Source organism: Sminthopsis crassicaudata, chromosome 5 (assembly GCF_048593235.1).
Source record: "Sminthopsis crassicaudata isolate SCR6 chromosome 5, ASM4859323v1, whole genome shotgun sequence".
Taxonomy (NCBI): domain Eukaryota; kingdom Metazoa; phylum Chordata; class Mammalia; order Dasyuromorphia; family Dasyuridae; genus Sminthopsis; species Sminthopsis crassicaudata.
This window is the reverse complement of record NC_133621.1, coordinates 37,209,843-37,272,200: the sequence shown is the minus strand read 5'-3', so window position 1 is coordinate 37,272,200 and position 62,358 is coordinate 37,209,843. Positions and strand designations below refer to the sequence as shown.

Genomic DNA, 62,358 nt, shown 5'->3' with positions numbered 1-62,358 from the left:
AGAAGTGTAGTGGTATCTCAGAGTAGTCTTAATTGGTATTTCTTTGATCAAGAGTGATTTGGAACACTCTTTCATATGAATGGAAGTCGTTTCACTTTCATCATCTGAAAATTTTCTGTTCCTATCCTTTGACCATTTATCAATTGGGGAATGGTTTGATTTCTTATAAATTAGAGTCCGTTCTCTATATATTTTGGAAATGAGACCTTTATCAAAATCTTCATCTGTAAACATATTTTCCCAATTTGTTACTTCCCTTCTAATCTTGTTTGCATTAGTTTTTTTGTTTTGTTTTTTTGTTTTTGTTTTTTTTTGGTTTTTTTGTACAAAAGTTTTTTAATTTCATGTAATCAAAATCTTCTATTTTGTGATCAATAATGATCTCTAGTTCTACATTGGTCCTAAATTCCTTCCTTTTCCACAAGTCTGAGAGGTAAACTATCCTATATTCCTCTAATCTATTTATGATCTCATTCTTTATGCATAAATCATGGACTCATTTTGATCTTACCTTGGTATATGGTGTTAAGTGTGAGTCCATATCTAATTTCTGCCATACTAATTTCCATTTTTCCCAACAGCTTTTTTCAAATAATGAATTCTTATCCCAAAAGTTGGTATCTTTGGGTTTGTCAAACTCTAGATTGCTATAGTTGTACACTATTTTGTCCTGTGAACCTAAGGTGTTCCAATGATCCACTAATCTATTTCTTAGCCAATAGCAAATTATTCCCTTAATCTGTTTCACGACTTTTATTGCCGAGGCTAGCATTTCTAATACATTATTGAATAGTAATGGTGATAGTGGGCAACCTTGTTTCACTTCTGATCTTACTGGGAAAGGTTCCAGGTTATCCCCATTACATATGATGCTTACTGATAGTTTTAAATATATGCTCCTGACTATTTTAAAGAATAGTCCATTTATTCCTATACCCTCAAGTGTTTTTAATAGGAATGGATGTTGTCTTTTGGGGATAAAGAAATATTTGATCCTGATTATTCTAAGGAATAGTCCATTTATTCCTATACTCTCAAGTGTTTTTTAGTAGGAATGGATGTTGTATTTTATCAAATGTTTTTTCTGCATCTCCTGACAAAGTCATATGGTTTTTATTAATTTGATTATTAATATGGTTAATTATACTAATAGTTATCCTAATATTAAACCAGCCCTGTATTGCTCGTGTGAATCCTACTTGATCATAGGGTATTATCCTGCGGATGATTTTCTGAAGTCTTTTTGCTAATATCTTATTTAAGATTTTAGCATCAATATTCATTAAGGAGATTGGTCTATTGTTTTCTTTCTGTTTTCAACCTTCCTTCATCCCCTCTTTTCCCAAATAGTTTATATAACATTGGGCTAATTGTTCTTTAAATGTTTGGTAGAAGTCACATGACAAAAACTGCTGAGAAAACTGGAAATTAGTATGGCAGAAACTAGGCATGGACCCACATTGAACACCCCATACTAAGATAAGAACAAAATGGGTCCGAGATTTAGGCATAAAGAACGAAATCATAAATAAAATGGAGGAACATGGGATGGTTTCCCTCTCGGACTTGTGGAGGAGGAAGGAGCTGTTGTCCAAGGGAGAACTAGAGACCAGTATTGATCACAAAATAGAAAATTTTGATGACGCCAAATTAAAAAGTTGCTGCACAAGCAAAACTAATGCCAACAAGATTAGAAGGGAAGTAACAAATTGGGTAAACATTTTTACAGTTAAAGGTTCTGATAAAGGGCTCATCTCCAAATTATACAGAGAATTGACTTGACTTTATAGGAAATCAAGCCATTCTCCAATTGATAAATGGTCAAAGGATATGAACAGACAATTTTCAGATGATGAAATTAAAACTATTTCCACTCATATGAAAGAGTGTTCCAAACCACGATTGGTCAGAGAAATGCAAATTAAGACAACTCTGAGATATCATTGGACACCTGTCAGATTGGCTAAGATGACAGGAACTAATAACGATGAACGTTGGAGGGGCTGTGGGAAAACTGGGACACTGATGCATTGTCGGTGGAGTTGTGAAAGAATCCAACCATTCTGGAGAGCAATGTGGAATTATGCCCAAAAAGTTATCACAATGTGCATACCCTTTGACCCAGCACTGCTACTACTGGGCTTATATCCCAAGGATATACTAAAGAAGGGAAAGGTGTGCCAAAATGTTTCTGGCAGCCCTTGTCATAGTGGCTAAACCTGGAAAATGAATGGATGTCCATCAATTGGAGAATGGTTGGGTAAATTATGGTATATGAATGTTATGGAATATTATTGTTCTGTAAGAAATGACCAACTGGAGGAATACGGAGAGGCTTGGAGAGACTTATATCAACTGATGCTGAGTGAAACGAGTAAAACGAGGGGATCATTATAAACTTCAACAATGATACTGAATGAGGATGTATTCTGATGGAAGTGGATATCTTCAACATAGAGAAGAGCTGATCCAATTCCAATTGGTCAATGATGGACAGAATCAGCTACACCCAGAGAAGGGACACTGGGAAATGAGTGTAAACTAGGAGCATTGGTTTTTGGTTTGGTTTGGTCTGGTTTGGTTTGGTTTCTCTTCCCAGATTATTTATACCTTGAGAATACAATCCTTCCTTTGCAACAACAACAGAATGGGGTTCTGCACATATATATTGTACCTAGGATATACTATAAGATATTTAAGATGTATGGGAATGCCTGCCATCTAGGGGAGAGGGTGGAGGAAAGGAGGGGGAAACCCGGAAGAAAAGGTAGGACAGGGGATAAGGTTGTAAAAAAAAAATTACCTATGCATATGTACTGTCAAAAATGTTATACTTATACAAACTTAAGAAACAAAAAAGAAGATGAAGATCTTCTTGATCTTGAAAAAAAAATAAATAAACCCATATTCTGGCTGGGCACTTAGGGTAAGGGGAATAGAGAGATTAGCATAATGGCTCCTTCCCTCGAGGAACTTGCATCTAATAGGAGAAATAAGCCTGAATAGGACAACTTGTTGGGAATAGGGTGAAGAGAATTCCTATTCTGGTAACAGTATGACTTAATGCCCTATAAGAACCCTTGTACTGAGATCTGGGGATTTTGTAAAGTTCAGATCATCTCATACATGCCATTTTTGACAAGTGGATGCCACTCATCAATTCAACGTGTATATACTAAGGACATACTTGTGTGCTAAGATTTGGCAACCCAAATTGAACATTTATCAAAAGTCTTCTAGCATCACATAGCATCACAAAGTTCTTTAAGCCCGGAGGGAATTGGAACAGCAAACAGCAGTGAAGCAAACTGCCTCTTTATTGGCACTTCATTGTGGAGCTAGCACATTTCCTTTTCTGTTCAGTTAGCCTAGTCCAAGATATGTCTTGTGAGAAAACTTTACTCAGTCAAGGGAATTGGGGGAAATCTCATTGCATTGTCTGAATCTAGACCTGCATGATCAGGAAACTAGATTATTAAGCCTAGACCTTAACTGAAAAGGTCGGTTATGTTGACCAGGGAACCTGGCCCATCACAGATTTATGCAAGGACTTTTCTCACATGGGTTCATCTTCATCAACCGGTATGTTTTATCTGAAAACTGGCCCCAATCTGGTCAGTTATCATTTCCATGGTTTTTGACTGTTCATAAACACTTGGAAGGGAGGAAGAGGACATCTCTTTTTCTTATTTTAGGGAATTGTATTTGTTTAATATCCCCCCCAAAAAATTTGGAACATCCTGAATCTTTACTCCAATTAGAAATCTGATTGCCTAATTTTGTATCCTGGTTGAGTGTTTAGTTTTTTTTTTTTTTTTATTAATTCATCTTATTTGATTAATTGTTTTTAATCTGTCTCACTCTGTATTCAGGATCTATGGGCTGACTGATCAGTGGGGGATCCACTGACCTATTTATCATGCCTCATTTTATTTGGCTAATAAATCATACAGCTCAGCTTGACCCCTCAGCTATTTAATTAGCTTTCATAGACAGTTAAACATTTTCAGGTGTGGCCCACAATTACGACTGTCTGTTCCCTTCCTTTGAAGCACAGAAGAAAATATTGGCCAAAAATCATTTTATAGTAGCAAAGAATTAGAAATTGAGGGGATGCCCTTTAGTTGGGGAATGGCTGAACAAGATGTAGTATAGGGTTGTGACAGAATACTATAGTGCTAGAAGAAATGACAAACACATTAGTTTGCAGATAACTTGGAAAGACTTCTATGACCTCATACAAAGTGAAGTGACTAAATTCAAGAGATCATTGTACACAGTAACAGCAATATCATGAAAAAAGATCAGCTGGAAAAGATTTAGCTATTCTTGAAGAAAATTGTTTTTGTACATTTTGTAACATTCCTTTAAAAAAATGGAGTCGTAATTCTCTTCCTCTTTCTAAACCCTCCCCCACCTGTTGTGTTATCGATTATATATGTAAGGTCATGGAATACCTATTAACCGTGTTGCCTCCCCCCAAAAGAAAAGGCAAGTATAATAATAAAGTAAAACTAAACATACTTTAATCTTCACTCAGAGGTGGATAACATTTTCCTGAGGGGATCTTCATAGTCCTCTTTGATCATTGGATTGATTAGGGATCAATGATAAAAATGATTTTAAAAAAAGATTATCTATTTCTTTCATTGTTGACCATTCTGGCAATAATGCTTACTATGGATAATTTCTTCAGGTTCTGCTCATTTCATTTTTCCTTCCTTCATATCAGAGTGATTCATACAATGAGCGCTATCTCCTCCCTCTATTTCCCGTTAGGTTCCTTCCTGGGGGCTAAGTCAGTACTTAACAGTTCTCTAGCTCAGAGTTGACACCTTTAGTTGCCACCTCTAAAGGAGTTGACACCTTCGCAAGAGCTTGCTGATTGGTCTGTAAGCCCATTCTCCGGGAGTATTTAAGGAGCCAGGATTCCGGAAGAAGGGAATTGCAGATTCTGCTGTGGAGCTGACTGGGGACGCTTGGACAAGAGAAGATTCGCAAGAACGGAAGGAAAAGCAGAGAAAAATCCTCCTCCCAGAGAAGGCTTATAATTGAGAGCAGACAGGACACTCCAATTTAGCGCCCAACGCGGGGAGCTGTGCTGGAGGCAGCAGCAGCAGCAGAGGCAGCAGCAGCAGCAGCAGCAGCGGCCTCAGAAGCAGCGGCAGCAGCAGCAGCGGCCTCAGAAGCAGCGGCAGCAGCAGCACTAGCAGAAGCGGCAGCGGCAGCAGCAGCCTCCTGAGGAGCTTAACATGGCGACGGGGGGGCCGGCGGCGGGGGGTCTGCGCGAGCAGCGGCGCTACGGCTTATCTGGCGGGAGCCTGGGCCAGGACAATCTCACCGTGGTGCACGTGAAGCTCACGGACACGGCGATCCGGGCGCTGGAGACCTACCAGAGCCACAAGCATGGAACTCCTTCCAGACCTTCCATTCAGTTCCAGGGATTCGAGGGGCTGCTCAGAATTCCCAAAAAGGATCGTCCAAAGGAAGTGCAGAACTTTGGCTTCTCCCTGTCCACCCCTGGCAAAGATCACCCTCAGGAAAGCTTTGAGTGCGTCCGCCAAACTGTCTCCACTTCTGGGGCCTCACAGCTCCACTGCCTGGGAGTTATTCAAGATCAAGTTACAGTCAGGGCAACAAAGGACTCCTCTCAAGTGCCAAGAGACGGCAGGAGGCAGGCAGAAGAGGAATCCCGGAACCCAGGGACAAACGTTAGCAAAGCCGGCGGACCCATTGCAGGAAGAAGAGAAGAAATTGGGAAAGCGCCTCCAGCTGGGCCACAGGCAGCCCCCGAGAGAAAAAGGGCAGCTCCTATTGAGCCTGCACCTACCCTCCAGAAGACCCAGCTGAAGGACAGTGTTTCTGGGCGGCCCTACAGGGCCAGGGTGATTCACCTCCTGGCCCTGAAGACTTACAAGAAACCAGAACTCTTGGCTCGATTACAGAGAGATGGCGTTTCTCCAAAAGACAAGGACTCCCTCGGAGCCATCCTTCAACGGGTGGCCAAGCTGAATCCCAAGGACCTCTCTTATTCCTTAAAGGATTCTGTATTTCAAGAGCTCCAAAAAGATTGGCCGGGATACAATGAGACAGAGAGAGAGTCCCTGGAGTTAGTGCTATCGAGAAAATTGAATCCATCTCCCCAGAATGACTCGAGCACCAGCGCTTCAGAAGCTCCTCAACGTTCTAGGAAAGAGGCTGCGCCTTCTGCTTCTCAGAAACGCCTCTTGGATTCAGATTTCATAGATCCTTTAAGGAATAAAAAACCTCGGATATCTCACCTGACAAATAGAGCTCCTCCAACATGCAACGGTCATTTGAATTCTACCCTTCAAAAAAATGCTGGGGCTCCACCCCCACCCCCATCACCTCCTCCCTCTCCTCCTCCTCCTCCTCCTCCTCCTCCTCCTCCTCCTCCAACTGCTACCAGCCCAACTCCACCACCTCTTCCTTCAACCCACCTTCCAGTTTCAAATCCTCCTCAGACTGCAAAGTCTAGCTCCAAGTCCCCTAGCACTCCAGAAGGCAGGGGGACTCAAGATCTACCTATGGACAGCTGTAGTCCAAATGGTAGCATCTTTGAGCGCCAGCAGGACAAAGATACCTCTAGGACTTCTTTGGAAATCCCACCCCCTGATTCAATCCTGTCGAAGGGTGCAAAGCCCATGGAAGACAAGCATTCAATGGCACATAAAAAATCTAAAGAAAAATCTAAAAAACATAAGGAAAAGGACCCAATTCAAAAACAGCCCATTGAGGAAAAGGGGAAATACCTTAAGACGAAAGAGGAAATTGCCAAGCTAAATAGCTCTAGTCTGGATTCAAATGATGGAGTTAAAGAGGTTGGCCCTACCTCCACTGACCCTTCATCAACTATTGAACTGCCAGATTACTTAATGAAATATATTGCTATTGGCTCACATGAGCAACGCCAGAATTATACAGATGACTTCAATACAGAGTATGATGAGTATAGAACTTTGCATGCCAGAATGGAGACGGTGGCCACAAGGTTTAGGAAACTTGATGCAAAACGTCAGCGTCTTTCTCCAGGCTCCAAAGAGTATCAGACTCTTCATGAAGAGGTCTTAAAAGAATATCAGAAGCTCAACCAGGCTAGTCCCAATTACCACGAAGAAAAATCCAGATGTGATTATCTTCATAACAAGTTGGCTCACATCAAAAGACTAATAGGTGAATTCGACCAACAGCACTAGACCTCTGCTTAGACCAGAAGATGTGAATAAACTTAAGCTTATTTATTTAAAATTTCAAATGAATTGCTGGAAGATTCTAAAATATTGAAACTTGGCCATTTGAAAGTTTCACTATTAGCAAACTTTGGGTTACGTTTTTTTTTTTTAATTTTGTAATTTTTTTACCACAATATTTCTTGTATTCATTTTTTCCAAATTTCCCCCTCTCTCCCTCTACTCCCTCCCCTAGATGACAGGCAATCCCACACATGTTAAATGTGTTAACAGCATATCCTAGATACAATATATGTGTGGAAAACCAAACTTCTTCTTGCACAGTAAGAATTGTATTCTGAAGGAACAAGTAACCTGGGTGGAAAGACAATAGTGCAAACAGTTTACACTCAACTCCCAGTGTTCCTTCTCTGGGTGTAGCTGTTTCTGTCCATCATTGCTCAACTGGAACTGAATCAGATCTTCTCTTTGTTGAAGATATCCACTTCAATCAGAATATTTCTCCATACAGTAGTATTGCTGTAGTGTACAGTGATCTCCTGGTTCTGCTCATTTCACTCAGCATCAGTTCATTGGAAGTCTTTCCAAGCCTCTCTATATTCACCCTGCTGGTCATTTCCTACAGAGCAATACTATTCCATAACATTCATATAGCATAATTCACCCAACTATTCTCCAATTGATGGGCATCCATTCAATTTCCATTTTCTACCCACTACAAATAGGGCTGCCACAAACATTTTGGCACATACAGGTCCCTTTCCATTCTTTAGTATTTCTTTGGGATATAAGCCCAGTAGTAGGACTGCTGAATCAAAGGGTATATACACACTTTCATAACTTTTTGGGCATAGTTCCAAATTGCTTTCCAGAATGGCTGGATTCTTTCACAACTCCACCAGCAAGGCCTCAGTGTCCCAGTTTTCCCGCATTCCCTCCAACATTCATTATGATCTTTTCCTGTCATCTTAGCCAAAATGACAGAAGTGTAGTGGTATCTCAGAGTAGTCTTAATTGGTATTTCTTTGATCAAGAGTGATTTGGAACACTCTTTCATATGAATGGAAGTCGTTTCACTTTCATCATCTGAAAATTTTCTGTTCCTATCCTTTCACCATTTATCAATTGGGGAATGGTTTGATTTCTTATAAATTAGAGTCCGTTCTCTATATATTTTGGAAATGAGACCTTTATCAAAATCTTCATCTGTAAACATATTTTCCCAATTTGTTACTTCCCTTCTAATCTTGTTTGCATTAGTTTTTTTGTTTTGTTTTTTTGTTTTTGTTTTTTTTTGGTTTTTTTGTACAAAAGTTTTTTAATTTCATGTAATCAAAATCTTCTATTTTGTGATCAATAATGATCTCTAGTTCTCCATTGGTCCTAAATTCCTTCCTTTTCCACAAGTCTGAGAGGTAAACTATCCTATATTCCTCTAATCTATTTATGATCTCATTCTTTATGCATAAATCATGGACTCATTTTGATCTTACCTTGGTATATGGTGTTAAGTGTGAGTCCATATCTAATTTCTGCCATACTAATTTCCATTTTTCCCAACAGCTTTTTTCAAATAATGAATTCTTATCCCAAAAGTTGGTATCTTTGGGTTTGTCAAACTCTAGATTGCTATAGTTGTACACTATTTTGTCCTGTGAACCTAAGGTGTTCCAATGATCCACTAATCTATTTCTTAGCCAATAGCAAATTATTCCCTTAATCTGTTTCACGACTTTTATTGCCGAGGCTAGCATTTCTAATACATTATTGAATAGTAATGGTGATAGTGGGCAACCTTGTTTCACTTCTGATCTTACTGGGAAAGGTTCCAGGTTATCCCCATTACATATGATGCTTACTGATAGTTTTAAATATATGCTCCTGACTATTTTAAAGAATAGTCCATTTATTCCTATACCCTCAAGTGTTTTTAATAGGAATGGATGTTGTCTTTTGGGGATAAAGAAATATTTGATCCTGATTATTCTAAGGAATAGTCCATTTATTCCTATACTCTCAAGTGTTTTTTAGTAGGAATGGATGTTGTATTTTATCAAATGTTTTTTCTGCATCTCCTGACAAAGTCATATGGTTTTTATTAATTTGATTATTAATATGGTTAATTATACTAATAGTTATCCTAATATTAAACCAGCCCTGTATTGCTCGTGTGAATCCTACTTGATCATAGGGTATTATCCTGCGGATGATTTTCTGAAGTCTTTTTGCTAATATCTTATTTAAGATTTTAGCATCAATATTCATTAAGGAGATTGGTCTATTGTTTTCTTTCTGTTTTCAACCTTCCTTCATCCCCTCTTTTCCCAAATAGTTTATATAACATTGGGCTTTAAATGTTTGGTAGAAGTCACATGACAAAAACTGCTGAGAAAACTGGAAATTAGTATGGCAGAAACTAGGCATGGACCCACATTGAACACCCCATACTAAGATAAGAACAAAATGGGTCCGAGATTTAGGCATAAAGAACGAAATCATAAATAAAATGGAGGAACATGGGATGGTTTCCCTCTCGGACTTGTGGAGGAGGAAGGAGCTGTTGTCCAAGGGAGAACTAGAGACCAGTATTGATCACAAAATAGAAAATTTTGATGACGCCAAATTAAAAAGTTGCTGCACAAGCAAAACTAATGCCAACAAGATTAGAAGGGAAGTAACAAATTGGGTAAACATTTTTACAGTTAAAGGTTCTGATAAAGGGCTCATCTCCAAATTATACAGAGAATTGACTTGACTTTATAGGAAATCAAGCCATTCTCCAATTGATAAATGGTCAAAGGATATGAACAGACAATTTTCAGATGATGAAATTAAAACTATTTCCACTCATATGAAAGAGTGTTCCAAACCACGATTGGTCAGAGAAATGCAAATTAAGACAACTCTGAGATATCATTGGACACCTGTCAGATTGGCTAAGATGACAGGAACTAATAACGATGAACGTTGGAGGGGCTGTGGGAAAACTGGGACACTGATGCATTGTCGGTGGAGTTGTGAAAGAATCCAACCATTCTGGAGAGCAATGTGGAATTATGCCCAAAAAGTTATCACAATGTGCATACCCTTTGACCCAGCACTGCTACTACTGGGCTTATATCCCAAGGATATACTAAAGAAGGGAAAGGTGTGCCAAAATGTTTCTGGCAGCCCTTGTCATAGTGGCTAAACCTGGAAAATGAATGGATGTCCATCAATTGGAGAATGGTTGGGTAAATTATGGTATATGAATGTTATGGAATATTATTGTTCTGTAAGAAATGACCAACTGGAGGAATACGGAGAGGCTTGGAGAGACTTATATCAACTGATGCTGAGTGAAACGAGTAAAACGAGGGGATCATTATAAACTTCAACAATGATACTGAATGAGGATGTATTCTGATGGAAGTGGATATCTTCAACATAGAGAAGAGCTGATCCAATTCCAATTGGTCAATGATGGACAGAATCAGCTACACCCAGAGAAGGGACACTGGGAAATGAGTGTAAACTAGGAGCATTGGTTTTTGGTTTGGTTTGGTCTGGTTTGGTTTGGTTTCTCTTCCCAGATTATTTATACCTTGAGAATACAATCCTTCCTTTGCAACAACAACAGAATGGGGTTCTGCACATATATATTGTACCTAGGATATACTATAAGATATTTAAGATGTATGGGAATGCCTGCCATCTAGGGGAGAGGGTGGAGGGAAGGAGGGGGAAACCCGGAAGAAAAGGTAGGACAGGGGATAAGGTTGTAAAAAAAAAATTACCTATGCATATGTACTGTCAAAAATGTTATACTTATACAAACTTAAGAAACAAAAAAGAAGATGAAGATCTTCTTGATCTTGAAAAAAAAAAAAAATAAACCCATATTCTGGCTGGGCACTTAGGGTAAGGGGAATAGAGAGATTAGCATAATGGCTCCTTCCCTCGAGGAACTTGCATCTAATAGGAGAAATAAGCCTGAATAGGACAACTTGTTGGGAATAGGGTGAAGAGAATTCCTATTCTGGTAACAGTATGACTTAATGCCCTATAAGAACCCTTGTACTGAGATCTGGGGATTTTGTAAAGTTCAGATCATCTCATACATGCCATTTTTGACAAGTGGATGCCACTCATCAATTCAACGTGTATATACTAAGGACATACTTGTGTGCTAAGATTTGGCAACCCAAATTGAACATTTATCAAAAGTCTTCTAGCATCACATAGCATCACAAAGTTCTTTAAGCCCGGAGGGAATTGGAACAGCAAACAGCAGTGAAGCAAACTGCCTCTTTATTGGCACTTCATTGTGGAGCTAGCACATTTCCTTTTCTGTTCAGTTAGCCTAGTCCAAGATATGTCTTGTGAGAAAACTTTACTCAGTCAAGGGAATTGGGGGAAATCTCATTGCATTGTCTGAATCTAGACCTGCATGATCAGGAAACTAGATTATTAAGCCTAGACCTTAACTGAAAAGGTCGGTTATGTTGACCAGGGAACCTGGCCCATCACAGATTTATGCAAGGACTTTTCTCACATGGGTTCATCTTCATCAACCGGTATGTTTTATCTGAAAACTGGCCCCAATCTGGTCAGTCAGTTATCATTTCCATGTTTTTTGACTGTTCATAAACACTTGGAAGGGAGGAAGAGGACATCTCTTTTTCTTATTTTAGGGAATTGTATTTGTTTAATATCCCCCCCAAAAAATTTGGAACATCCTGAATCTTTACTCCAATTAGAAATCTGATTGCCTAATTTTGTATCCTGGTTAAGTGTTTAGTTTTTTTTTTTTTTTTTTTTTTTTTTTTTTTTTTTTTTTTTTTTTTATTAATTCATCTTATTTGATTAATTGTTTTTAATCTGTCTCACTCTGTATTCAGGATCTATGGGCTGACTGATCAGTGGGGGATCCACTGACCTATTTATCATGCCTCATTTTATTTGGCTAATAAATCATACAGCTCAGCTTGACCCCTCAGCTATTTAATTAGCTTTCATAGACAGTTAAACATTTTCAGGTGTGGCCCACAATTACGACTGTCTGTTCCCTTCCTTTGAAGCACAGAAGAAAATATTGGCCAAAAATCATTTTATAATAGCAAAGAATTAGAAATTGAGGGGATGCCCTTTAGTTGGGGAATGGCTGAACAAGATGTAGTATAGGGTTGTGACAGAATACTATAGTGCTAGAAGAAATGACAAACACATTAGTTTGCAGATAACTTGGAAAGACTTCTATGACCTCATACAAAGTGAAGTGACTAAATTCAAGAGATCATTGTACACAGTAACAGCAATATCATGAAAAAAGATCAGCTGGAAAAGATTTAGCTATTCTTGAAGAAAATTGTTTTTGTACATTTTGTAACATTCCTTTAAAAAAATGGAGTCGTAATTCTCTTCCTCTTTCTAAACCCTCCCCCACCTGTTGTGTTATCGATTATATATGTAAGGTCATGGAATACCTATTAACCGTGTTGCCTCCCCCCAAAAGAAAAGGCAAGTATAATAATAAAGTAAAACTAAACATACTTTAATCTTCACTCAGAGGTGGATAACATTTTCCTGAGGGGATCTTCATAGTCCTCTTTGATCATTGGATTGATTAGGGATCAATGATAAAAATGATTTTAAAAAAAGATTATCTATTTCTTTCATTGTTGACCATTCTGGCAATAATGCTTACTATGGATAATTTCTTCAGGTTCTGCTCATTTCATTTTTCCTTCCTTCATATCAGAGTGATTCATACAATGAGCGCTATCTCCTCCCTCTATTTCCCGTTAGGTTCCTTCCTGGGGGCTAAGTCAGTACTTAACAGTTCTCTAGCTCAGAGTTGACACCTTTAGTTGCCACCTCTAAAGGAGTTGACACCTTCGCAAGAGCTTGCTGATTGGTCTGTAAGCCCATTCTCCGGGAGTATTTAAGGAGCCAGGATTCCGGAAGAAGGGAATTGCAGATTCTGCTGTGGAGCTGACTGGGGACGCTTGGACAAGAGAAGATTCGCAAGAACGGAAGGAAAAGCAGAGAAAAATCCTCCTCCCAGAGAAGGCTTATAATTGAGAGCAGACAGGACACTCCAATTTAGCGCCCAACGCGGGGAGCTGTGCTGGAGGCAGCAGCAGCAGCAGAGGCAGCAGCAGCAGCAGCAGCAGCGGCCTCAGAAGCAGCGGCAGCAGCAGCAGCGGCCTCAGAAGCAGCGGCAGCAGCAGCACTAGCAGAAGCGGCAGCGGCAGCAGCAGCCTCCTGAGGAGCTTAACATGGCGACGGGGGGGCCGGCGGCGGGGGGTCTGCGCGAGCAGCGGCGCTACGGCTTATCTGGCGGGAGCCTGGGCCAGGACAATCTCACCGTGGTGCACGTGAAGCTCACGGACACGGCGATCCGGGCGCTGGAGACCTACCAGAGCCACAAGCATGGAACTCCTTCCAGACCTTCCATTCAGTTCCAGGGATTCGAGGGGCTGCTCAGAATTCCCAAAAAGGATCGTCCAAAGGAAGTGCAGAACTTTGGCTTCTCCCTGTCCACCCCTGGCAAAGATCACCCTCAGGAAAGCTTTGAGTGCGTCCGCCAAACTGTCTCCACTTCTGGGGCCTCACAGCTCCACTGCCTGGGAGTTATTCAAGATCAAGTTACAGTCAGGGCAACAAAGGACTCCTCTCAAGTGCCAAGAGACGGCAGGAGGCAGGCAGAAGAGGAATCCCGGAACCCAGGGACAAACGTTAGCAAAGCCGGCGGACCCATTGCAGGAAGAAGAGAAGAAATTGGGAAAGCGCCTCCAGCTGGGCCACAGGCAGCCCCCGAGAGAAAAAGGGCAGCTCCTATTGAGCCTGCACCTACCCTCCAGAAGACCCAGCTGAAGGACAGTGTTTCTGGGCGGCCCTACAGGGCCAGGGTGATTCACCTCCTGGCCCTGAAGACTTACAAGAAACCAGAACTCTTGGCTCGATTACAGAGAGATGGCGTTTCTCCAAAAGACAAGGACTCCCTCGGAGCCATCCTTCAACGGGTGGCCAAGCTGAATCCCAAGGACCTCTCTTATTCCTTAAAGGATTCTGTATTTCAAGAGCTCCAAAAAGATTGGCCGGGATACAATGAGACAGAGAGAGAGTCCCTGGAGTTAGTGCTATCGAGAAAATTGAATCCATCTCCCCAGAATGACTCGAGCACCAGCGCTTCAGAAGCTCCTCAACGTTCTAGGAAAGAGGCTGCGCCTTCTGCTTCTCAGAAACGCCTCTTGGATTCAGATTTCATAGATCCTTTAAGGAATAAAAAACCTCGGATATCTCACCTGACAAATAGAGCTCCTCCAACATGCAACGGTCATTTGAATTCTACCCTTCAAAAAAATGCTGGGGCTCCACCCCCACCCCCATCACCTCCTCCCTCTCCTCCTCCTCCTCCTCCTCCTCCTCCTCCTCCTCCTCCTCCTCCTCCTCCTCCTCCTCCTCCTCCTCCTCCTCCTCCAACTGCTGCCAGCCCAACTCCACCACCTCTTCCTTCAACCCACCTTCCAGTTTCAAATCCTCCTCAGACTGCAAAGTCTAGCTCCAAGTCCCCTAGCACTCCAGAAGGCAGGGGGACTCAAGATCTACCTATGGACAGCTGTAGTCCAAATGGTAGCATCTTTGAGCGCCAGCAGGACAAAGATACCTCTAGGACTTCTTTGGAAATCCCACCCCCTGATTCAATCCTGTCGAAGGGTGCAAAGCCCATGGAAGACAAGCATTCAATGGCACATAAAAAATCTAAAGAAAAATCTAAAAAACATAAGGAAAAGGACCCAATTCAAAAACAGCCCATTGAGGAAAAGGGGAAAGACCTTAAGACGAAAGAGGAAATTGCCAAGCTAAATAGCTCTAGTCTGGATTCAAATGATGGAGTTAAAGAGGTTGGCCCTACCTCCACTGACCCTTCATCAACTATTGAACTGCCAGATTACTTAATGAAATATATTGCTATTGGCTCACATGAGCAACGCCAGAATTATACAGATGACTTCAATACAGAGTATGATGAGTATAGAACTTTGCATGCCAGAATGGAGACGGTGGCCACAAGGTTTAGGAAACTTGATGCAAAACGTCAGCGTCTTTCTCCAGGCTCCAAAGAGTATCAGACTCTTCATGAAGAGGTCTTAAAAGAATATCAGAAGCTCAACCAGGCTAGTCCCAATTACCACGAAGAAAAATCCAGATGTGATTATCTTCATAACAAGTTGGCTCACATCAAAAGACTAATAGGTGAATTCGACCAACAGCACTAGACCTCTGCTTAGACCAGAAGATGTGAATAAACTTAAGCTTATTTATTTAAAATTTCAAATGAATTGCTGGAAGATTCTAAAATATTGAAACTTGGCCATTTGAAAGTTTCACTATTAGCAAACTTTGGGTTACGTTTTTTTTTTTTTTTTTAATTTTGTAATTTTTTTACCACAATATTTCTTGTATTCATTTTTTCCAAATTTCCCCCTCTCTCCCTCTACTCCCTCCCCTAGATGACAGGCAATCCCACACATGTTAAATGTGTTAACAGCATATCCTAGATACAATATATGTGTGGAAAACCAAACTTCTTCTTGCACAGTAAGAATTGTATTCTGAAGGAACAAGTAACCTGGGTGGAAAGACAATAGTGCAAACAGTTTACACTCAACTCCCAGTGTTCCTTCTCTGGGTGTAGCTGTTTCTGTCCATCATTGCTCAACTGGAACTGAATCAGATCTTCTCTTTGTTGAAGATATCCACTTCAATCAGAATATTTCTCCATACAGTAGTATTGCTGTAGTGTACAGTGATCTCCTGGTTCTGCTCATTTCACTCAGCATCAGTTCATTGGAAGTCTTTCCAAGCCTCTCTATATTCACCCTGCTGGTCATTTCCTACAGAGCAATACTATTCCATAACATTCATATAGCATAATTCACCCAACTATTCTCCAATTGATGGGCATCCATTCAATTTCCATTTTCTACCCACTACAAATAGGGCTGCCACAAACATTTTGGCACATACAGGTCCCTTTCCATTCTTTAGTATTTCTTTGGGATATAAGCCCAGTAGTAGGACTGCTGAATCAAAGGGTATATACACACTTTCATAACTTTTTGGGCATAGTTCCAAATTGCTTTCCAGAATGGCTGGATTCTTTCACAACTCCACCAGCAAGGCCTCAGTGTCCCAGTTTTCCCGCATTCCCTCCAACATTCATTATGATCTTTTCCTGTCATCTTAGCCAAAATGACAGAAGTGTAGTGGTATCTCAGAGTAGTCTTAATTGGTATTTCTTTGATCAAGAGTGATTTGGAACACTCTTTCATATGAATGGAAGTCGTTTCACTTTCATCATCTGAAAATTTTCTGTTCCTATCCTTTCACCATTTATCAATTGGGGAATGGTTTGATTTCTTATAAATTAGAGTCCGTTCTCTATATATTTTGGAAATGAGACCTTTATCAAAATCTTCATCTGTAAACATATTTTCCCAATTTGTTACTTCCCTTCTAATCTTGTTTGCATTAGTTTTTTTGTTTTGTTTTTTTGTTTTTGTTTTTTTTTGGTTTTTTTGTACAAAAGTTTTTTAATTTCATGTAATCAAAATCTTCTATTTTGTGATCAATAATGATCTCTAGGTCTCCATTGGTCCTAAATTCCTTCCTTTTCCACAAGTCTGAGAGGTAAACTATCCTATATTCCTCTAATCTATTTATGATCTCATTCTTTATGCATAAATCATGGACTCATTTTGATCTTACCTTGGTATATGGTGTTAAGTGTGAGTCCATATCTAATTTCTGCCATACTAATTTCCATTTTTCCCAACAGCTTTTTTCAAATAATGAATTCTTATCCCAAAAGTTGGTATCTTTGGGTTTGTCAAACTCTAGATTGCTATAGTTGTACACTATTTTGTCCTGTGAACCTAAGGTGTTCCAATGATCCACTAATCTATTTCTTAGCCAATAGCAAATTATTCCCTTAATCTGTTTCACGACTTTTATTGCCGAGGCTAGCATTTCTAATACATTATTGAATAGTAATGGTGATAGTGGGCAACCTTGTTTCACTTCTGATCTTACTGGGAAAGATTCCAGGTTATCCCCATTACATATGATGCTTACTGATAGTTTTAAATATATGCTCCTGACTATTTTAAAGAATAGTCCATTTATTCCTATACCCTCAAGTGTTTTTAATAGGAATGGATGTTGTCTTTTGGGGATAAAGAAATATTTGATCCTGATTATTCTAAGGAATAGTCCATTTATTCCTATACTCTCAAGTGTTTTTTAGTAGGAATGGATGTTGTATTTTATCAAATGTTTTTTCTGCATCTCCTGACAAAGTCATATGGTTTTTATTAATTTGATTATTAATATGGTTAATTATACTAATAGTTATCCTAATATTAAACCAGCCCTGTATTGCTCGTGTGAATCCTACTTGATCATAGGGTATTATCCTGCGGATGATTTTCTGAAGTCTTTTTGCTAATATCTTATTTAAGATTTTAGCATCAATATTCATTAAGGAGATTGGTCTATTGTTTTCTTTCTGTTTTCAACCTTCCTTCATCCCCTCTTTTCCCAAATAGTTTATATAACATTGGGCTAATTGTTCTTTAAATGTTTGGTAGAAGTCACATGACAAAAACTGCTGAGAAAACTGGAAATTAGTATGGCAGAAACTAGGCATGGACCCACATTGAACACCCCATACTAAGATAAGAACAAAATGGGTCCGAGATTTAGGCATAAAGAACGAAATCATAAATAAAATGGAGGAACATGGGATGGTTTCCCTCTCGGACTTGTGGAGGAGGAAGGAGCTGTTGTCCAAGGGAGAACTAGAGACCAGTATTGATCACAAAATAGAAAATTTTGATGACGCCAAATTAAAAAGTTGCTGCACAAGCAAAACTAATGCCAACAAGATTAGAAGGGAAGTAACAAATTGGGTAAACATTTTTACAGTTAAAGGTTCTGATAAAGGGCTCATCTCCAAATTATACAGAGAATTGACTTGACTTTATAGGAAATCAAGCCATTCTCCAATTGATAAATGGTCAAAGGATATGAACAGACAATTTTCAGATGATGAAATTAAAACTATTTCCACTCATATGAAAGAGTGTTCCAAACCACGATTGGTCAGAGAAATGCAAATTAAGACAACTCTGAGATATCATTGGACACCTGTCAGATTGGCTAAGATGACAGGAACTAATAACGATGAACGTTGGAGGGGCTGTGGGAAAACTGGGACACTGATGCATTGTCGGTGGAGTTGTGAAAGAATCCAACCATTCTGGAGAGCAATGTGGAATTATGCCCAAAAAGTTATCACAATGTGCATACCCTTTGACCCAGCACTGCTACTACTGGGCTTATATCCCAAGGATATACTAAAGAAGGGAAAGGTGTGCCAAAATGTTTCTGGCAGCCCTTGTCATAGTGGGCTAAACCTGGAAAATGAATGGATGTCCATCAATTGGAGAATGGTTGGGTAAATTATGGTATATGAATGTTATGGAATATTATTGTTCTGTAAGAAATGACCAACTGGAGGAATACGGAGAGGCTTGGAGAGACTTATATCAACTGATGCTGAGTGAAACGAGTAAAACGAGGGGATCATTATAAACTTCAACAATGATACTGAATGAGGATGTATTCTGATGGAAGTGGATATCTTCAACATAGAGAAGAGCTGATCCAATTCCAATTGGTCAATGATGGACAGAATCAGCTACACCCAGAGAAGGGACACTGGGAAATGAGTGTAAACTAGGAGCATTGGTTTTTGGTTTGGTTTGGTCTGGTTTGGTTTGGTTTCTCTTCCCAGATTATTTATACCTTGAGAATACAATCCTTCCTTTGCAACAACAACAGAATGGGGTTCTGCACATATATATTGTACCTAGGATATACTATAAGATATTTAAGATGTATGGGAATGCCTGCCATCTAGGGGAGAGGGTGGAGGGAAGGAGGGGGAAACCCGGAAGAAAAGGTAGGACAGGGGATAAGGTTGTAAAAAAAAAAATTACCTATGCATATGTACTGTCAAAAATGTTATACTTATACAAACTTAAGAAACAAAAAAGAAGATGAAGATCTTCTTGATCTTGAAAAAAAAATAAATAAACCCATATTCTGGCTGGGCACTTAGGGTAAGGGGAATAGAGAGATTAGCATAATGGCTCCTTCCCTCGAGGAACTTGCATCTAATAGGAGAAATAAGCCTGAATAGGACAACTTGTTGGGAATAGGGTGAAGAGAATTCCTATTCTGGTAACAGTATGACTTAATGCCCTATAAGAACCCTTGTACTGAGATCTGGGGATTTTGTAAAGTTCAGATCATCTCATACATGCCATTTTTGACAAGTGGATGCCACTCATCAATTCAACGTGTATATACTAAGGACATACTTGTGTGCTAAGATTTGGCAACCCAAATTGAACATTTATCAAAAGTCTTCTAGCATCACATAGCATCACAAAAGTTCTTTAAGCCCGGAGGGAATTGGAACAGCAAACAGCAGTGAAGCAAACTGCCTCTTTATTGGCACTTCATTGTGGAGCTAGCACATTTCCTTTTCTGTTCAGTTAGCCTAGTCCAAGATATGTCTTGTGAGAAAACTTTACTCAGTCAAGGGAATTGGGGGAAATCTCATTGCATTGTCTGAATCTAGACCTGCATGATCAGGAAACTAGATTATTAAGCCTAGACCTTAACTGAAAAGGTCGGTTATGTTGACCAGGGAACCTGGCCCATCACAGATTTATGCAAGGACTTTTCTCACATGGGTTCATCTTCATCAACCGGTATGTTTTATCTGAAAACTGGCCCCAATCAGTTATCATTTCCATGGTTTTTGACTGTTCATAAACACTTGGAAGGGAGGAAGAGGACATCTCTTTTTCTTATTTTAGGGAATTGTATTTGTTTAATATCCCCCCCAAAAAATTTGGAACATCCTGAATCTTTACTCCAATTAGAAATCTGATTGCCTAATTTTGTATCCTGGTTAAGTGTTTAGTTTTTTTTTTGTTTTTTTTTTTATTAATTCATCTTATTTGATTAATTGTTTTTAATCTGTCTCACTCTGTATTCAGGATCTATGGGCTGACTGATCAGTGGGGGATCCACTGACCTATTTATCATGCCTCATTTTATTTGGCTAATAAATCATACAGCTCAGCTTGACCCCTCAGCTATTTAATTAGCTTTCATAGACAGTTAAAACATTTTCAGGTGTGGCCCACAATTACGACTGTCTGTTCCCTTCCTTTGAAGCACAGAAGAAAATATTGGCCAAAAATCATTTTATAATAGCAAAGAATTAGAAATTGAGGGGATGCCCTTTAGTTGGGGAATGGCTGAACAAGATGTAGTATAGGGTTGTGACAGAATACTATAGTGCTAGAAGAAATGACAAACACATTAGTTTGCAGATAACTTGGAAAGACTTCTATGACCTCATACAAAGTGAAGTGACTAAATTCAAGAGATCATTGTACACAGTAACAGCAATATCATGAAAAAAGATCAGCTGGAAAAGATTTAGCTATTCTTGAAGAAAAATTGTTTTTGTACATTTTGTAACATTCCTTTAAAAAAATGGAGTCGTAATTCTCTTCCTCTTTCTAAACCCTCCCCCACCTGTTGTGTTATCGATTATATATGTAAGGTCATGGAATACCCTATTAACCGTGTTGCCTCCCCCCAAAAGAAAAGGCAAGTATAATAATAAAGTAAAAACTAAACATACTTTAATCTTCACTCAGAGGTGGATAACATTTTCCTGAGGGTGATCTTCATAGTCCTCTTTGATCATTGGATTGATTAGGGATCAATGATAAAAATGATTTTAAAAAAAGATTATCTATTTCTTTCATTGTTGACCATTCTGGCAATAATGCTTACTATGGATAATTTCTTCAGGTTCTGCTCATTTCATTTTTCCTTCCTTCATATCAGAGTGATTCATACAATGAGCGCTATCTCCTCCCTCTATTTCCCGTTAGGTTCCTTCCTGGGGGCTAAGTCAGTACTTAACAGTTCTCTAGCTCAGAGTTGACACCTTTAGTTGCCACCTCTAAAGGAGTTGACACCTTCGCAAGAGCTTGCTGATTGGTCTGTAAGCCCATTCTCCGGGAGTATTTAAGGAGCCAGGATTCCGGAAGAAGGGAATTGCAGATTCTGCGGTGGAGCTGACTGGGGACGCTTGGACAAGAGAAGATTCGCAAGAACGGAAGGAAAAGCAGAGAAAAATCCTCCTCCCAGAGAAGGCTTATAATTGAGAGCAGACAGGACACTCCAATTTAGCGCCCAACGCGGGGAGCTGTGCTGGAGGCAGCAGCAGCAGCAGAGGCAGCAGCAGCAGCAGCAGCAGCAGCAGCAGCAGCAGCAGCAGCAGCAACAGCGGCCTCAGAAGCAGCGGCAGCAGCAGCACTAGCAGAAGCGGCAGCGGCAGCAGCAGCCTCCTGAGGAGCTTAACATGGCGACGGGGGGGCCGGCGGCGGGGGGTCTGCGCGAGCAGCGGCGCTACGGCTTATCTGGCGGGAGCCTGGGCCAGGACAATCTCACCGTGGTGCACGTGAAGCTCACGGACACGGCGATCCGGGCGCTGGAGACCTACCAGAGCCACAAGCATGGAACTCCTTCCAGACCTTCCATTCAGTTCCAGGGATTCGAGGGGCTGCTCAGAATTCCCAAAAAGGATCGTCCAAAGGAAGTGCAGAACTTTAGCTTCTCCCTGTCCACCCCTGGCAAAGATCACCCTCAGGAAAGCTTTGAGTGCGTCCGCCAAACTGTCTCCACTTCTGGGGCCTCACAGCTCCACTGCCTGGGAGTTATTCAAGATCAAGTTACAGTCAGGGCAACAAAGGACTCCTCTCAAGTGCCAAGAGAAGGCAGGAGGCAGGCAGAAGAGGAATCCCGGAACCCAGGGACAAACGTTAGCAAAGCCGGCGGACCCATTGCAGGAAGAAGAGAAGAAATTGGGAAAGCGCCTCCAGCTGGGCCACAGGCAGCCCCCGAGAGAAAAAGGGCAGCTCCTATTGAGCCTGCACCTACCCTCCAGAAGACCCAGCTGAAGGACAGTGTTTCTGGGCGGCCCTACAGGGCCAGGGTGATTCACCTCCTGGCCCTGAAGACTTACAAGAAACCAGAACTCTTGGCTCGATTACAGAGAGATGGCGTTTCTCCAAAAGACAAGGACTCCCTCGGAGCCATCCTTCAACAGGTGGCCAAGCTGAATCCCAAGGACCTCTCTTATTCCTTAAAGGATTCTGTATTTCAAGAGCTCCAAAAAGATTGGCCGGGATACAATGAGACAGAGAGAGAGTCCCTGGAGTTAGTGCTATCGAGAAAATTGAATCCATCTCCCCAGAATGACTCGAGCACCAGCGCTTCAGAAGCTCCTCAACGTTCTAGGAAAGAGGCTGCGCCTTCTGCTTCTCAGAAACGCCTCTTGGATTCAGATTTCATAGATCCTTTAAGGAATAAAAAACCTCGGATATCTCACCTGACAAAGAGAGCTCCTCCAACATGCAACGGTCATTTGAATTCTACCCTTCAAAAAAATGCTGGGGCTCCACCCCCACCCCCATCACCTCCTCCCTCTCCTCCTCCTCCTCCTCCTCCTACTCCTCCTCCTCCTCCTCCAACTGCTGCCAGCCCAACTCCACCACCTCTTCCTTCAACCCACCTTCCAGTTTCAAATCCTCCTCAGACTGCAAAGTCTAGCTCCAAGTCCCCTAGCACTCCAGAAGGCAGGGGGACTCAAGATCTACCTATGGACAGCTGTAGTCCAAATGGTAGCATCTTTGAGCGCCAGCAGGACAAAGATACCTCTAGGACTTCTTTGGAAATCCCACCCCCTGATTCAATCCTGTCGAAGGGTGCAAAGCCCATGGAAGACAAGCATTCAATGGCACATAAAAAATCTAAAGAAAAATCTAAAAAACATAAGGAAAAGGACCCAATTCAAAAACAGCCCATTGAGGAAAAGGGGAAAGACCTTAAGACGAAAGAGGAAATTGCCAAGCTAAATAGCTCTAGTCTGGATTCAAATGATGGAGTTAAAGAGGTTGGCCCTACCTCCACTGACCCTTCATCAACTATTGAACTGCCAGATTACTTAATAAAATATATTGCTATTGGCTCACATGAGCAACGCCAGAATTATACAGATGACTTCAATACAGAGTATGATGAGTATAGAACTTTGCATGCCAGAATGGAGACGGTGGCCACAAGGTTTAGGAAACTTGATGCAAAACGTCAGCGTCTTTCTCCAGGCTCCAAAGAGTATCAGACTCTTCATGAAGAGGTCTTAAAAGAATATCAGAAGCTCAATCAGGCTAGTCCCAATTACCATGAAGAAAAATCCAGATGTGATTATCTTCATAACAAGTTGGCTCACATCAAAAGACTAATAGGTGAATTCGACCAACAGCACTAGACCTCTGCTTAGACCAGAAGATGTGAATAAACTTAAGCTTATTTATTTAAAATTTCAAATGAATTGCTGGAAGATTCTAAAATATTGAAACTTGGCCATTTGAAAGTTTCACTATTAGCAAACTTTGGGTTACGTTTTTTTTTTTTTTATTTTGTAATTTTTTTACCACAATATTTCTTGTATTCTTTTTTTCCAAATTTCCCCCTCTCTCCCTCTACTCCCTCCCCTAGATGACAGGCAATCCCACACATGTTAAATGTGTTAACAGCATATCCTAGATACAATATATGTGTGGAAAACCAAACTTCTTCTTGCACAGTAAGAATTGTATTCTGAAGGAACAAGTAACCTGGGTGGAAAGACAATAGTGCAAACAGTTTACACTCAACTCCCAGTGTTCCTTCTCTGGGTGTAGCTGTTTCTGTCCATCATTGCTCAACTGGAACTGAATCAGATCTTCTCTTTGTTGAAGATATCCACTTCAATCAGAATATTTCTCCATACAGTAGTATTGCTGTAGTGTACAGTGATCTCCTGGTTCTGCTCATTTCACTCAGCATCAGTTCATTGGAAGTCTTTCCAAGCCTCTCTATATTCACCCTGCTGATCATTTCCTACAGAGCAATACTATTCCATAACATTCATATAGCATAATTCACCCAACTATTTTCCAATTGATGGGCATCCATTCAATTTCCATTTTCTACCCACTTCAAATAGGGCTGCCACAAACATTTTGGCACATACAGGTCCCTTTCCATTCTTTAGTATTTCTTTGGGATATAAGCCCAGTAGTAGGACTGCTGAATCAAAGGGTATATACACACTTTCATAAATTTTTGGGCATAGTTCCAAATTGCTTTCCAGAATGGCTGGATTCTTTCACAACTCCACCAGCAAGGCCTCAGTGTCCCAGTTTTCCCGCATTCCCTCCAACATTCATTATGATCTTTTCCTGTCATCTTAGCCAAAATGACAGAAGTGTAGTGGTATCTCAGAGTAGTCTTAATTGGTATTTCTTTGATCAAGAGTGATTTGGAACACTCTTTCATATGAATGGAAGTCGTTTCACTTTCATCATCTGAAAATTTTCTGTTCCTATCCTTTGACCATTTATCAATTGGGGAATGGTTTGATTTCTTATAAATTAGAGTCCGTTCTCTATATATTTTGGAAATGAGACCTTTATCAAAATCTTCATCTGTAAACATATTTTCCCAATTTGTTACTTCCCTTCTAATCTTGTTTGCATTAGTTTTTTTGTTTTGTTTTTTTGTTTTTGTTTTTTTTTGGTTTTTTTGTACAAAAGTTTTTTAATTTCATGTAATCAAAATCTTCTATTTTGTGATCAATAATGATCTCTAGTTCTCCATTGGTCCTAAATTCCTTCCTTTTCCACAAGTCTGAGAGGTAAACTATCCTATATTCCTCTAATCTATTTATGATCTCATTCTTTATGCATAAATCATGGACTCATTTTGATCTTACCTTGGTATATGGTGTTAAGTGTGAGTCCATATCTAATTTCTGCCATACTAATTTCCATTTTTCCCAACAGCTTTTTTCAAATAATGAATTCTTATCCCAAAAGTTGGTATCTTTGGGTTTGTCAAACTCTAGATTGCTATAGTTGTACACTATTTTGTCCTGTGAACCTAAGGTGTTCCAATGATCCACTAATCTATTTCTTAGCCAATAGCAAATTATTCCCTTAATCTGTTTCACGACTTTTATTGCCGAGGCTAGCATTTCTAATACATTATTGAATAGTAATGGTGATAGTGGGCAACCTTGTTTCACTTCTGATCTTACTGGGAAAGGTTCCAGGTTATCCCCATTACATATGATGCTTACTGATAGTTTTAAATATATGCTCCTGACTATTTTAAAGAATAGTCCATTTATTCCTATACCCTCAAGTGTTTTTAATAGGAATGGATGTTGTCTTTTGGGGATAAAGAAATATTTGATCCTGATTATTCTAAGGAATAGTCCATTTATTCCTATACTCTCAAGTGTTTTTTAGTAGGAATGGATGTTGTATTTTATCAAATGTTTTTTCTGCATCTCCTGACAAAGTCATATGGTTTTTATTAATTTGATTATTAATATGGTTAATTATACTAATAGTTATCCTAATATTAAACCAGCCCTGTATTGCTCGTGTGAATCCTACTTGATCATAGTGTATTATCCTGCGGATGATTTTCTGAAGTCTTTTTGCTAATATCTTATTTAAGATTTTAGCATCAATATTCATTAAGGAGATTGGTCTATTGTTTTCTTTCTGTTTTCAACCTTCCTTCATCCCCTCTTTTCCCAAATAGTTTATATAACATTGGGCTAATTGTTCTTTAAATGTTTGGTAGAAGTCACATGACAAAAACTGCTGAGAAAACTGGAAATTAGTATGGCAGAAACTAGGCATGGACCCACATTGAACACCCCATACTAAGATAAGAACAAAATGGGTCCGAGATTTAGGCATAAAGAACGAAATCATAAATAAAATGGAGGAACATGGGATGGTTTCCCTCTCGGACTTGTGGAGGAGGAAAGAGTTGTTGTCCAAGGGAGAACTAGAGACCAGTATTGATCACAAAATAGAAAATTTTGATGACGCCAAATTAAAAAGTTGCTGCACAAGCAAAACTAATGCCAACAAGATTAGAAGGGAAGTAACAAATTGGGTAAACATTTTTACAGTTAAAGGTTCTGATAAAGGGCTCATCTCCAAATTATACAGAGAATTGACTTGACTTTATAGGAAATCAAGCCATTCTCCAATTGATAAATGGTCAAAGGATATGAACAGACAATTTTCAGATGATGAAATTAAAACTATTTCCACTCATATGAAAGAGTGTTCCAAACCACGATTGGTCAGAGAAATGCAAATTAAGACAACTCTGAGATATCATTGGACACCTGTCAGATTGGCTAAGATGACAGGAACTAATAACGATGAACGTTGGAGGGGCTGTGGGAAAACTGGGACACTGATGCATTGTCGGTGGAGTTGTGAAAGAATCCAACCATTCTGGAGAGCAATGTGGAATTATGCCCCAAAAGTTATCACAATGTGCATACCCTTTGACCCAGCAGTGCTACTACTGGGCTTATATCCCAAGGATATACTAAAGAAGGGAAAGGTGTGCCAAAATGTTTCTGGCAGCCCTTGTAATAGTGGCTAAACCTGGAAAATGAATGGATGTCCATCAATTGGAGAATGGTTGGGTAAATTATGGTATATGAATGTTATGGAATATTATTGTTCTGTAAGAAATGACCAACTGGAGGAATACGGAGAGGCTTGGAGAGACTTATATCAACTGATGCTGAGTGAAACGAGTAAAACGAGGGGATCATTATAAACTTCAACAATGATACTGAATGAGGATGTATTCTGATGGAAGTGGATATCTTCAACATAGAGAAGAGCTGATCCAATTCCAATTGGTCAATGATGGACAGAATCAGCTACACCCAGAGAAGGGACACTGGGAAATGAGTGTAAACTAGGAGCATTGGTTTTTGGTTTGGTTTGGTCTGGTTTGGTTTGGTTTCTCTTCCCAGATTATTTATACCTTGAGAATACAATCCTTCCTTTGCAACAACAACAGAATGGGGTTCTGCACATATATATTGTACCTAGGATATACTATAAGATATTTAAGATGTATGGGAATGCCTGCCATCTAGGGGAGAGGGTGGAGGGAAGGAGGGGGAAACCCGGAAGAAAAGGTAGGACAGGGGATAAGGTTGTAAAAAAAAAATTACCTATGCATATGTACTGTCAAAAATGTTATACTTATAAAAACTTAAGAAACAAAAAAGAAGATGAAGATCTTCTTGATCTTGAAAAAAAAAAATAAACCCATATTCTGGCTGGGCACTTAGGGTAAGGGGAATAGAGAGATTAGCATAATGGCTCCTTCCCTCAAGGAACTTGCATCTAATAGGAGAAATAAGCCTGAATAGCACAACTTGTTGGGAATAGGGTGAAGAGAATTCCTATTCTGGTAACAGTATGACTTAATGCCCTATAAGAACCCTTGTACTGAGATCTGGGGATTTTGTAAAGTTCAGATCATCTCATACATGCCATTTTTGACAAGTGGATGCCACTCATCAATTCAACGTGTATATACTAAGGACATACTTGTGTGCTAAGATTTGGCAACCCAAATTGAACATTTATCAAAAGTCTTCTAGCATCACATAGCATCACAAAGTTCTTTAAGCCCGGAGGGAATTGGAACAGCAAACAGCAGTGAAGCAAACTGCCTCTTTATTGGCACTTCATTGTGGAGCTAGCACATTTCCTTTTCTGTTCAGTTAGCCTAGTCCAAGATATGTCTTGTGAGAAAACTTTACTCAGTCAAGGGAATTGGGGGAAATCTCATTGCATTGTCTGAATCTAGACCTGCATGATCAGGAAACTAGATTATTAAGCCTAGACCTTAACTGAAAAGGTCGGTTATGTTGACCAGGGAACCTGGCCCATCACAGATTTATGCAAGGACTTTTCTCACATGGGTTCATCTTCATCAACCGGTATGTTTTATCTGAAAACTGGCCCCAATCTGGTCAGTCAGTTATCATTTCCATGTTTTTTGACTGTTCACAAACACTTGGAAGGGAGGAAGAGGACATCTCTTTTTCTGATTTTAGGGAATTGTATTTGTTAAATATCCCCCCCACAAATTGGAACATCCTTACTCTTTACTCCAATTAGAAATCTGATTGCCTAATTTTGTATCCTGGTTAAGTGTTTAGTTTTTTTTTTTTATTAATTCATCTTATTTGATTAATTGTTTTTAATCTGTCTCACTCTGTATTCAGGATCTATGGGCTGACTGATCAGTGGGGGATCCACTGACCTATTTATCATGCCTCATTTTATTTGGCTAATAAATCATACAGCTCAGCTTGACCCCTCAGCTATTTAATTAGCTTTCATAGACAGTTAAACATTTTCAGGTGTGGCCCACAATTACGACTGTCTGTTCCCTTCCTTTGAAGCACAGAAGAAAATATTGGCCAAAAATCATTTTATAATAGCAAAGAATTAGAAATTGAGGGGATGCCCTTTAGTTGGGGAATGGCTGAACAAGATGTAGTATAGGGTTGTGACAGAATACTATAGTGCTAGAAGAAATGACAAACACATTAGTTTGCAGATAACTTGGAAAGACTTCTATGACCTCATACAAAGTGAAGTGACTAAATTCAAGAGATCATTGTACACAGTAACAGCAATATCATGAAAAAAGATCAGCTGGAAAAGATTTAGCTATTCTTGAAGAAAATTGTTTTTGTACATTTTGTAACATTCCTTTAAAAAAATGGAGTCGTAATTCTCTTCCTCTTTCTAAACCCTCCCCCACCTGTTGTGTTATCGATTATATATGTAAGGTCATGGAATACCTATTAACCGTGTTGCCTCCCCCCAAAAGAAAAGGCAAGTATAATAATAAAGTAAAACTAAACATACTTTAATCTTCACTCAGAGGTGGATAACATTTTCCTGAGGGGATCTTCATAGTCCTCTTTGATCATTGGATTGATTAGGGATCAATGATAAAAATGATTTTAAAAAAAGATTATCTATTTCTTTCATTGTTGACCATTCTGGCAATAATGCTTACTATGGATAATTTCTTCAGGTTCTGCTCATTTCATTTTTCCTTCCTTCATATCAGAGTGATTCATACAATGAGCGCTATCTCCTCCCTCTATTTCCCGTTAGGTTCCTTCCTGGGGGCTAAGTCAGTACTTAACAGTTCTCTAGCTCAGAGTTGACACCTTTAGTTGCCACCTCTAAAGGAGTTGACACCTTCGCAAGAGCTTGCTGATTGGTCTGTAAGCCCATTCTCCGGGAGTATTTAAGGAGCCAGGATTCCGGAAGAAGGGAATTGCAGATTCTGCGGTGGAGCTGACTGGGGACGCTTGGACAAGAGAAGATTCGCAAGAACGGAAGGAAAAGCAGAGAAAAATCCTCCTCCCAGAGAAGGCTTATAATTGAGAGCAGACAGGACACTCCAATTTAGCGCCCAACGCGGGGAGCTGTGCTGGAGGCAGCAGCAGCAGCAGAGGCAGCAGCAGCAGCAGCAGCAGCAGCAGCAGCAGCAGCAGCAGCAGCAGCAGCAGCAGCAGCAACAGCGGCCTCAGAAGCAGCGGCAGCAGCAGCACTAGCAGAAGCGGCAGCGGCAGCAGCAGCCTCCTGAGGAGCTTAACATGGCGACGGGGGGGCCGGCGGCGGGGGGTCTGCGCGAGCAGCGGCGCTACGGCTTATCTGGCGGGAGCCTGGGCCAGGACAATCTCACCGTGGTGCACGTGAAGCTCACGGACACGGCGATCCGGGCGCTGGAGACCTACCAGAGCCACAAGCATGAAACTCCTTCCAGACCTTCCATTCAGTTCCAGGGATTCGAGGGGCTGCTCAGAATTCCCAAAAAGGATCGTCCAAAGGAAGTGCAGAACTTTAGCTTCTCCCTGTCAACCCCTGGCAAAGATCACCCTCAGGAAAGCTTTGAGTGCGTCCGCCAAACTGTCTCCACTTCTGGGGCCTCACAGCTCCACTGCCTGGGAGTTATTCAAGATCAAGTTACAGTCAGGGCAACAAAGGACTCCTCTCAAGTGCCAAGAGAAGGCAGGAGGCAGGCAGAAGAGGAATCCCGGAACCCAGGGACAAACGTTAGCAAAGCCGGCGGACCCATTGCAGGAAGAAGAGAAGAAATTGGGAAAGCGCCTCCAGCTGGGCCACAGGCAGCCCCCGAGAGAAAAAGGGCAGCTCCTATTGAGCCTGCACCTACCCTCCGGAAGACCCAGCTGAAGGACAGTGTTTCTGGGCGGCCCTACAGGGCCAGGGTGATTCACCTCCTGGCCCTGAAGACTTACAAGAAACCAGAACTCTTGGCTCGATTACAGAGAGATGGCGTTTCTCCAAAAGACAAGGACTCCCTCGGAGCCATCCTTCAACAGGTGGCCAAGCTGAATCCCAAGGACCTCTCTTATTCCTTAAAGGATTCTGTATTTCAAGAGCTCCAAAATGATTGGCCGGGATACAATGAGACAGAGAGAGAGTCCCTGGAGTTAGTGCTATCGAGAAAATTGAATCCATCTCCCCAGAATGACTCGAGCACCAGCGCTTCAGAAGCTCCTCAACGTTCTAGGAAAGAGGCTGCGCCTTCTGCTTCTCAGAAACGCCTCTTGGATTCAGATTTCATAGATCCTTTAAGGAATAAAAAACCTCGGATATCTCACCTGACAAATAGAGCTCATCCAACATGCAACGGTCATTTGAATTCTACCCTTCAAAAAAATGCTGGGGCTCCACCCCCACCCCCATCACCTCCTCCCTCTCCTCCTCCTCCTCCTCCTCCTCCTCCTCCTCCAACTGCTGCCAGCCCAACTCCACCACCTCTTCCTTCAACCCACCTTCCAGTTTCAAATCCTCCTCAGACTGCAAAGTCTAGCTCCAAGTCCCCTAGCACTCCAGAAGGCAGGGGGACTCAAGATCTACCTATGGACAGCTGTAGTCCAAATGGTAGCATCTTTGAGCGCCAGCAGGACAAAGATACCTCTAGGACTTCTTTGGAAATCCCACCCCCTGATTCAATCCTGTCGAAGGGTGCAAAGCCCATGGAAGACAAGCATTCAATGGCACATAAAAAATCTAAAGAAAAATCTAAAAAACATAAGGAAAAGGACCCAATTCAAAAACAGCCCATTGAGGAAAAGGGGAAAGACCTTAAGACGAAAGAGGAAATTGCCAAGCTAAATAGCTCTAGTCTGGATTCAAATGACGGAGTTAAAGAGGTTGGCCCTACCTCCACTGACCCTTCATCAACTATTGAACTGCCAGATTACTTAATAAAATATATTGCTATTGGCTCACATGAGCAACGCCAGAATTATACAGATGACTTCAATACAGAGTATGATGAGTATAGAACTTTGCATGCCAGAATGGAGACGGTGGCCACAAGGTTTAGGAAACTTGATGCAAAACGTCAGCGTCTTTCTCCAGGCTCCAAAGAGTATCAGACTCTTCATGAAGAGGTCTTAAAAGAATATCAGAAGCTCAATCAGGCTAGTCCCAATTACCATGAAGAAAAATCCAGATGTGATTATCTTCATAACAAGTTGGCTCACATCAAAAGACTAATAGGTGAATTCGACCAACAGCACTAGACCTCTGCTTAGACCAGAAGATGTGAATAAACTTAAGCTTATTTATTTAAAATTTCAAATGAATTGCTGGAAGATTCTAAAATATTGAAACTTGGCCATTTGAAAGTTTCACTATTAGCAAACTTTGGGTTACTTTTTTTTTTATTTTGTAATTTTTTTACCACAATATTTCTTGTATTCTTTTTTTCCAAATTTCCCCCTCTCTCCCTCTACTCCCTCCCCTAGATGACAGGCAATCCCACACATGTTAAATGTGTTAACAGCATATCCTAGATACAATATATGTGTGGAAAACCAAACTTCTTCTTGCACAGTAAGAATTGTATTCTGAAGGAACAAGTAACCTGGGTGGAAAGACAATAGTGCAAACAGTTTACACTCAACTCCCAGTGTTCTTTCTCTGGGTGTAGCTGTTTCTGTCCATCATTGCTCAACTGGAACTGAATCAGATCTTCTCTTTGTTGAAGATATCCACTTCAATCAGAATATTTCTCCATACAGTAGTATTGCTGTAGTGTACAGTGATCTCCTGGTTCTGCTCATTTCACTCAGCATCAGTTCATTGGAAGTCTTTCCAAGCCTCTCTATATTCACCCTGCTGGTCATTTCCTACAGAGCAATACTATTCCATAACATTCATATAGCATAATTCACCCAACTATTTTCCAATTGATGGGCATCCATTCAATTTCCATTTTCTACCCACTTCAAATAGGGCTGCCACAAACATTTTGGCACATACAGGTCCCTTTCCATTCTTTAGTATTTCTTTGGGATATAAGCCCAGTAGTAGGACTGCTGAATCAAAGGGTATATACACACTTTCATAACTTTTTGGGCATAGTTCCAAATTGCTTTCCAGAATGGCTGGATTCTTTCACAACTCCACCAGCAAGGCCTCAGTGTCCCAGTTTTCCCGCATTCCCTCCAACATTCATTATGATCTTTTCCTGTCATCTTAGCCAAAATGACAGAAGTGTAGTGGTATCTCAGAGTAGTCTTAATTGGTATTTCTTTGATCAAGAGTGATTTGGAACACTCTTTCATATGAATGGAAGTCGTTTCACTTTCATCATCTGAAAATTTTCTGTTCCTATCCTTTGACCATTTATCAATTGGGGAATGGTTTGATTTCTTATAAATTAGAGTCCGTTCTCTATATATTTTGGAAATGAGACCTTTATCAAAATCTTCATCTGTAAACATATTTTCCCAATTTGTTACTTCCCTTCTAATCTTGTTTGCATTAGTTTTTTTGTTTTGTTTTGTTTTTGTTTTGTTTTTTTTGTACAAAAGTTTTTTAATTTCATGTAATCAAAATCTTCTATTTTGTGATCAATAATGATCTCTAGTTCTCCATTGGTCCTAAATTCCTTCCTTTTCCACAAGTCTGAGAGGTAAACTATCCTATATTCCTCTAATCTATTTATGATCTCATTCTTTATGCATAAATCATGGACTCATTTTGATCTTACCTTGGTATATGGTGTTAAGTGTGAGTCCATATCTAATTTCTGCCATACTAATTTCCATTTTTCCCAACAGCTTTTTTCAAATAATGAATTCTTATCCCAAAAGTTGGTATCTTTGGGTTTGTCAAACTCTAGATTGCTATAGTTGTACACTATTTTGTCCTGTGAACCTAAGGTGTTCCAATGATCCACTAATCTATTTCTTAGCCAATAGCAAATTATTCCCTTAATCTGTTTCACGACTTTTATTGCCGAGGCTAGCATTTCTAATACATTATTGAATAGTAATGGTGATAGTGGGCAACCTTGTTTCACTTCTGATCTTACTGGGAAAGGTTCCAGGTTATCCCCATTACATATGATGCTTACTGATAGTTTTAAATATATGCTCCTGACTATTTTAAAGAATAGTCCATTTATTCCTATACCCTCAAGTGTTTTTAATAGGAAAGGATGTTGTCTTTTGGGGATAAAGAAATATTTGATCCTGATTATTCTAAGGAATAGTCCATTTATTCCTATACTCTCAAGTGTTTTTTAGTAGGAATGGATGTTGTATTTTATCAAATGTTTTTTCTGCATCTCCTGACAAAGTCATATGGTTTTTATTAATTTGATTATTAATATGGTTAATTACACTAATAGTTATCCTAATATTAAACCAGCCCTGTATTCCTCGTGTGAATCCTACTTGATCATAGTGTATTATCCTGCGGATGATTTTCTGAAGTCTTTTTGCTAATATCTTATTTAAGATTTTAGCATCAATATTCATTAAGGAGATTGGTCTATTGTTTTCTTTCTGTTTTCAACCTTCCTTCATCCCCTCTTTTCCCAAATAGTTTATATAACATTGGGCTAATTGTTCTTTAAATGTTTGGTAGAAGTCACATGACAAAAACTGCTGAGAAAACTGGAAATTGGTATGGCAGAAACTAGGCATGGACCCACATTGAACACCCCATACTAAGATAAGAACAAAATGGGTCCGAGATTTAGGCATAAAGAACGAAATCATAAATAAAATGGAGGAACATGGGATGGTTTCCCTCTCGGACTTGTGGAGGAGGAAGGAGTTGTTGTCCAAGGGAGAACTAGAGACCAGTATTGATCACAAAATAGAAAATTTTGATGACGCCAAATTAAAAAGTTGCTGCACAAGCAAAACTAATGCCAACAAGATTAGAAGGGAAGTAACAAATTGGGTAAACATTTTTACAGTTAAAGGTTCTGATAAAGGGCTCATCTCCAAATTATACAGAGAATTGACTTGACTTTATAGGAAATCAAGCCATTCTCCAATTGATAAATGGTCAAAGGATATGAACAGACAATTTTCAGATGATGAAATTAAAACTATTTCCACTCATATGAAAGAGTGTTCCAAACCACGATTGGTCAGAGAAATGCAAATTAAGACAACTCTGAGATATCATTGGACACCTGTCAGATTGGCTAAGATGACAGGAACTAATAACGATGAACGTTGGAGGGGCTGTGGGAAAACTGGGACACTGATGCATTGTCGGTGGAGTTGTGAAAGAATCCAACCATTCTGGAGAGCAATGTGGAATTATGCCCAAAAAGTTATCACAATGTGCATACCCTTTGACCCAGCAGTGCTACTACTGGGCTTATATCCCAAGGATATACTAAAGAAGGGAAAGGTGTGCCAAAATGTTTCTGGCAGCCCTTGTCATAGTGGCTAAACCTGGAAAATGAATGGATGTCCATCAATTGGAGAATGGTTGGGTAAATTATGGTATATGAATGTTATGGAATATTATTGTTCTGTAAGAAATGACCAACTGGAGGAATACGGAGAGGCTTGGAGAGACTTATATCAACTGATGCTGAGTGAAACGAGTAAAACGAGGGGATCATTATAAACTTCAACAATGATACTGAATGAGGATGTATTCTGATGGAAGTGGATATCTTCAACATAGAGAAGAGCTGATCCAATTCCAATTGGTCAATGATGGACAGAATCAGCTACACCCAGAGAAGGGACACTGGGAAATGAGTGTAAACTAGGAGCATTGGTTTTTGGTTTGGTTTGGTCTGGTTTGGTTTGGTTTCTCTTCCCAGATTATTTATACCTTGAGAATACAATCCTTCCTTTGCAACAACAACAGAATGGGGTTCTGCACATATATATTGTACCTAGGATATACTATAAGATATTTAAGATGTATGGGAATGCCTGCCATCTAGGGGAGAGGGTGGAGGGAAGGAGGGGGAAACCCGGAAGAAAAGGTAGGACAGGGGATAAGGTTGTAAAAAAAAAATTACCTATGCATATGTACTGTCAAAAATGTTATACTTATAAAAACTTAAGAAACAAAAAAGAAGATGAAGATCTTCTTGATCTTGAAAAAAAATAAATAAACCCATATTCTGGCTGGGCACTTAGGGTAAGGGGAATAGAGAGATTAGCATAATGGCTCCTTCCCTCAAGGAACTTGCATCTAATAGGAGAAATAAGCCTGAATAGGACAACTTGTTGGGAATAGGGTGAAGAGAATTCCTATTCTGGTAACAGTATGACTTAATGCCCTATAAGAACCCTTGTACTGAGATCTGGGGATTTTGTAAAGTTCAGATCATCTCATACATGCCATTTTTGACAAGTGGATGCCACTCATCAATTCAACGTGTATATACTAAGGACATACTTGTGTGCTAAGATTTGGCAACCCAAATTGAACATTTATCAAAAGTCTTCTAGCATCACATAGCATCACAAAGTTCTTTAAGCCCGGAGGGAATTGGAACAGCAAACAGCAGTGAAGCAAACTGCCTCTTTATTGGCACTTCATTGTGGAGCTAGCACATTTCCTTTTCTGTTCAGTTAGCCTAGTCCAAGATATGTCTTGTGAGAAAACTTTACTCAGTCAAGGGAATTGGGGGAAATCTCATTGCATTGTCTGAATCTAGACCTGCATGATCAGGAAACTAGATTATTAAGCCTAGACCTTAACTGAAAAGGTCGGTTATGTTGACCAGGGAACCTGGCCCATCACAGATTTATGCAAGGACTTTTCTCACATGGGTTCATCTTCATCAACCGGTATGTTTTATCTGAAAACTGGCCCCAATCTGGTCAGTTATCATTTCCATGTTTTTTGACTGTTCACAAACACTTGGAAGGGAGGAAGAGGACATCTCTTTTTCTTATTTTAGGGAATTGTATTTGTTTAATATCCCCCCCAAAAAATTTGGAACATCCTTAATCTTTACTCCAATTAGAAATCTGATTGCCTCATTTTGTATCCTGGTTAAGTGTTTAGTTTTGTTTTTTTTTTTTTTTTATTAATTCATCTTATTTGATTAATTGTTTTTAATCTGTCTCACTCTGTATTCAGGATCTATGGGCTGACTGATCAGTGGGGGATCCACTGACCTATTTATCATGCCTCATTTTATTTGGCTAATAAATCATACAGCTCAGCTTGACCCCTCAGCTATTTAATTAGCTTTCATAGACAGTTAAACATTTTCAGGTGTGGCCCACAATTACGACTGTCTGTTCCCTTCCTTTGAAGCACAGAAGAAAATATTGGCCAAAAATCATTTTATAATAGCAAAGAATTAGAAATTGAGGGGATGCCCTTTAGTTGGGGAATGGCTGAACAAGATGTAGTATAGGGTTGTGACAGAATACTATAGTGCTAGAAGAAATGACAAACACATTAGTTTGCAGATAACTTGGAAAGACTTCTATGACCTCATACAAAGTGAAGTGACTAAATTCAAGAGATCATTGTACACAGTAACAGCAATATCATGAAAAAAGATCAGCTGGAAAAGATTTAGCTATTCTTGAAGAAAATTGTTTTTGTACATTTTGTAACATTCCTTTAAAAAAATGGAGTCGTAATTCTCTTCCTCTTTCTAAACCCTCCCCCACCTGTTGTGTTATCGATTATATATGTAAGGTCATGGAATACCTATTAACCGTGTTGCCTCCCCCCAAAAGAAAAGGCAAGTATAATAATAAAGTAAAACTAAACATACTTTAATCTTCACTCAGAGGTGGATAACATTTTCCTGAGGGGATCTTCATAGTCCTCTTTGATCATTGGATTGATTAGGGATCAATGATAAAAATGATTTTAAAAAAAGATTATCTATTTCTTTCATTGTTGACCATTCTGGCAATAATGCTTACTATGGATAATTTCTTCAGGTTCTGCTCATTTCATTTTTCCTTCCTTCATATCAGAGTGATTCATACAATGAGCGCTATCTCCTCCCTCTATTTCCCGTTAGGTTCCTTCCTGGGGGCTAAGTCAGTACTTAACAGTTCTCTAGCTCAGAGTTGACACCTTTAGTTGCCACCTCTAAAGGAGTTGACACCTTCGCAAGAGCTTGCTGATTGGTCTGTAAGCCCATTCTCCGGGAGTATTTAAGGAGCCAGGATTCCGGAAGAAGGGAATTGCAGATTCTGCTGTGGAGCTGACTGGGGACGCTTGGACAAGAGAAGATTCGCAAGAACGGAAGGAAAAGCAGAGAAAAATCCTCCTCCCAGAGAAGGCTTATAATTGAGAGCAGACAGGACACTCCAATTTAGCGCCCAACGCGGGGAGCTGTGCTGGAGGCAGCAGCAGCAGCAGAGGCAGCAGCAGCAGCAGCAGCAGCGGCCTCAGAAGCAGCGGCAGCAGCAGCTGCGGCCTCAGAAGCAGCGGCAGCAGCAGCAGTGGCCTCAGAAGCAGCGGCAGCAGCAGCACTAGCAGAAGCGGCAGCGGCAGCAGCAGCCTCCTGAGGAGCTTAACATGGCGACGGGGGGGCCGGCGGCGGGGGGTCTGCGCGAGCAGCGGCGCTACGGCTTATCTGGCGGGAGCCTGGGCCAGGACAATCTCACCGTGGTGCACGTGAAGCTCACGGACACGGCGATCCGGGCGCTGGAGACCTACCAGAGCCACAAGCATGGAACTCCTTCCAGACCTTCCATTCAGTTCCAGGGATTCGAGGGGCTGCTCAGAATTCCCAAAAAGGATCGTCCAAAGGAAGTGCAGAACTTTGGGTTCTCCCTGTCCACCCCTGGCAAAGATCACCCTCAGGAAAGCTTTGAGTGCGTCCGCCAAACTGTCTCCCCTTCTGGGGCCTCACAGCTCCACTGCCTGGGAGTTATTCAAGATCAAGTTACAGTCAGGGCAACAAAGGACTCCTCTCAAGTGCCAAGAGAAGGCAGGAGGCAGGCAGAAGAGGAATCCCGGAACCCAGGGACAAACGTTAGCAAAGCCGGCGGACCCATTGCAGGAAGAAGAGAAGAAATTGGGAAAGCGCCTCCAGCTGGGCCACAGGCAGCCCCCGAGAGAAAAAGGGCAGCTCCTATTGAGCCTGCACCTACCCTCCGGAAGACCCAGCTGAAGGACAGTGTTTCTGGGCGGCCCTACAGGGCCAGGGTGATTCACCTCCTGGCCCTGAAGACTTACAAGAAACCAGAACTCTTGGCTCGATTACAGAGAGATGGCGTTTCTCCAAAAGACAAGGACTCCCTCGGAGCCATCCTTCAACAGGTGGCCAAGCTGAATCCCAAGGACCTCTCTTATTCCTTAAAGGATTCTGTATTTCAAGAGCTCCAAAAAGATTGGCCGGGATACAATGAGACAGAGAGAGAGTCCCTGGAGTTAGTGCTATCGAGAAAATTGAATCCATCTCCCCAGAATGACTCGAGCACCAGCGCTTCAGAAGCTCCTCAACGTTCTAGGAAAGAGGCTGCGCCTTCTGCTTCTCAGAAACGCCTCTTGGATTCAGATTTCATAGATCCTTTAAGGAATAAAAAACCTCGGATATCTCACCTGACAAAGAGAGCTCATCCAACATGCAACGGTCATTTGAATTCTACCCTTCAAAAAAATGCTGGGGCTCCACCCCCACCCCCATCACCTCCTCCCTCTCCTCCTCCTCCTCCTCCTCCTCCTCCAACTGCTGCCAGCCCAACTCCACCACCTCTTCCTTCAACCCACCTTCCAGTTTCAAATCCTCCTCAGACTGCAAAGTCTAGCTCCAAGTCCCCTAGCACTCCAGAAGGCAGGGGGACTCAAGATCTACCTATGGACAGCTGTAGTCCAAATGGTAGCATCTTTGAGCGCCAGCAGGACAAAGATACCTCTAGGACTTCTTTGGAAATCCCACCCCCTGATTCAATCCTGTCGAAGGGTGCAAAGCCCATGGAAGACAAGCATTCAATGGCACATAAAAAATCTAAAGAAAAATCTAAAAAACATAAGGAAAAGGACCCAATTCAAAAACAGCCCATTGAGGAAAAGGGGAAAGACCTTAAGACGAAAGAGGAAATTGCCAAGCTAAATAGCTCTAGTCTGGATTCAAATGATGGAGTTAAAGAGGTTGGCCCTACCTCCACTGACCCTTCATCAACTATTGAACTGCCAGATTACTTAATAAAATATATTGCTATTGGCTCACATGAGCAACGCCAGAATTATACAGATGACTTCAATACAGAGTATGATGAGTATAGAACTTTGCATGCCAGAATGGAGACGGTGGCCACAAGGTTTAGGAAACTTGATGCAAAACGTCAGCGTCTTTCTCCAGGCTCCAAAGAGTATCAGACTCTTCATGAAGAGGTCTTAAAAGAATATCAGAAGCTCAATCAGGCTAGTCCCAATTACCACGAAGAAAAATCCAGATGTGATTATCTTCATAACAAGTTGGCTCACATCAAAAGACTAATAGGTGAATTCGACCAACAGCACTAGACCTCTGCTTAGACCAGAAGATGTGAATAAACTTAAGCTTATTTATTTAAAATTTCAAATGAATTGCTGGAAGATTCTAAAATATTGAAACTTGGCCATTTGAAAGTTTCACTATTAGCAAACTTTGGGTTACGTTTTTTTTTTTTTTAATTTTGTAATTTTTTTACCACAATATTTCTTGTATTCATTTTTTCCAAATTTCCCCCTCTCTCCCTCTACTCCCTCCCCTAGATGACAGGCAATCCCACACATGTTAAATGTGTTAACAGCATATCCTAGATACAATATATGTGTGGAAAACCAAACTTCTTCTTGCACAGTAAGAATTGTATTCTGAAGGAACAAGTAACCTGGGTGGAAAGACAATAGTGCAAACAGTTTACACTCAACTCCCAGTGTTCCTTCTCTGGGTGTAGCTGTTTCTGTCCATCATTGCTCAACTGGAACTGAATCAGATTTTCTCTTTGTTGAAGATATCCACTTCAATCAGAATATTTCTCCATACAGTAGTATTGCTGTAGTGTACAGTGATCTCCTGGTTCTGCTCATTTCACTCAGCATCAGTTCATTGGAAGTCTTTCCAAGCCTCTCTATATTCACCCTGCTGGTCATTTCCTACAGAGCAATACTATTCCATAACATTCATATAGCATAATTCACCCAACTATTCTCCAATTGATGGGCATCCATTCAATTTCCATTTTCTACCCACTACAAATAGGGCTGCCACAAACATTTTGGCACATACAGGTCCCTTTCCATTCTTTAGTATTTCTTTGGGATATAAGCCCAGTAGTAGGACTGCTGAATCAAAGGGTATATACACACTTTCATAACTTTTTGGGCATAGTTCCAAATTGCTTTCCAGAATGGCTGGATTCTTTCACAACTCCACCAGCAAGGCCTCAGTGTCCCAGTTTTCCCGCATTCCCTCCAACATTCATTATGATCTTTTCCTGTCATCTTAGCCAAAATGACAGAAGTGTAGTGGTATCTCAGAGTAGTCTTAATTGGTATTTCTTTGATCAAGAGTGATTTGGAACACTCTTTCATATGAATGGAAGTCGTTTCACTTTCATCATCTGAAAATTTTCTGTTCCTATCCTTTCACCATTTATCAATTGGGGAATGGTTTGATTTCTTATAAATTAGAGTCCGTTCTCTATATATTTTGGAAATGAGACCTTTATCAAAATCTTCATCGGTAAACATATTTTCCCAATTTGTTACTTCCCTTCTAATCTTGTTTGCATTAGTTTTTTTGTTTTGTTTTTTTGTTTTTGTTTTTTTTTTGTTTTTTTTGTACAAAAGTTTTTTAATTTCATGTAATCAAAATCTTCTATTTTGTGATCAATAATGATCTCTAGTTCTCCATTGGTCCTAAATTCCTTCCTTTTCCACAAGTCTGAGAGGTAAACTATCCTATATTCCTCTAATCTATTTATGATCTCATTCTTTATGCATAAATCATGGACTCATTTTGATCTTACCTTGGTATATGGTGTTAAGTGTGAGTCCATATCTAATTTCTGCCATACTAATTTCCATTTTTCCCAACAGCTTTTTTCAAATAATGAATTCTTATCCCAAAAGTTGGTATCTTTGGGTTTGTCAAACTCTAGATTGCTATAGTTGTACACTATTTTGTCCTGTGAACCTAAGGTGTTCCAATGATCCACTAATCTATTTCTTAGCCAATAGCAAATTATTCCCTTAATCTGTTTCACGACTTTTATTGCCGAGGCTAGCATTTCTAATACATTATTGAATAGTAATGGTGATAGTGGGCAACCTTGTTTCACTTCTGATCTTACTGGGAAAGGTTCCAGGTTATCCCCATTACATATGATGCTTACTGATAGTTTTAAATATATGCTCCTGACTATTTTAAAGAATAGTCCATTTATTCCTATACCCTCAAGTGTTTTTAATAGGAATGGATGTTGTCTTTTGGGGATAAAGAAATATTTGATCCTGATTATTCTAAGGAATAGTCCATTTATTCCTATACTCTCAAGTGTTTTTTAGTAGGAATGGATGTTGTATTTTATCAAATGTTTTTTCTGCATCTCCTGACAAAGTCATATGGTTTTTATTAATTTGATTATTAATATGGTTAATTATACTAATAGTTATCCTAATATTAAACCAGCCCTGTATTCCTCGTGTGAATCCTACTTGATCATAGGGTATTATCCTGCGGATGATTTTCTGAAGTCTTTTTGCTAATATCTTATTTAAGATTTTAGCATCAATATTCATTAAGGAGATTGGTCTATTGTTTTCTTTCTGTTTTCAACCTTCCTTCATCCCCTCTTTTCCCAAATAGTTTATATAACATTGGGCTAATTGTTCTTTAAATGTTTGGTAGAAGTCACATGACAAAAACTGCTGAGAAAACTGGAAATTAGTATGGCAGAAACTAGGCATGGACCCACATTGAACACCCCATACTAAGATAAGAACAAAATGGGTCCGAGATTTAGGCATAAAGAACGAAATCATAAATAAAATGGAGGAACATGGGATGGTTTCCCTCTCGGACTTGTGGAGGAGGAAGGAGCTGTTGTCCAAGGGAGAACTAGAGACCAGTATTGATCACAAAATAGAAAATTTTGATGACGCCAAATTAAAAAGTTGCTGCACAAGCAAAACTAATGCCAACAAGATTAGAAGGGAAGTAACAAATTGGGTAAACATTTTTACAGTTAAAGGTTCTGATAAAGGGCTCATCTCCAAATTATACAGAGAATTGACTTGACTTTATAAGAAATCAAGCCATTCTCCAATTGATAAATGGTCAAAGGATATGAACAGACAATTTTCAGATGATGAAATTAAAACTATTTCCACTCATATGAAAGAGTGTTCCAAACCACGATTGGTCAGAGAAATGCAAATTAAGACAACTCTGAGATATCATTGGACACCTGTCAGATTGGCTAAGATGACAGGAACTAATAACGATGAACGTTGGAGGGGCTGTGGGAAAACTGGGACACTGATGCATTGTCGGTGGAGTTGTGAAAGAATCCAACCATTCTGGAGAGCAATGTGGAATTATACCCAAAAAGTTATCACAATGTGCATACCCTTTGACCCAGCACTGCTACTACTGGGCTTATATCCCAAGGATATACTAAAGAAGGGAAAGGTGTGCCAAAATGTTTCTGGCAGCCCTTGTCATAGTGGCTAAACCTGGAAAATGAATGGATGTCCATCAATTGGAGAATGGTTGGGTAAATTATGGTATATGAATGTTATGGAATATTATTGTTCTGTAAGAAATGACCAACTGGAGGAATAAGGAGAGGCTTGGAGAGACTTATATCAACTGATGCTGAGTGAAACGAGTAAAACGAGGGGATCATTATAAACTTCAACAATGATACTGAATGAGGATGTATTCTGATGGAAGTGGATATCTTCAACATAGAGAAGAGCTGATCCAATTCCAATTGGTCAATGATGGACAGAATCAGCTACACCCAGAGAAGGGACACTGGGAAATGAGTGTAAACTAGGAGCATTGGTTTTTGGTTTGGTTTGGTCTGGTTTGGTTTGGTTTCTCTTCCCAGATTATTTATACCTTGAGAATACAATCCTTCCTTTGCAACAACAACAGAATGGGGTTCTGCACATATATATTGTACCTAGGATATACTATAAGATATTTAAGATGTATGGGAATGCCTGCCATCTAGGGGAGAGGGTGGAGGGAAGGAGGGGGAAACCCGGAAGAAAAGGTAGGACAGGGGATAAGGTTGTTAAAAAAAAAAATTACCTATGCATATGTACTGTCAAAAATGTTATACTTATACAAACTTAAGAAACAAAAAAGAAGATGAAGATCTTCTTGATCTTGAAAAAAAAAAAAATAAACCCATATTCTGCCTGGGCACTTAGGGTAAGGGGAATAGAGAGATTAGCATAATGGCTCCTTCCCTCGAGGAACTTGCATCTAATAGGAGAAATAAGCCTGAATAGGACAACTTGTTGGGAATAGGGTGAAGAGAATTCCTATTCTGGTAACAGTATGACTTAATGCCCTATAAGAACCCTTGTACTGAGATCTGGGGATTTTGTAAAGTTCAGATCATCTCATACATGCCATTTTTGACAAGTGGATGCCACTCATCAATTCAACGTGTATATACTAAGGACATACTTGTGTGCTAAGATTTGGCAACCCAAATTGAACATTTATCAAAAGTCTTCTAGCATCACATAGCATCACAAAGTTCTTTAAGCCCGGAGGGAATTGGAACAGCAAACAGCAGTGAAGCAAACTGCCTCTTTATTGGCACTTCATTGTGGAGCTAGCACATTTCCTTTTCTGTTCAGTTAGCCTAGTCCAAGATATGTCTTGTGAGAAAACTTTACTCAGTCAAGGGAATTGGGGGAAATCTCATTGCATTGTCTGAATCTAGACCTGCATGATCAGGAAACTAGATTATTAAGCCTAGACCTTAACTGAAAAGGTCGGTTATGTTGACCAGGGAACCTGGCCCATCACAGATTTATGCAAGGACTTTTCTCACATGGGTTCATCTTCATCAACCGGTATGTTTTATCTGAAAACTGGCCCCAATCTGGTCAGTTATCATTTCCATGGTTTTTGACTGTTCATAAACACTTGGAAGGGAGGAAGAGGACATCTCTTTTTCTTATTTTAGGGAATTGTATTTGTTTAATATCCCCCCCAAAAAATTTGGAACATCCTGAATCTTTACTCCAATTAGAAATCTGATTGCCTAATTTTGTATCCTGGTTAAGTGTTTAGTTTTTTTGTTTTTTTTTTTTTTTTTTATTAATTCATCTTATTTGATTAATTGTTTTTAATCTGTCTCACTCTGTATTCAGGATCTATGGGCTGACTGATCAGTGGGGGATCCACTGACCTATTTATCATGCCTCATTTTATTTGGCTAATAAATCATACAGCTCAGCTTGACCCCTCAGCTATTTAATTAGCTTTCATAGACAGTTAAACATTTTCAGGTGTGGCCCACAATTACGACTGTCTGTTCCCTTCCTTTGAAGCACAGAAGAAAATATTGGCCAAAAATCATTTTATAATAGCAAAGAATTAGAAATTGAGGGGATGCCCTTTAGTTGGGGAATGGCTGAACAAGATGTAGTATAGGGTTGTGATAGAATACTATAGTGCTAGAAGAAATGACAAACACATTAGTTTGCAGATAACTTGGAAAGACTTCTATGACCTCATACAAAGTGAAGTGACTAAATTCAAGAGATCATTGTACACAGTAACAGCAATATCATGAAAAAAGATCAGCTGGAAAAGATTTAGCTATTCTTGAAGAAAATTGTTTTTGTACATTTTGTAACATTCCTTTAAAAAAATGGAGTCGTAATTCTCTTCCTCTTTCTAAACCCTCCCCCACCTGTTGTGTTATCGATTATATATGTAAGGTCATGGAATACCTATGAACCGTGTTGCCTCCCCCCAAAAGAAAAGGCAAGTATAATAATAAAGTAAAACTAAACATACTTTAATCTTCACTCAGAGGTGGATAACATTTTCCTGAGGGGATCTTCATAGTCCTCTTTGATCATTGGATTGATTAGGGATCAATGATAAAAATGATTTTAAAAAAAGATTATCTATTTCTTTCATTGTTGACCATTCTGGCAATAATGCTTACTATGGATAATTTCTTCAGGTTCTGCTCATTTCATTTTTCCTTCCTTCATATCAGAGTGATTCATACAATGAGCGCTATCTCCTCCCTCTATTTCCCGTTAGGTTCCTTCCTGGGGGCTAAGTCAGTACTTAACAGTTCTCTAGCTCAGAGTTGACACCTTTAGTTGCCACCTCTAAAGGAGTTGACACCTTCGCAAGAGCTTGCTGATTGGTCTGTAAGCCCATTCTCCGGGAGTATTTAAGGAGCCAGGATTCCGGAAGAAGGGAATTGCAGATTCTGCGGTGGAGCTGACTGGGGACGCTTGGACAAGAGAAGATTCGCAAGAACGGAAGGAAAAGCAGAGAAAAATCCTCCTCCCAGAGAAGGCTTATAATTGAGAGCAGACAGGACACTCCAATTTAGCGCCCAACGCGGGGAGCTGTGCTGGAGGCAGCAGCAGCAGCAGAGGCAGCAGCAGCAGCAGCGGCCTCAGAAGCAGCGGCAGCAGCAGCAGCAGCAGCGGCCTCAGAAGCAGCGGCAGCAGCAGCACTAGCAGAAGCGGCAGCGGCAGCAGCAGCCTCCTGAGGAGCTTAACATGGCGACGGGGGGGCCGGCGGCGGGGGGTCTGCGCGAGCAGCGGCGCTACGGCTTATCTGGCGGGAGCCTGGGCCAGGACAATCTCACCGTGGTGCACGTGAAGCTCACGGACACGGCGATCCGGGCGCTGGAGACCTACCAGAGCCACAAGCATGGAACTCCTTCCAGACCTTCCATTCAGTTCCAGGGATTCGAGGGGCTGCTCAGAATTCCCAAAAAGGATCGTCCAAAGGAAGTGCAGAACTTTAGCTTCTCCCTGTCCACCCCTGGCAAAGATCACCCTCAGGAAAGCTTTGAGTGCGTCCGCCAAACTGTCTCCACTTCTGGGGCCTCACAGCTCCACTGCCTGGGAGTTATGCAAGATCAAGTTACAGTCAGGGCAACAAAGGACTCCTCTCAAGTGCCAAGAGAAGGCAGGAGGCAGGCAGAAGAGGAATCACGGAACCCAGGGACAAACGTTAGCAAAGCCGGCGGACCCATTGCAGGAAGAAGAGAAGAAATTGGGAAAGCGCCTCCAGCTGGGCCACAGGCAGCCCCCGAGAGAAAAAGGGCAGCTCCTATTGAGCCTGCACCTACCCTCCGGAAGACCCAGCTGAAGGACAGTGTTTCTGGGCGGCCCTACAGGGCCAGGGTGATTCACCTCCTGGCCCTGAAGACTTACAAGAAACCAGAACTCTTGGCTCGATTACAGAGAGATGGCGTTTCTCCAAAAGACAAGGACTCCCTCGGAGCCATCCTTCAACAGGTGGCCAAGCTGAATCCCAAGGACCTCTCTTATTCCTTAAAGGATTCTGTATTTCAAGAGCTCCAAAAAGATTGGCCGGGATACAATGAGACAGAGAGAGAGTCCCTGGAGTTAGTGCTATCGAGAAAATTGAATCCATCTCCCCAGAATGACTCGAGCACCAGCGCTTCAGAAGCTCCTCAACGTTCTAGGAAAGAGGCTGCGCCTTCTGCTTCTCAGAAACGCCTCTTGGATTCAGATTTCATAGATCCTTTAAGGAATAAAAAACCTCGGATATCTCACCTGACAAAGAGAGCTCATCCAACATGCAACGGTCATTTGAATTCTACCCTTCAAAAAAATGCTGGGGCTCCACCCCCACCCCCATCACCTCCTCCCTCTCCTCCTCCTCCTCCTCCTCCTCCTCCAACTGCTGCCAGCCCAACTGCACCACCTCTTCCTTCAACCCACCTTCCAGTTTCAAATCCTCCTCAGACTGCAAAGTCTAGCTCCAAGTCCCCTAGCACTCCAGAAGGCAGGGGGACTCAAGATCTACCTATGGACAGCTGTAGTCCAAATGGTAGCATCTTTGAGCGCCAGCAGGACAAAGATACCTCTAGGACTTCTTTGGAAATCCCACCCCCTGATTCAATCCTGTCGAAGGGTGCAAAGCCCATGGAAGACAAGCATTCAATGGCACATAAAAAATCTAAAGAAATATCTAAAAAACATAAGGAAAAGGACCCAATTCAAAAACAGCCCATTGAGGAAAAGGGGAAAGACCTTAAGACGAAAGAGGAAATTGCCAAGCTAAATAGCTCTAGTCTGGATTCAAATGATGGAGTTAAAGAGGTTGGCCCTACCTCCACTGACCCTTCATCAACTATTGAACTGCCAGATTACTTAATAAAATATATTGCTATTGGCTCACATGAGCAACGCCAGAATTATACAGATGACTTCAATACAGAGTATGATGAGTATAGAACTTTGCATGCCAGAATGGAGACGGTGGCCACAAGGTTTAGGAAACTTGATGCAAAACGTCAGCGTCTTTCTCCAGGCTCCAAAGAGTATCAGACTCTTCATGAAGAGGTCTTAAAAGAATATCAGAAGCTCAATCAGGCTAGTCCCAATTACCATGAAGAAAAATCCAGATGTGATTATCTTCATAACAAGTTGGCTCACATCAAAAGACTAATAGGTGAATTCGACCAACAGCACTAGACCTCTGCTTAGACCAGAAGATGTGAATGAACTTAAGCTTATTTATTTAAAATTTCAAATGAATTGCTGGAAGATTCTAAAATATTGAAACTTGGCCATTTGAAAGTTTCACTATTAGCAAACTTTGGGTTACGTTTTTTTTTTTATTTTGTAATTTTTTTACCACAATATTTCTTGTATTCATTTTTTCCAAATTTCCCCCTCTCTCCCTCTACTCCCTCCCCTAGATGACAGGCAATCCCACACATGTTAAATGTGTTAACAGCATATCCTAGATACAATATATGTGTGGAAAACCAAACTTCTTCTTGCACAGTAAGAATTGTATTCTGAAGGAACAAGTAACCTGGGTGGAAAGACAATAGTGCAAACAGTTTACACTCAACTCCCAGTGTTCCTTCTCTGGGTGTAGCTGTTTCTGTCCATCATTGCTCAACTGGAACTGAATCAGATCTTCTCTTTGTTGAAGATATCCACTTCAATCAGAATATTTCTCCATACAGTAGTATTGCTGTAGTGTACAGTGATCTCCTGGTTCTGCTCATTTCACTCAGCATCAGTTCATTGGAAGTCTTTCCAAGCCTCTCTATATTCACCCTGCTGGTCATTTCCTACAGAGCAATACTATTCCATAACATTCATATAGCATAATTCACCCAACTATTATCCAATTGATGGGCATCCATTCAATTTCCATTTTCTACCCACTACAAATAGGGCTGCCACAAACATTTTGGCACATTCAGGTCCCTTTCCATTCTTTAGTATTTCTTTGGGATATAAGCCCAGTAGTAGGACTGCTGAATCAAAGGGTATATACACACTTTCATAACTTTTGGGGCATAGTTCCAAATTGCATTCCAGAATGGCTGGATTCTTTCACAACTCCACCAGCAAGGCCTCAGTGTCCCAGTTTTCCCGCATTCCCTCCAACATTCATTATGATCTTTTCCTGTCATCTTAGCCAAAATGACAGAAGTGTAGTGGTATCTCAGAGTAGTCTTAATTGGTATTTCTTTGATCAAGAGTGATTTGGAACACTCTTTCATATGAATGGAAGTCGTTTCACTTTCATCATCTGAAAATTTTCTGTTCCTATCCTTTGACCATTTATCAATTGGGGAATGGTTTGATTTCTTATAAATTAGAGTCCGTTCTCTATATATTTTGGAAATGAGACCTTTATCAAAATCTTCATCTGTAAACATATTTTCCCAATTTGTTACTTCCCTTCTAATCTTGTTTGCATTAGTTTTTTTTTTGTTTTGTTTTTTTTTTTTGTTTTTTTTGTACAAAAGTTTTTTAATTTCATGTAATCAAAATCTTCTATTTTGTGATCAATAATGATCTCTAGTTCTCCATTGGTCCTAAATTCCTTCCTTTTCCACAAGTCTGAGAGGTAAACTATCCTATATTCCTCTAATCTATTTATGATCTCATTCTTTATGCATAAATCATGGACTCATTTTGATCTTACCTTGGTATATGGTGTTAAGTGTGAGTCCATATCTAATTTCTGCCATACTAATTTCCATTTTTCCCAACAGCTTTTTTCAAATAATGAATTCTTATCCCAAAAGTTGGTATCTTTGGGTTTGTCAAACTCTAGATTGCTATAGTTGTACACTATTTTGTCCTGTGAACCTAAGGTGTTCCAATGATCCACTAATCTATTTCTTAGCCAATAGCAAATTATTCCCTTAATCTGTTTCACGACTTTTATTGCCGAGGCTAGCATTTCTAATACATTATTGAATAGTAATGGTGATAGTGGGCAACCTTGTTTCACTTCTGATCTTACTGGGAAAGGTTCCAGGTTATCCCCATTACATATGATGCTTACTGATAGTTTTAAATATATGCTCCTGACTATTTTAAAGAATAGTCCATTTATTCCTATACCCTCAAGTGTTTTTAATAGGAATGGTTGTTGTCTTTGGGGGATAAAGAAATATTTGATCCTGATTATTCTAAGGAATAGTCCATTTATTCCTATACTCTCAAGTGTTTTTTAGTAGGAATGGATGTTGTATTTTATCAAATGTTTTTTCTGCATCTCCTGACAAAGTCATATGGTTTTTATTAATTTGATTATTAATATGGTTAATTATACTAATAGTTATCCTAATATTAAACCAGCCCTGTATTCCTCGTGTGAATCCTACTTGATCATAGGGTATTATCCTGCGGATGATTTTCTGAAGTCTTTTTGCTAATATCTTATTTAAGATTTTAGCATCAATATTCATTAAGGAGATTGGTCTATTGTTTTCTTTCTGTTTTCAACCTTCCTTCATCCCCTCTTTTCCCAAATAGTTTATATAACATTGGGCTAATTGTTCTTTAAATGTTTGGTAGAAGTCACATGACAAAAACTGCTGAGAAAACTGGAAATTAGTATGGCAGAAACTAGGCATGGACCCACATTGAACACCCCATACTAAGATAAGAACAAAATGGGTCCGAGATTTAGGCATAAAGAACGAAATCATAAATAAAATGGAGGAACATGGGATGGTTTCCCTCTCGGACTTGTGGAGGAGGAAGGAGCTGTTGTCCAAGGGAGAACTAGAGACCAGTATTGATCACAAAATAGAAAATTTTGATGACGCCAAATTAAAAAGTTGCTGCACAAGCAAAACTAATGCCAACAAGATTAGAAGGGAAGTAACAAATTGGGTAAACATTTTTACAGTTAAAGGTTCTGATAAAGGGCTCATCTCCAAATTATACAGAGAATTGACTTGACTTTATAGGAAATCAAGCCATTCTCCAATTGATAAATGGTCAAAGGATATGAACAGACAATTTTCAGATGATGAAATTAAAACTATTTCCACTCATATGAAAGAGTGTTCCAAACCACGATTGGTCAGAGAAATGCAAATTAAGACAACTCTGAGATATCATTGGACACCTGTCAGATTGGCTAAGATGACAGGAACTAATAACGATGAACGTTGGAGGGGCTGTGGGAAAACTGGGACACTGATGCATTGTCGGTGGAGTTGTGAAAGAATCCAACCATTCTGGAGAGCAATGTGGAATTATGCCCCAAAAGTTATCACAATGTGCATACCCTTTGACCCAGCAGTGCTACTACTGGGCTTATATCCCAAGGATATACTAAAGAAGGGAAAGGTGTGCCAAAATGTTTCTGGCAGCCCTTGTCATAGTGGCTAAACCTGGAAAATGAATGGATGTCCATCAATTGGAGAATGGTTGGGTAAATTATGGTATATGAATGTTATGGAATATTATTGTTCTGTAAGAAATGACCAACTGGAGGAATACGGAGAGGCTTGGAGAGACTTATATCAACTGATGCTGAGTGAAACGAGTAAAACGAGGGGATCATTATAAACTTCAACAATGATACTGAATGAGGATGTATTCTGATGGAAGTGGATATCTTCAACATAGAGAAGAGCTGATCCAATTCCAATTGGTCAATGATGGACAGAATCAGCTACACCCAGAGAAGGGACACTGGGAAATGAGTGTAAACTAGGAGCATTGGTTTTTGGTTTGGTTTGGTCTGGTTTGGTTTGGTTTCTCTTCCCAGATTATTTATACCTTGAGAATACAATCCTTCCTTTGCAACAACAACAGAATGGGGTTCTGCACATATATATTGTACCTAGGATATACTATAAGATATTTAAGATGTATGGGAATGCCTGCCATCTAGGGGAGAGGGTGGAGGGAAGGAGGGGGAAACCCGGAAGAAAAGGTAGGACAGGGGATAAGGTTGTAAAAAAAAAAAATTACCTATGCATATGTACTGTCAAAAATGTTATACTTATACAAACTTAAGAAACAAAAAAGAAGATGAAGATCTTCTTGATCTTGAAAAAAAAAAAAATAAACCCATATTCTGGCTGGGCACTTAGGGTAAGGGGAATAGAGAGATTAGCATAATGGCTCCTTCCCTCGAGGAACTTGCATCTAATAGGAGAAATAAGCCTGAATAGGACAACTTGTTGGGAATAGGGTGAAGAGAATTCCTATTCTGGTAACAGTATGACTTAATGCCCTATAAGAACCCTTGTACTGAGATCTGGGGATTTTGTAAAGTTCAGATCATCTCATACATGCCATTTTTGACAAGTGGATGCCACTCATCAATTCAACGTGTATATACTAAGGACATACTTGTGTGCTAAGATTTGGCAACCCAAATTGAACATTTATCAAAAGTCTTCTAGCATCACATAGCATCACAAAGTTCTTTAAGCCCGGAGGGAATTGGAACAGCAAACAGCAGTGAAGCAAACTGCCTCTTTATTGGCACTTCATTGTGGAGCTAGCACATTTCCTTTTCTGTTCAGTTAGCCTAGTCCAAGATATGTCTTGTGAGAAAACTTTACTCAGTCAAGGGAATTGGGGGAAATCTCATTGCATTGTCTGAATCTAGACCTGCATGATCAGGAAACTAGATTATTAAGCCTAGACCTTAACTGAAAAGGTCGGTTATGTTGACCAGGGAACCTGGCCCATCACAGATTTATGCAAGGACTTTTCTCACATGGGTTCATCTTCATCAACCGGTATGTTTTATCTGAAAACTGGCCCCAATCTGGTCAGTCAGTTATCATTTCCATGTTTTTTGACTGTTCACAAACACTTGGAAGGGAGGAAGAGGACATCTCTTTTTCTGATTTTAGGGAATTGTATTTGTTAAATATCCCCCCCACAAATTGGAACATCCTTACTCTTTACTCCAATTAGAAATCTGATTGCCTAATTTTGTATCCTGGTTAAGTGTTTAGTTTTTTTTTTTTATTAATTCATCTTATTTGATTAATTGTTTTTAATCTGTCTCACTCTGTATTCAGGATCTATGGGCTGACTGATCAGTGGGGGATCCACTGACCTATTTATCATGCCTCATTTTATTTGGCTAATAAATCATACAGCTCAGCTTGACCCCTCAGCTATTTAATTAGCTTTCATAGACAGTTAAACATTTTCAGGTGTGGCCCACAATTACGACTGTCTGTTCCCTTCCTTTGAAGCACAGAAGAAAATATTGGCCAAAAATCATTTTATAATAGCAAAGAATTAGAAATTGAGGGGATGCCCTTTAGTTGCGGAATGGCTGAACAAGATGTAGTATAGGGTTGTGACAGAATACTATAGTGCTAGAAGAAATGACAAACACATTAGTTTGCAGATAACTTGGAAAGACTTCTATGACCTCATACAAAGGGAAGTGACTAAATTCAAGAGATCATTGTACACAGTAACAGCAATATCATGAAAAAAGATCAGCTGGAAAAGATTTAGCTATTCTTGAAGAAAATTGTTTTTGTACATTTTGTAACATTCCTTTAAAAAAATGGAGTCGTAATTCTCTTCCTCTTTCTAAACCCTCCCCCACCTGTTGTGTTATCGATTATATATGTAACGTCATAGAATACCTATGAACCGTGTTGCCTCCCCCCAAAAGAAAAGGCAAGTATAATAATAAAGTAAAACTAAACATACTTTAATCTTCACTCAGAGGTGGATAACATTTTCCTGAGGGGATCTTCATAGTCCTCTTTGATCATTGGATTGATTAGGGATCAATGATAAAAATGATTTTAAAAAAAGATTATCTATTTCTTTCATTGTTGACCATTCTGGCAATAATGCTTACTATGGATAATTTCTTCAGGTTCTGCTCATTTCATTTTTCCTTCCTTCATATCAGAGTGATTCATACAATGAGCGCTATCTCCTCCCTCTATTTCCCGTTAGGTTCCTTCCTGGGGGCTAAGTCAGTACTTAACAGTTCTCTAGCTCAGAGTTGACACCTTTAGTTGCCACCTCTAAAGGAGTTGACACCTTCGCAAGAGCTTGCTGATTGGTCTGTAAGCCCATTCTCCGGGAGTATTTAAGGAGCCAGGATTCCGGAAGAAGGGAATTGCAGATTCTGCGGTGGAGCTGACTGGGGACGCTTGGACAAGAGAAGATTCGCAAGAACGGAAGGAAAAGCAGAGAAAAATCCTCCTCCCAGAGAAGGCTTATAATTGAGAGCAGACAGGACACTCCAATTTAGCGCCCAACGCGGGGAGCTGTGCTGGAGGCAGCAGCAGCAGCAGCAGCAGCAGCAGCAGCAGCAGCAGCAGCAGCAGCAGCAGCAGCAGCAACAGCGGCCTCAGAAGCAGCGGCAGCAGCAGCAACAGCGGCCTCAGAAGCAGCGGCAGCAGCAGCCTCCTGAGGAGCTTAACATGGCGACGGGGGGGCCGGCGGCGGGGGGTCTGCGCGAGCAGCGGCGCTACGGCTTATCTGGCGGGAGCCTGGGCCAGGACAATCTCACCGTGGTGCACGTGAAGCTCACGGACACGGCGATCCGGGCGCTGGAGACCTACCAGAGCCACAAGCATGGAACTCCTTCCAGACCTTCCATTCAGTTCCAGGGATTCGAGGGGCTGCTCAGAATTCCCAAAAAGGATCGTCCAAAGGAAGTGCAGAACTTTGGCTTCTCCCTGTCCACCCCTGGCAAAGATCACCCTCAGGAAAGCTTTGAGTGCGTCCGCCAAACTGTCTCCCCTTCTGGGGCCTCACAGCTCCACTGCCTGGGAGTTATTCAAGATCAAGTTACAGTCAGGGCAACAAAGGACTCCTCTCAAGTGCCAAGAGAAGGCAGGAGGCAGGCAGAAGAGGAATCCCGGAACCCAGGGACAAACGTTAGCAAAGCCGGCGGACCCATTGCAGGAAGAAGAGAAGAAATTGGGAAAGCGCCTCCAGCTGGGCCACAGGCAGCCCCCGAGAGAAAAAGGGCAGCTCCTATTGAGCCTGCACCTACCCTCCGGAAGACCCAGCTGAAGGACAGTGTTTCTGGGCGGCCCTACAGGGCCAGGGTGATTCACCTCCTGGCCCTGAAGACTTACAAGAAACCAGAACTCTTGGCTCGATTACAGAGAGATGGCGTTTCTCCAAAAGACAAGGACTCCCTCGGAGCCATCCTTCAACAGGTGGCCAAGCTGAATCCCAAGGACCTCTCTTATTCCTTAAAGGATTCTGTATTTCAAGAGCTCCAAAAAGATTGGCCGGGATACAATGAGACAGAGAGAGAGTCCCTGGAGTTAGTGCTATCGAGAAAATTGAATCCATCTCCCCAGAATGACTCGAGCACCAGCGCTTCAGAAGCTCCTCAACGTTCTAGGAAAGAGGCTGCGCCTTCTGCTTCTCAGAAACGCCTCTTGGATTCAGATTTCATAGATCCTTTAAGGAATAAAAAACCTCGGATATCTCACCTGACAAAGAGAGCTCATCCAACATGCAACGGTCATTTGAATTCTACCCTTCAAAAAAATGCTGGGGCTCCACCCCCACCCCCATCACCTCCTCCCTCTCCTCCTCCTCCTCCTCCTCCTACTCCTCCTCCTCCTCCTCCTCCTCCTCCAACTGCTGCCAGCCCAACTCCACCACCTCTTCCTTCAACCCACCTTCCAGTTTCAAATCCTCCTCAGACTGCAAAGTCTAGCTCCAAGTCCCCTAGCACTCCAGAAGGCAGGGGGACTCAAGATCTACCTATGGACAGCTGTAGTCCAAATGGTAGCATCTTTGAGCGCCAGCAGGACAAAGATACCTCTAGGACTTCTTTGGAAATCCCACCCCCTGATTCAATCCTGTCGAAGGGTGCAAAGCCCATGGAAGACAAGCATTCAATGGCACATAAAAAATCTAAAGAAAAATCTAAAAAACATAAGGAAAAGGACCCAATTCAAAAACAGCCCATTGAGGAAAAGGGGAAAGACCTTAAGACGAAAGAGGAAATTGCCAAGCTAAATAGCTCTAGTCTGGATTCAAATGATGGAGTTAAAGAGGTTGGCCCTACCTCCACTGACCCTTCATCAACTATTGAACTGCCAGATTACTTAATAAAATATATTGCTATTGGCTCACATGAGCAACGCCAGAATTATACAGATGACTTCAATACAGAGTATGATGAGTATAGAACTTTGCATGCCAGAATGGAGACGGTGGCCACAAGGTTTAGGAAACTTGATGCAAAACGTCAGCGTCTTTCTCCAGGCTCCAAAGAGTATCAGACTCTTCATGAAGAGGTCTTAAAAGAATATCAGAAGCTCAATCAGGCTAGTCCCAATTACCACGAAGAAAAATCCAGATGTGATTATCTTCATAACAAGTTGGCTCACATCAAAAGACTAATAGGTGAATTCGACCAACAGCACTAGACCTCTGCTTAGACCAGAAGATGTGAATAAACTTAAGCTTATTTATTTAAAATTTCAAATGAATTGCTGGAAGATTCTAAAATATTGAAACTTGGCCATTTGAAAGTTTCATTATTAGCAAACTTTGGGTTACGTTTTTTTTTGATTTTGTAATTTTTTTACCACAATATTTCTTGTATTCATTTTTTCCAAATTTCCCCCTCTCTCCCTCTACTCCCTCCCCTAGATGACAGGCAATCCCACACATGTTAAATGTGTTAACAGCATATCCTAGATATAATATATGTGTGGAAAACCAAACTTCTTCTTGCACAGTAAGAATTGTATTCTGAAGGAACAAGTAACCTGGGTGGAAAGACAATAGTGCAAACAGTTTACACTAAACTCCCAGTGTTCCTTCTCTGGGTGTAGCTGTTTCTGTCCATCATTGCTCAACTGGAACTGAATCAGATCTTCTCTTTGTTGAAGATATCCACTTCAATCAGAATATTTCTCCATACAATAGTATTGCTGTAGTGTACAGTGATCTCCTGGTTCTGCTCATTTCACTCAGCATCAGTTCATTGGAAGTCTCTCCAAGCCTCTCTATATTCACCCTGCTGGTCATTTCCTACAGAGCAATACTATTCCATAACATTCATATAGCATAATTCACCCAACTATTCTCCAATTGATGGGCATCCATTCAATTTCCATTTTCTACCCACTACAAATAGGGCTGCCACAAACATTTTGGCACATACAGGTTCCTTTCCATTCTTTAGTATTTCTTTGGGATATAAGCCCAGTAGTAGGACTGCTGAATCAAAGGGTATATACACACTTTCATAACTTTTGGGGCATAGTTCCAAATTGCTTTCCAGAATGGCTGGATTCTTTCACAACTCCACCAGCAAGGCCTCAGTGTCCCAGTTTTCCCGCATTCCCTCCAACATTCATTATGATCTTTTCCTGTCATCTTAGCCAAAATGACAGAAGTGTAGTGATATCTCAGAGTAATCTTAATTGGTATTTCTTTGATCAAGAGTGTTTTGGAACACTCTTTCATATGAATGGAAGTCGTTTCACTTTCATCATCTGAAATTTTTCTGTTCCTATCCTTTGACCATTTATCAATTGGGGAATGGTTTGATTTCTTATAAATTAGAGTCCGTTCTCTATATATTTTGGAAATGAGACCTTTATCAAAATCTTCATCGGTAAACATATTTTCCCAATTTGTTACTTCCCTTCTAATCTTGTTTGCATTAGTTTTTTTGTTTTGTTTTTTTGTTTTTGTTTTTTTGTACAAAAGTTTTTTAATTTCATGTAATCAAAATCTTCTATTTTGTGATCAATAATGATCTCTAGTTCTACATTGGTCCTAAATTCCTTCCTTTTCCACAAGTCTGAGAGGTAAACTATCCTATATTCCTCTAATCTATTTATGATCTCATTCTTTATGCATAAATCATGGACTCATTTTGATCTTACCTTGGTATATGGTGTTAAGTGTGAGTCCATATCTAATTTCTGCCATACTAATTTCCATTTTTCCCAAGAGCTTTTTTCAAATAATGAATTCTTATCCCAAAAGTTGGTATCTTTGGGTTTGTCAAACTCTAGATTGCTATAGTTGTACACTATTTTGTCCTGTGAACCTAAGGTGTTCCAATGATCCACTAATCTATTTCTTAGCCAATAGCAAATTATTCCCTTAATCTGTTTCACGACTTTTATTGCCGAGGCTAGCATTTCTAATACATTATTGAATAGTAATGGTGATAGTGGGCAACCTTGTTTCACTTCTGATCTTACTGGGAAAGGTTCCAGGTTATCCCCATTACATATGATGCTTACTGATAGTTTTAAATATATGCTCCTGACTATTTTAAAGAATAGTCCATTTATTCCTATACCCTCAAGTGTTTTTAATAGGAATGGATGTTGTCTTTGGGGGATAAAGAAATATTTGATCCTGATTATTCTAAGGAATAGTCCATTTATTCCTATACTCTCAAGTGTTTTTTAGTAGGAATGGATGTTGTATTTTATCAAATGTTTTTTCTGCATCTCCTGACAAAGTCATATGGTTTTTATTAATTTGATTATTAATATGGTTAATTATACTAATAGTTATCCTAATATTAAACCAGCCCTGTATTCCTCGTGTGAATCCTACTTGATCATAGGGTATTATCCTGCGGATGATTTTCTGAAGTCTTTTTGCTAATATCTTATTTAAGATTTTAGCATCAATATTCATTAAGGAGATTGGTCTATTGTTTTCTTTCTGTTTTCAACCTTCCTTCATCCCCTCTTTTCCCAAATAGTTTATATAACATTGGGCTAATTGTTCTTTAAATGTTTGGTAGAAGTCACATGACAAAAACTGCTGAGAAAACTGGAAATTAGTATGGCAGAAACTAGGCATGGACCCACATTGAACACCCCATACTAAGATAAGAACAAAATGGGTCCGAGATTTAGGCATAAAGAACGAAATCATAAATAAAATGGAGGAACATGGGATGGTTTCCCTCTCGGACTTGTGGAGGAGGAAGGAGCTGTTGTCCAAGGGAGAACTAGAGACCAGTATTGATCACAAAATAGAAAATTTTGATGACGCCAAATTAAAAAGTTGCTGCACAAGCAAAACTAATGCCAACAAGATTAGAAGGGAAGTAACAAATTGGGTAAACATTTTTACAGTTAAAGGTTCTGATAAAGGGCTCATCTCCAAATTATACAGAGAATTGACTTGACTTTATAAGAAATCAAGCCATTCTCCAATTGATAAATGGTCAAAGGATATGAACAGACAATTTTCAGATGATGAAATTAAAACTATTTCCACTCATATGAAAGAGTGTTCCAAACCACGATTGGTCAGAGAAATGCAAATTAAGACAACTCTGAGATATCATTGGACACCTGTCAGATTGGCTAAGATGACAGGAACTAATAACGATGAACGTTGGAGGGGCTGTGGGAAAACTGGGACACTGATGCATTGTCGGTGGAGTTGTGAAAGAATCCAACCATTCTGGAGAGCAATGTGGAATTATACCCAAAAAGTTATCACAATGTGCATACCCTTTGACCCAGCACTGCTACTACTGGGCTTATATCCCAAGGATATACTAAAGAAGGGAAAGGTGTGCCAAAATGTTTCTGGCAGCCCTTGTCATAGTGGCTAAACCTGGAAAATGAATGGATGTCCATCAATTGGAGAATGGTTGGGTAAATTATGGTATATGAATGTTATGGAATATTATTGTTCTGTAAGAAATGACCAACTGGAGGAATAAGGAGAGGCTTGGAGAGACTTATATCAACTGATGCTGAGTGAAACGAGTAAAACGAGGGGATCATTATAAACTTCAACAATGATACTGAATGAGGATGTATTCTGATGGAAGTGGATATCTTCAACATAGAGAAGAGCTGATCCAATTCCAATTGGTCAATGATGGACAGAATCAGCTACACCCAGAGAAGGGACACTGGGAAATGAGTGTAAACTAGGAGCATTGGTTTTTGGTTTGGTTTGGTCTGGTTTGGTTTGGTTTCTCTTCCCAGATTATTTATACCTTGAGAATACAATCCTTCCTTTGCAACAACAACAGAATGGGGTTCTGCACATATATATTGTACCTAGGATATACTATAAGATATTTAAGATGTATGGGAATGCCTGCCATCTAGGGGAGAGGGTGGAGGGAAGGAGGGGGAAACCCGGAAGAAAAGGTAGGACAGGGGATAAGGTTGTAAAAAAAAAAAAATTACCTATGCATATGTACTGTCAAAAATGTTATACTTAAACAAACTTAAGAAACAAAAAAGAAGATGAAGATCTTCTTGATCTTGAAAAAAAAAAAATAAACCCATATTCTGGCTGGGCACTTAGGGTAAGGGGAATAGAGAGATTAGCATAATGGCTCCTTCCCTCGAGGAACTTGCATCTAATAGGAGAAATAAGCCTGAATAGGACAACTTGTTGGGAATAGGGTGAAGAGAATTCCTATTCTGGTAACAGTATGACTTAATGCCCTATAAGAACCCTTGTACTGAGATCTGGGGATTTTGTAAAGTTCAGATCATCTCATACATGCCATTTTTGACAAGTGGATGCCACTCATCAATTCAACGTGTATATACTAAGGACATACTTGTGTGCTAAGATTTGGCAACCCAAATTGAACATTTATCAAAAGTCTTCTAGCATCACATAGCATCACAAAGTTCTTTAAGCCCGGAGGGAATTGGAACAGCAAACAGCAGTGAAGCAAACTGCCTCTTTATTGGCACTTCATTGTGGAGCTAGCACATTTCCTTTTCTGTTCAGTTAGCCTAGTCCAAGATATGTCTTGTGAGAAAACTTTACTCAGTCAAGGGAATTGGGGGAAATCTCATTGCATTGTCTGAATCTAGACCTGCATGATCAGGAAACTAGATTATTAAGCCTAGACCTTAACTGAAAAGGTCGGTTATGTTGACCAGGGAACCTGGCCCATCACAGATTTATGCAAGGACTTTTCTCACATGGGTTCATCTTCATCAACCGGTATGTTTTATCTGAAAACTGGCCCCAATCTGGTCAGTTATCATTTCCATGGTTTTTGACTGTTCATAAACACTTGGAAGGGAGGAAGAGGACATCTCTTTTTCTTATTTTAGGGAATTGTATTTGTTTAATATCCCCCCCAAAAAATTTGGAACATCCTGAATCTTTACTCCAATTAGAAATCTGATTGCCTAATTTTGTATCCTGGTTAAGTGTTTAGTTTTTTTTTTTTTTTTTTATTAATTCATCTTATTTGATTAATTGTTTTTAATCTGTCTCACTCTGTATTCAGGATCTATGGGCTGACTGATCAGTGGGGGATCCACTGACCTATTTATCATGCCTCATTTTATTTGGCTAATAAATCATACAGCTCAGCTTGACCCCTCAGCTATTTAATTAGCTTTCATAGACAGTTAAACATTTTCAGGTGTGGCCCACAATTACGACTGTCTGTTCCCTTCCTTTGAAGCACAGAAGAAAATATTGGCCAAAAATCATTTTATAATAGCAAAGAATTAGAAATTGAGGGGATGCCCTTTAGTTGGGGAATGGCTGAACAAGATGTAGTATAGGGTTGTGACAGAATACTATAGTGCTAGAAGAAATGACAAACACATTAGTTTGCAGATAACTTGGAAAGACTTCTATGACCTCATACAAAGTGAAGTGACTAAATTCAAGAGATCATTGTACACAGTAACAGCAATATCATGAAAAAAGATCAGCTGGAAAAGATTTAGCTATTCTTTAAGAAAATTGTTTTTGTACATTTTGTAACATTCCTTTAAAAAAAATGGAGTCGTAATTCTCTTCCTCTTTCTAAACCCTCCCCCACCTGTTGTGTTATCGATTATATATGTAAGGTCATGGAATACCTATTAACCGTGTTGCCTCCCCCCAAAAGAAAAGGCAAGTATAATAATAAAGTAAAACTAAACATACTTTAATCTTCACTCAGAGGTGGATAACATTTTCCTGAGGGGATCTTCATAGTCCTCTTTGATCATTGGATTGATTAGGGATCAATGATAAAAATGATTTTAAAAAAAGATTATCTATTTCTTTCATTGTTGACCATTCTGGCAATAATGCTTACTATGGATAATTTCTTCAGGTTCTGCTCATTTCATTTTTCCTTCCTTCATATCAGAGTGATTCATACAATGAGCGCTATCTCCTCCCTCTATTTCCCGTTAGGTTCCTTCCTGGGGGCTAAGTCAGTACTTAACAGTTCTCTAGCTCAGAGTTGACACCTTTAGTTGCCACCTCTAAAGGAGTTGACACCTTCGCAAGAGCTTGCTGATTGGTCTGTAAGCCCATTCTCCGGGAGT

General features: G+C 40.2%; 7 pseudogenes; all 7 read left to right on the top strand.

The window, feature by feature from the left end:
• Positions 1-5,252: 5,252 nt before the first annotated feature.
• On the top strand, positions 5,253-7,217 carry LOC141543837 (RNA polymerase II elongation factor ELL2 pseudogene; annotated as a pseudogene).
• Positions 7,218-12,006: 4,789 nt separating this feature from the next.
• LOC141543836 (RNA polymerase II elongation factor ELL2 pseudogene) lies at positions 12,007-15,475 on the top strand (annotated as a pseudogene).
• A 6,242-nt stretch (positions 15,476-21,717) lies between these two features.
• On the top strand, positions 21,718-23,685 carry LOC141543835 (RNA polymerase II elongation factor ELL2 pseudogene; annotated as a pseudogene).
• Positions 23,686-29,925: 6,240 nt separating this feature from the next.
• Positions 29,926-31,884, top strand: LOC141543834 (RNA polymerase II elongation factor ELL2 pseudogene; annotated as a pseudogene).
• A 6,250-nt stretch (positions 31,885-38,134) lies between these two features.
• LOC141543833 (RNA polymerase II elongation factor ELL2 pseudogene) lies at positions 38,135-40,087 on the top strand (annotated as a pseudogene).
• Positions 40,088-46,330: 6,243 nt separating this feature from the next.
• On the top strand, positions 46,331-48,283 carry LOC141543831 (RNA polymerase II elongation factor ELL2 pseudogene; annotated as a pseudogene).
• A 6,218-nt stretch (positions 48,284-54,501) lies between these two features.
• Positions 54,502-56,478, top strand: LOC141543830 (RNA polymerase II elongation factor ELL2 pseudogene; annotated as a pseudogene).
• Positions 56,479-62,358: the final 5,880 nt, after the last annotated feature.